The sequence below is a fragment of the Nicotiana tomentosiformis genome, chromosome 3 (assembly GCF_000390325.3).
Source record: "Nicotiana tomentosiformis chromosome 3, ASM39032v3, whole genome shotgun sequence".
NCBI lineage: Eukaryota > Viridiplantae > Streptophyta > Magnoliopsida > Solanales > Solanaceae > Nicotiana > Nicotiana tomentosiformis.
In genome coordinates this window covers 121,522,180-121,594,268 of record NC_090814.1, presented here as the reverse complement: position 1 = coordinate 121,594,268, position 72,089 = coordinate 121,522,180, and the positions used below count along the sequence as shown (strand labels likewise).

Below are 72,089 nucleotides of genomic sequence, written 5' to 3'. Positions count from 1 at the left end.
ATACACCTCCACCCGCATATATTAGGGTGAGGAGGCAGGGCCGCTTTGTGTAGGGATTGTGGTATTGTGATACACCTCCACCCGCATATATTGGGGTGAGACGGCATGGCTGCTTTCTATAGGGATTGTGGTATTGTGATACACCTCCACCCGCATATATTGGGGTGAGGAGGCAGGGCCGCTTTGTGTAGGGATTGTGGTATTGTAATACACCTCCACCCGCATATATTAGGGTGAGGCGGCAGGGCCGATTTGTGTAGGGATTGTGGTATTGTAATACACCTCCACCCGCATATATTGGGGTGAGTCGTCAGGGACGCTTTGTGTAGGGATTGTGGTATCTTGATACACCTCCACCCGCATATGTTGGGGTGAGGCGGTAGGGCCGTTTTGTATGAAGGTGGTTATAGAGGATCCGCAACTTAATATCTATAAATGTTAATGGAAGCTCTTAATAAATTTTCTTGACGTTAACGACTATCTAAGCCCTTTTATTGTTATCATGATTCATCATATTCATGTTGTATTTCCAAGCCCTTGAATAGGTGTAATTGTATTGTGTAAGTAAACACTGTGAATGGTCTATGAGACGCATAGGTGTATAATATGATATGTGAACACTAAGGATAGTCCATGAAATGTATATGTATAAAATAAGAGAGGAAGGTGCCACTTTCATTGGCCTTGTTTGTACATGTTGTTACAATTACATTATATTATGTATTCCACGTATAGTTCATATGGCTCAGTTGATCCTAATATAAGTTTAGAATGATGCAAGTATAATAAGACTTGAAATGTGATTCTATGGAATGTTTCGTAGTTTCTTGACGTATTTTATTTGCCTTTTATTTGAGTTACCATATTTTCATATGCTATTTTTGACTGCCTTACATACGAGTACTATTCCACATGTACTCATGTCCCTTTTGCCGGGGCACTGCATCTTTTAATGGATGCAGGTACACTCCTACATGATGATATGGATCTTTGATAGGGATCTTCTTTACTACTCAGCTCATGGTGAGCCCGCTACAGTTCTAGTGCGCGTTTGGGTCTAGCTCATTTTATGTATATAAGTATCTATTGTCATAGAAGCTCCATGTACACTGTGGGTCATGTAATTAAAGATTTGAGTTTTGTCATGTATTTATGTTCATAGTATTTACATCTATTTATAAAGTTATGTAACCATCATGAGAAAACAATTTATGGGCCAACCAAATATATTCAATATGAAAGTCAAGATCTAATTATGTTTTGGTAAATCATGCATGAGTAATGATGAGAGGTTAATGTAAATTAGGCTTGCTCGACTAGGTTTAATCAGTTGAGAGCCGGTCATGCTCCTCGAGTTCGGGGCGTGACACCCGGCCTCTCGCGGCCCTAACTGGTGGCACTGGTGGCTGACCGTCTTATCCGATAGTATATGTCCTCACCATTTGTGAGAGAATAGAATAACAGATATTTGGTTTCCGGAATCAACAAATTTGCATGACAGAATACAAGAAAGTGAAATTTTCCTAAGTGTTCGGCAACCTCTCGAAGATAAGTACAAACGTCACTGTACCGATCCGCAAGACTCTACTAAACCTGCTCATGACTCGTGAGACATATGTAACCTAGGCTCTGATACCAACTTATCACAACCCAAAATCCTAACCTATCGTAATGGCACCTATCTCAATACTAGGCAAGCCGACAACATCAATAACCCACAATTTCTTTTAAATACGAAAAACATAATAATTATGTTTAAGAGAAAATCCCACAAATACTTGATATAAATACACTTCCAAAACTCGGTGTCACTGAGTACATGAGAATCTATACATTACAAGTCTAGACAACACGGTCTATAATAGTCTGAGACCAAATACAGTAAACAAGGAGATAGGAAAGGAGAGACAAGGTCTGCGAAATACGGCAGCTACCTCTAAATCTCCAAAAAATTAACTGTACAAAAGAAGCAACACCCACTGTGTCCGGGATCACTTGGATCTGCACACGGAGTACAAGGTCTAGTATGAGTACAACCAACTCACTAAGTAACAATAATAAATAAGAACTGAGAGTAGTGAAGAGCTTCATAACTAAGTCCAAATACAACAATTTTCAACATAAAAGGGTAGGCATGCTCTCAAGTTCAACATTTAAAATTCCACAGTAGTTTTATATGAACTTCGACTGAAACAGAAGATAATGTCTTTCAAAAATTTCCAAAACAATGTTATATGACAGCTGAAATACAGCAATAATGAAATCAATGTATCCTCTCAGAGTAACAGCCACTCAGTCCTCCCATTCACTCCAACCTCACAGTCACTCTTTCCTCACAGTCACTCGTTCCTCTCAATCACTCAGCACTCGGCACTCAGTAGGTACCTGCGCTCACTGGGGGTGTGTACAGACTCCGGAAGGGCTCCTTCAGCCCAATCACAATTATAAGCCAATCATGGCATAAATCAACAAAACATGTTGCGGCGTGCAGCCCGATCCCATAAATATCCTCACAATTAGGCCCTCGGCCTCACTCAGTCATCAACCTCTCTAGTCTGTCGGGCTCTCAGAGAACATGATAAGCAGTCCAACAACAATTATATGATGCATCAATAGTGAATAAGAGAGACTGAGATGTAATATGTGAGTAAAAATTGTGACTGAGTATGAAACAATAATTTAGCAGATAATTCAACATGTATACGACCTCTATGGATCCCAACAATGCCAACACATAGTTTAAACATGATTTATAGATTAATTTCTCTAAATACATGGAAAAATATATGAATGTCAACAGATTATTCAACTACACAATTCCATGGAATAGACCAAGTCACAATTCCTACGGTGCATGCCCACACGCCCGTCACCTAGTATGTGCGTCACCTCATAACTAGTCACAGAACACATAATCTGATGCTTCATACCCTCAGGACCAAATTTAGAACGGTTACTTACCTCAAACCATGGAATTCTTTATTCTGCAATGCCTTTGCCTCGCGAATTGGCCTCCAAACGCCTCGAATCTAGCCACAATTAATCCGATTCAGTCAAATAAAAATTATACGAATTAATTCCATATGAAAATATAAATTTTCCATCAAAAATCCAAAATTTCACTCAAAAGTCGCTCGTGGGGCCCACGTCTCGGAACCCGACAAAATTTAAAAAATCCGAAAGCCCATTCAACTACGAGTCTAACCATACCAATTTTACCTAATTCTGACATCAACTCGACCCTCAAATCTTCAAATTAAACAAGAGGGTTTTCTAAACTTTCCAACTTAATTCACCCATTAAATGTTAAAAAAAATCATGAATTCGGGTAATTTGACCAATAATGAGTTAAGAACACTTACCCCGTTGTTTTTCTTAAAAATCTCCCAAACGTGGTCTCTTCCCCAGCTCCAATCCGTCAAAAACGGAAAAACATTCTGTCCAGGCATTCCTTCTTCGCGAACGCGACAGGTCCCTCGCGTTCGCGAAACACAAAATTGTGTTGTCCAAACATAGCCCTTCGCGAACGCGAGACACAGCTCGCGAACGCAATACATTACCGAGAGAACCTTTGCGAACGCGAAGGCAAAAATCCACACCAGCTATTTTCCTTTTGCGAACACGATACCCAATTGCGAACGCGATGAACAACATCGCCTGCCCCCAGCTCCTCTTCGCGAACGCGAAGAGCAAAACTTGCCTGCCTCAAGTTCTTCTTTGCAAATGCAAGAGCCCACTCGCAAACGCTAAAAAGGAAACCAGACACATGCATCAAAACATTTCCAGCCAAGTTTCAAGTTCAAAATTCATTCCGTTAACCATCCGAAACTCACCCGAGGCCCTGGGACGCCAACCATACATACCATCAAGTTCCAAAATATCATACAAACTTAGTCGAACCCTCAAATCACCTCAAACATCGCTAAAACCACGAATCATACCCCAATTCAAGCTTAATGAAACTAAAAATTTCTAACTTCTACATTCAACGCCGAAACCTATCAAATCATGTCCGATTGACCTCAAATTTTGCAAACAAGTCATAAATGACATAATGGAGGTATTTCAATTTTCAGAATCAGATTCCGGCCCCGATATCAAAAAGTCAATCCCTCGGTCAAAATTCTCAAAAATGCAACTTTCGCTATTCCAATCCCAATTCCACTACAATCCTCCAAATCGCAATCCGGACACACTCCTAAGTCCAAAATCACCCAACGGAGCTAACGGAACCATCAAAATTCAAACCCGGGGGTTGTTTACACATAAGTCAATATCCGGTCAACTTTTCCAACTTAAGTTTTCAATTATGAGACTAAGTGTCCCAATTCACTCCGAAATCCTTCCGCACCCGAACCAATTAACCCAGTAAGTTGTAAAATAGTTGTAAAGCATAAATTTTAGAAGTAAATGGGGGAACGGGGTTATAATACTCAAAACGACCAGCCGGATCGTTACAATAAATTAGGACTTCTATCAATAAAAAAAAGGTCTTGGCTTTTAAATTTAATATTTCAGTTCCATTTTAAAACATTTGAGTAATTATAAGCTGATTTTTGAGAATTTGGGTATTATATGAAGGAATTAATCATCAAATTTTGTTTTAATTTGAAAAATTCTCTGGGGCTTACGCCTCACTACAAAAGTGCACCTCAAACGCCCAGGCGTACGCCTCTTAAGACTTTCGCCCTATACCATCGCCTCGAGGCATTTTTGGTGCGCCTCGCCCTAGGGCTCTCCCTGAAAACACCTTTTAAAACACTAGTCTTGACTTATTGCGCGTTGCATAATACTACGTTATATCGCAAAATATTTTTATTGCAAAATGTAGGAATCTATTTTTTTTATATTCTATGATCTTTTTTAAATTATTTGTTCGTGTTTTTTATGGAGAAGGTATGTGTAATGATTTGTTTCAAATTAATTCCAAAGAAAAGGTTGTTTCAAGAAGTGTATATATGCAATATGCTAAGTTCTGAAATTTAGAGCTAGCCCATGATCCGATTTAAGCTGAAAAGATGATATATTTTCCTGTTATTTGGTTTATGGGGTAAATTAACTATCTTTTTCATTCTTGTGAAAAATATGTCAATTTAGAAATTTTATATTTAACGCATTAATTTTCTTTAACTAATCCATCTACTCGGGCTTTCACCACCCGTGGTGATGGGGTTTTTGCCGAGACCCCTGCTTTATCATCCGAAATTAATTACAACGACGGGGACATGACCAAAACTTCAATGAACGAAATGCTTAAGGCATCAAAAAGCGATCTTTTTTTTCTATACAATTTACGCCCACTATAAAAAAAATAAGAATTAGCTACGAACGTCGTTGCTAATCTGTCGCTAAAATGCTCATAGCTAGCAGAATTTCTTGATAATATGTCGCTAATCCATCGCTAAATGAGATTAGCGACGGATTTTTCTATTTAGCTACAAAATTTGTCCGTTGCTAAAACCTAATTTTTTAGTAGTGGCCATTAGAAGGCATAGTCCTTATATTGCTCACAAAAAAAAAATTACAGCATAACAGAGGAGGGCATCAACGTAGCTTATGTTCCACAAAAAACCCCTGTAATAATAACCATGGTCGTATACAAGTACAAAGATCCCTAATCTAAGTAATAAACACTCCTATGATCTTAGCTATACAAGATTAGTACCCTTGTATATCCAATTTATCCAAGACAAACCTGTGCCAAAAATAAAAAATCTTATGACAACATGTTCCTCCTTTGCTTATGCCTTATGGAAGCCATTTGAGCTTTGTCCGTCAAATAGGGTCCAGTGGCACGCCTGGGCATGCAGATCTTTAGGATTGAGGAAAATGGATTTATTCGCCTCAATGCCCCATTTAGTAAGAGCATCTACTACTTGATTAGCCTCACAAAAATAATGTTCAGTACAAAAAACTTAGATTTTTCAGTGGTTAAATTGCGGCGATTTTACTGAACCGCCACAAAATGTAACATATTATGGAGGTCTTAAAGACGCCATCTTTCGATAAAATATTTTCTTATATAATAACATTTTGCTTTTTGAAAATTTCAGAAAGAAAATGGGAAATAAAGTGTAAAAATCCAGCCGATTATTTGAGTAATTTAGCCCTGGTCACCTATTTATTGCCTCCTCTATGTTTTATTATGGTTATGTGACTTTTCGGGATGTTTGGTTTTGGTTTTGGGTGAGTTTCGGAGTGAAATGGGACACATAGTCCCTAAGTTGGAGGTTTAAGTTGAAAGGGTTGACTGTAGTTTGACTTTTGTGTAGACGGCTACGGAATAGAGTTTTGACGGTTCCAACAGCTCCATATGATGATTTTGGACTTAAGAGCGTGTCCGGATGTTGATTTGGAGGTCTGTAGGTCGTTTTGGCTTGAATTGGCGAAAGTTAGAAAGTTGAAGGTTTGAAAGGTGGAGAGATTTGACCGGAAGTTGACTTTATTGATATCGGAGTCGAATTCTGATTTTGGAAGTTAGAATAGGTCTGTCACGTCATTTATGACTTGTGTGTAAAATTTGAGGTCAATCAGAGTTGTTTTGGTGTGATTCGGCGTTTGTTTTTGAAGTCGGATGTTCATAGTTTCAATAGACTTGAATCGGGTTGTGATTCATAGAATCGATGTTGTTTGATGTGATTTTTGGACTCGAGTAGGTACGTTATGTATTTTGGAACTTGTTGGTATACTCGGACGGGTCCTGGGCGGCCCCGGGTGTGATTCATATTGAATCCGAAACAATTTTGGACTTGATGGATTGCTAAACTTGCTGCTGTTTTAGTGTCATCGCACCTGCGGAGGGTTTGGCCGTAGGTGCGGACACGTAGGTGCGTGAGGTTGATTGCAGAAGCAGCCTTGAGTGATCTTGGGTGGGATCGCAGGTGCAAGGTGATTTTTCGCATTTGCGAGTCCGCATGTGGAGAGGAGCTGGTCGCAGAAGAGGACTAGACCATCTTGGTCTATTATCGCAGAAGCGGACATCGTCTGTAGGAGCACGTGCGCAAAAGCGCCCCTATGTCCGTAGGCACGGAAGCGCAAATGCATGTTTTGTCCACAGAAGCAGAAAGTGCTGGACCTTAGTAAGGACCGCACCTCGGATGGAAATTCCGCAGGTGCGGAGCCGAAGATGTGGTTGTGGGTCGCAAATGCGAAATTGATGGGCAGAAAAGGGCTTAGGTTGATGGTTTCATCTCATTTTCATTTTTGGACCTAGAGAGCTCGGTACGTGGCGATTTTTCGAGGGATGTTAAAGCAAATCATCGGTGTAAGAGATTCTAACTCTTTTTTGGCTATATTACAGGAATCCATTGTTATTTTCATCATTTAATTAGTGATTTGAGTTGGAAATTTGGGAAAAAATTGTGAAAACCTTTTAGACTAAATTATGGGGATTTAAAAGGCGATTTGAAGTCAGATTTGAGTAATTCTTGTATGATTGGACTCGTTATCGAATGAGTGTTCAGATTTTATAATTTTGATCGGGTTTCTTGGCGCGAACCCAGGGTTGACCTTTTGAGTTGACTTTTTATTTGTCTTTAAAAATTGCAACTTTATTGTTCGGAATAGCTGCCTATAGTTTATATTTATTGTATGAAGTTGTTTTGACTAGATGCGAGTAGTTCGGAGTTGGATAATCGAGGAAAAGACATACTATGGATTGACTTAGCGTGTTTTGAGATAAGTATCTTGTCTAACTTTGTGCGGGGGAATTATCCCTTATGATTGATGTTGTTTTGTGTTAATTGTGATATGTGGAAGCCGTGTACGCAAGGCCACGAGTGCGTACACGGGCTAAAAATTGTAATTGACCGATTCTAGCTATGTAGATTCCTTTCATGCCTTTAATTTAGTTACCGTAATATGTTGTACTCTTCATCATTAGTCTATCTTCACATGCTTTACTTGTCTTACCTCCTACTTGTTAATTGACTTTACATGCTTAGTTGAAGTTATTGTTCCTCTATTCCTTATTCATTATTTAACCGTTGAGTTCCTTACTTGAAATTTGTTATTTCTTGGAATATCTTACTGTTAAGGTTGGTATTGAGTTATAAAGGTCGTGATTCACGTTGAGTCAAAGTTGTAAAGTTGTGAAATACCATTCTCGTTGAGTCATTCACTTTAGGTTGTTATTGTTGAAATTCTTGTGCATATTATTGTTGAGCCATGGAAATACCAGTAATGTTGACTTCTTTGGCAAGTTGTGATATTGGGCACTTGAGGTGCGATTTGTGATATATTGTGACATTGATATGCATGTGGTGGTATAAGGATCGGGGTGAAGTGCATGCAGTAAGATAAGGCGGGCTTGATACGCGTGTTGCTAGTATGATAACTAAATGCAAGGCTCCCACGGTGATATAGGAAATATTGTGATTTGTTTGTGATATGAGACTACGAGGCAGTACCTCTGTAGTGATTCTTGTTGATACTTTTCTATTATATCACTTTTTGTATTGGTTGCTTTGTTTTCTTGGCAAAGTATTCTTTGCTTTCTTCCGTGATGCCTTATTTGCCTTAGTTCAGCGTAGCTATTCCTGGCATATTTCTCTTTATTTCATTTCTATTGTTTATCATTATTACACTGTCATATACTTGTTCAGTTTTCTTATTTATTCCAGTAGGGCCTTGAACTGACCTCATTACTACTCTACCGAGGTTAGGCTTGGCACTTACTGGGTACCATTTTGGTGTAATCATGCTATACTTCTACACATCTTTTTATGCAGATCCAGGTACCTCTTACCAGTCTAGGCACTAGTGAGTTGAGTTCAGATTCAGAGATTACAAGGTACACTTGCCGGCGTCCGCAGGCCTCGTAGTCACCCTCTATCTAGTCCATTTCATTTTCTTTCCCTTTTATAGACACTGTTGCACATGGATGTTTAGTACTTTCTTGTAGAGCTTGTGACTTGTATTCGGAAAATTTTGGTGGAGTTGTGTTCTGTTGAGTTACGGAGTTTCTTTATATGATAGTTGTTGAGTAATTTGAAGATTTTTATAAATTCTCAGTGAAATTATGCTAGTAGGTTAGGCTTACCTAGTATTAGAGACTAGGTGCCATCACGACATCCTACAGAGAGAAATTGGGATCGTCACATGAAATTGATCGAGGCAAATTGTGAACTGAGACTCATAAGAGGAAAGATGGTAGTTATGTGAATGATGAGGCTAGGGAGATTGGGGTAAGTATTAGTTGACTATATTTCTTTCCAAAGATTTGAATTGGTTCGGGTGTTTGCTAGTTAAAATGTTTGTTTTAAGCTCGAGCTTTATGTCTGTTTAGAAGTATATTTTAAAGTTAATGTTCTTTACCAGTTGTAGTAGAAAATTTGTAGTTGTCAGGGGCCAAATATGCAGCCTTTAGTATATCGTGGTATTCTATAATTAGTTATGATGTACATAATATTCATTTACGCACCATAAATACTGTTGTATTGGTTCTTTTTGGGTTTTGTATGCTCTGTTCTAGGGGAAAAAAAGTTAAGGAAATTTGTTTGCTAATTTTGCTTCTTCATTGTGATAAACTTTAATTTTCTTGTTCTTTATCTCTGATAAAGCAAAGGAAGAGTCATTTTCTTACTCTTTTTTATCAATAAGCAGTTCCTATTAGTAGCTCATTTTCCTGGCTCAGAGAAAAAAAATACAGTGGCACGAATAGGATTGCTCTTGCACAAAATTCTGTTTGGTTTTTGTCCATTTAAGAACAAATATGTCCTGGGAAAAGAGATGATCATATATTGTGCAGGTAGAGATTAATATACATTCTCCTTTTATAGTGATTTTTTGTCTTTCATGTAGGAGAAAATTGAAGAAATGCGAAGTCAGAGACCAGAAACTATTGCAGAAGCTTCACCTAATGATGCGCTTGGTGTAGTCTTTGGTCTCGAGCACCCTGGCCATGTTCGAGGGTTAGGCTTGGGTGTAGTTCCAACTATGGCATTCAAGAAAACATCAAGGCAAGTTGGTAGTTTCTATATGAGTTCATCTAGTGCTAGCGCTCTACCTCCACAGTGACAGCAAAAGGTGTCGGATATGAGTTCACAATTAAATGCGCTAATAATCTCAAATCGAATGAGCATCGGGAATATCTTCGAGGAGTTTGTACATTTATTTTCAACTCCTCCAAAGGTACAAGTACTTATTTTTTCTTTATATAATAGATTTAAGTATGATGTTGCTTTGAAAAATCATGATTCCCCCCCTTTCGTCGAATAGTTTAGAGATATATGAGACAATAGAAAACTAAGTTTGGCATTTGTTACTATAATGGTTTGGGGTTGGTAGGATTCTAAAATCTGTGGTCCTTGCTCAAGCAGACGTGCTGTTTTTTTGTGTGTGCTATTGGTTGTGTAAATTGGCAGAATACTGGTTTTGTGCATCTTTATCAATGATGATGTCTAGTTCTTATGAGAAAGCTCCTGCAACTAAACCAATGGTATTAAATTTCAGCCGTCCTAAAATCTGGACACAATACAATTTGGTTTGCTTATGGATTTATCATGACACATGTAGTGAAGATCATAACTATTGGAGTAGCTAATTTGATAAATATTTTGTTGCAGGCACACAATTTAGGAAGCGGCACTCCGTCACCAACTAGGCCGAGAAGATCTTTTGATAGAAGTAACTGATGGGGTCCATCTCATTCAAAAGCCAAAGTAATAGGCATGTGCCTAAGGAAAATATTTTGCTGAGAATTTCTTTGATTTGGTAGCCAACTTTATTGAATTTCTTTGGTTTGGTAGATAACTTCATTGAATTGTCAACATTGAAGAAAAAGAAGGAAAAGCTCATTTCTACACACCAACAAAGAGAGAAAGAAAGAGTGAGGTTTTACAGACAAGGTATAAGAAAATAGTCTGTGAGAAAAAAAAATAGAGAGTAAGCGATATTGTAGTGAGGTGGGAATATCAAAAGAGAATTATTTCTTTTGAGCATTGTAGTGGTCTTTGGAGTATTTTACTCGGACCTACAAAGTATAAAATTCCTTGCTATAGTGATATCAGTTGCTCGTCTCGAGGTCGTGGTTTTTTCTCTTATTCAAAAAGGTTTTCCACATAAAAATCTTGGTGTCGTTGTCACTATTTTATTCTTGTTAATTATCGTATCTCGGTGCTACGTTATTATTCCGCTTTTATTACTATGAATATCATTTCTATAGGGGGTTTATTGCCAACAACTTGTATCAGAGCATATGTTCTGCTCGTTCAGAGAAATATTATTCACTGTCAATAGTACTATACTCGGTGAAAAACAAAAATGTCCGGAGTAAAGTACGAGGTAGCAAAATTTAACAGAGATAGCGGTTTCTCAACATGGCAAAGAAGGATGAGGGATCTGCTCATCCAACAAGGATTACACAAGGTACTAGATGCTGATGCCAAAAAGCCTGATACCATGAAAGCTGAGGATTGGGATGACTTGGATGAAAGGGATACTAGTACAATCAGGTTGCACTTATCAGATGATGTGGTAAATAACATCATTGATGAAGACACTGCATATGGCATTTGGACAAGGTTGGAAAGCCTATACATGTCCAAAACACTAACACATAAATTGTACATGAAGAAGCAGCTATACACCCTACACATGGGTGAAGGTACAAATTTTGTGTCACATTTAAATGTGTTTAACGGACTAATCACACAGCTCGCCAATCTAGGAGTAAAAATCGAAGAAGAAGATAAAGCCATCTTGCTGTTGAACTCGTTGCCATCTTCCTACGATAATCTGGCAACAACCATCCTGCACGGTAAGACTACCATTGAGTTGAAAGATGTCACATCGGCACTTTAACTCAATGAGAAGATGAGAAAGAAGTCTGAAAATCAAGGACAAGATCTCATCACATTTGGTAGAGGCAGGAGTTATCAAAGGAGTTCGAGCAACTATGGTAGATCCGGAGCTTGTGGGAAGTCTAAGAACCGATCTAAATCAAGAGCCAAAAATTGTTACAATTGTGATCAAATGGGTCACTTCAAAAGAGATTGACCAAATCCAATGAAGGGCAAAGGTGAAACTAGTGGCCAGAAGAATATCGACAACACAACCGCCATGGTGCAAAAAAATGATAATGTTGTCCTGTTTATAAACGAGGAAGAGGAATGCATACACTTATCAGGTCCAGAGTCAGAATGGGTGGTTCATACAGCAACATCTTACCATGCCACACCGGTAAGATATCTTTTTTTCAGATATGTAGCAGGTGATTTCGGCACTATGAGAATGGGTAACACGAGTTACTCAAAGATTCAGGGTATTGGTGACATTTGTATCAAGATAAATGTTGGATGCACATTGGTTCTAAAGGATGTGAGACATGTACATGATTTGCAGATGAACTTGATCTTGGGAATTCCTTTAGACCGAGATGGATACGAGAACTATTTTGCAAATCAAAAGTGGAGACTCACCAAGGGATCATTGGTGATTGCAAAGGGAGTTGCTCGTGGCACGTTTTACAGAACAAATGCAGAAATATGCTAAGGCGAATTGAACACAGCACAAGATGAGATTTATGTAGATTTATGGCACAAAAGGATAGGTCATATGAGTGAGGAGGGATTGCAGATTCTTGCTAGGAAATAACTCATTTCTTATGCCAAAGGTACAACGCTAAAACCTTATCACTACTGTTTATTTGTTAAGCAGCATAGAGTCTCATTTCAGACATCGTCTGACAGAAAATTGAATATACTTTATTTGGTATATTCTGATGTTTGTGGTCCAATGGAAATTGAATTAATGGGCGGTAACAAATATTTTGTTACTTTTAGTGATGATGCTTCACGAAAATTATGGGTTTATATTTTGAAAACTAAAAATCAGGTGTTTCAATTTTTCCAGAAGTTTCATGCTCTGGTGGAAAGGGAGACTAGCCAAAATCTAAAGCATCTCCGAAGTGACAATGAAGCTGAGTACACTTCAAGGGAATTTGAAGAGTACTGTTTGATCCATGGGATAAGACATGAAAAGACAGTTCTTGGAACCCCACAATATAATGTCGTAGCCGAAAGGATGAACCGCACCATTATGGAGAAGGTGAGAAGCATGCTCAGAATGGCTAAACTGCCTAAGTCATTCTAGGGTGAAGCAGTTCATACAGCCTATTACCTGATCAATAGGAGTCCATAAGTTCTGTTGGCCTTTGACATCCAAGAGAGAGTTTGGACCAACAAGGAGGTGTCCTACTCGCATCTGAAGGTGTTCGATTGTAGAGCTTTTGCACATGTACCAAAGGAGGAGAGAACAAAGATGGATGATAAATCTGTTCCCTGATATTCATTAGATATGGAGCTGAAGAGTTCGGATACAAATTGTGGGATCTTGTAAAGAAGAAGTTCATCAGAAGTAGAGATGTAGTCTTCCGAGAAAGTGAAGTTGGAACTGCTGATGATATGCTAGAGAAGGACAAGAATGGTATAATTCCTAACCTTGTTACTATTCTTTCTACTTCTAACAATCCCACAAGTGCAGAAAGCACGACCAACGAGGTTACCGAGTAGGGGGAGCAACCTGGTGAGGTTATTGAGCAGGGGGAGCAACTTGATGATGATGTCGAGCAAGTGGAGTATCCCACTCAGGAAGAAGAACAACCTCAACCTTTAAGGAGATCAGAGAGGCCAAAGGTAGAGTCATGCAGGTACCCTTCCACAGAGTATGTCCTTATCAGTGATGAATGGGAGCCAGAAAGTGTTGAGGAGGTGTTGTCTCATCCAGAAAAGAACTAGTGGATGAAAGTCATACAAGAGGAGATGGAATCTCTATAGAAAATGGCACGTACAAGCTGGTTGAACTTCCAAAGGGAAAAATACCACTCAATTGCAAATGGGTCTTTAAACTCAAGAAAGATGGAAATGACAAGCTGGTCAGATACAAAGCTCGATTGGTGGTAAAAGGCTTCGAACAGAAGAAAGTTATTGATTTTGACGAAATTTTCTCTCATGTTTTCAAAATAACTTCTATTCGAATAATTTTGAGCTTAATAGCTAGCCTAGATCTTGAAGGGGAGCAATTAGATGTAAAAATTGCATTTCTTCATGAACAATCTAAACACATCTCGCAGTCATATCATATTCACCATGTAGTCATCCAATCACAAATTCCACTAATAGGGACACCAACGGACATATAAGTCCCAAAAGCACGTGCGCACACAACCGAAATCTCCGTGCTCCAGCTACCATCAAAACCCGACCTCAAGTCCTCCAGACTGGCCTATCATCAGCATGCCAAAATCATATCTCGCACCTCAACCATGGAATCACAAGCCGTCATTGCACAGTTGATATCGAGTGCTCATGTGCGCCCACGAATGCATGGAAGGAATTCAAAGGGTTACGCTTCAATCTGAATCACTGTCGCACAATAAGGAAAGAAAGATGGAAAGTATATCTTAAATGTCCCGTAGCCTCTCGAATATAGGTATGGACGTCATCATACCGATCCGCAAGACTCTACTAGACACTTGCTCATAACTTGTAGAACCTATGAACCTAGAGCTCTGATACCACCTTGTCACGACCCCAAATCCACTAGTCGTGATGGGACCTAACCCAACCCACTGGGTAAGCCAACTAGTAACTATACAATTCCAATTATATTAACAAGACAAATAAATGATAGTAATTTACTAAATTTTATACATTTCCCAAGGACTGGTAGTACAAATCATGAGCTTCTAAGAATAGAGTTTACAAAGCTGAAATGAAATAAATACATAGTCTGCTTGAAAAGTACATAAACAGGGATTTATAGATCTAAGGCTACCACGAACAAGAGGCAGCTGCAACCGAGACGCAGGTACATCTTCAATCCAGCTCCCATCAAACACAGCAATATCAGCATCCAACATCTGCACACAAGGTGCAGAAGTGTAGTGTGAGTACAACAGATCCCAAGCGCTATAATCCGCACGGATAACTCACGTGTTGTATGGACAACTCACGTGCCATAATATCAATATTTGGATCCGCACGGACGACTCGCGTGCTGCACGGATAACTCACGTGCTATAGTATCAATATCTAGATTCACACGGACAACTCACGTGTTGCACGAACAACTCACGTGCTATAGTATCAATATCCTGACAAACAGGCCCCCGGCCTCACTCAGTCATTAATATCTCTAGTCTCACTCACGGGCTCACAATGTCATGAAACTAGCCCGACAATAATGATATGATGTTTCAATAAATAACAACTAAGACTGGGATATGATATAAATGCATGAATATGACTGAGTACGAAAAATCAATGAAATCACTAAAATGACAGCAAGAAACGACCACTATGGGGTCCTAGCAGTATCATCATAAAGCCTATCATGATATCTAGCATGATTAACAGCTCAATTATTTTATCACATGGTGAAACACATACATCAACAAAGTAGGACCACTATACAGTGCCATAGAAGCAACAGAGTACTAATTCACATGGTGCACGCCCACACGCCTGTCACCTAGCATGTGTGTCACCTCAATACCAATCACATAACACGTATTTCGGGATTTCATACCCTCAACACTAAGTTTAAAAAATTTACTTACCTCGAACAAGCCAATTCCGACATCGAGCAAGCCAAGCGACGCTCCAAAATGCCATCCCGCGCGTTCTGACCTTTGAATGTCTTGAAACTAACCAAAAACAACTCAAATACAGCAAACAATGCTAAAGGAAAGCAATCCCGATCGAAAAAGATCAAATCTTGAATTAAAAGCCCAAAATCGGCCAAAAGCCCAACCCGGGTCCGTACCTCAAAACCCGACAAAATTTACAAAATTCATCAACCCATTCAGTTACAAGTCCAAACACACTAGTTTCACTCAAATCTGACTCCAATTCGATGTTCAAAACTCAAAATTTCAAATCATGAAACTTTATGCCAAAACCCCCAATTTCCTCTTTAAAATTCACAATCCAATTACCAAACACGAAGATAGATTAATGAAATATAACCAAAACCGAGTAGAGAATACTTACCCCAATTCATATGGTGAAAATTGCTTCAAGAATCGCCTCAATCCGAGCTCCATAGCTCCCAAAATGAAGAAAGAACCAAAACCCTCGATAATATAGTTTCTGCCCAGTGATTCCGCATTTGCGGACAATTTGTCGCATCTGTGACCACCTCTTTTGCTGTAAAACTTCGCGTCTATAAAAACAATAGACCCAGCAAATCCCTTGCACCTGCGGTCTTTAAGCCGCTTCTGCGATCGAGCTTCTGCGCACTTGAACCGCATCTACGGTTGCGCAGGTGCGTCCAAGCGCCCGCACCTGCGATCCTCACGCCCAGCTCCCCTTCACGCTTCTACCAATCCTCTATCGCTTCTGCGACTATCGCACCTGCGCAAACCAGCCGCAGGTGCGATCACACAAGAAACAACGGCTTAGCAAAAATCCAAAAATACAATGAAATGATCCGAACCTCATCCGAAACTCACCCGAGCCCCTCGGGACCCCGTCTGAACATGCCAACAAGTTCCATAACACAATACGGACCTACTCGAGGCCTAAAAACACACATAAAAACATCAAAATGACGAATCACATCTCAAATCGAAATCTATAAATATTGAACTTCAAACTTCCACACCTGATGCCGAAACCTATCAAATCACGTCTGATTGACGTCAAACATTGCACACAAGTCCCAAATGACATAACGAAGCTATTCCAATTCCTGGAATCACAATCCGAGTCCGATATCAAAAAGTCCACTCCCGATCAAACTTTTCCAAAATTCAACTTTTGTCATTTCTAGCAAAATTCCACTACTGACCTCCAAATCACAATTCGGACGCGCTCCTAAGTCCAAAATCACCCAACGGACCTATCGGAACCATCAAAACTCCGTTCCAGGTTCAAATTTACAAAAAGTCAAACTTAGTCAACTCTCTCACTTTAAAGCTTCAACGATGAAATCCTTTCTTCCAATTTGATTTTGAATAACCTGAAAAATCAAAACCGACAATTCACATAAGTCATAATACATCATACGGAGCTACTCATGCCCGTAAACTACCGAGCGAAGTGCAAATACTCAAAATGACCGATTGGGTCGTTACACAGAGACATGAGAATCTTATTTCATTCATCATATACCTGTATACTTGCTTTATTTCTTCTATATGATATGTTTGGGTTAGGGCATGTGGCTATGTTGAGCGGATTATGTTATTGGCATGTGAGTTGTTCGTGCGGATCCATGTATTGATATTATTGGCACGTGATTTGACTGTGTAGCACGTGAGATGTGTTTGCGGATCCATATATTGATAAAATTGACACGTGAGTTATCTGTGTCGCACGTGAGTTGTCGGTGCAGTGTGTGGAACTTTTATTTTCTTGATCATTTATCTGGTTTACTTGTTTCCTTCATCTACATGCCATAATACTGTTTGAGCAGGGTATTTGAGAAATAGTGCACATGCACACATGAATATTCTTCTCACGAAGCCTTATGAGTTAGTTTTAAATATTGTGTTTTGCTAGTCTAAAGAGGTAGAATTACACTGAAATAACTAGTATCCTCAATAATTTAAGCTTCTCTTACATTGCATTATTTATTTGTGATACTTATTGAGTTAGTTGTACTCACACCACGCCATACACTTGATGTCCAGATCCAGGCATTTTCGGGAACAGAGGTTGTTGATCATGGAGTTTTACCTGTTCGGAGATTATCGAGGTAGCTGCTTTGGCGTCCGCAGACCTTGACTCTCCTGCCATATCTCTTAGTTTTTTATTATTCTGTTATACTTTCTTAGATAGTGTATTAGACTGTTTTACTGCATAGATGCTCATGTACCCAGTGACACCCAGGTTTTGGAAAAAACTTTTGTATGAGTTGAGGCGTTTTCATTCAGTTTTATGCGATTTTCACTTAGTTAAACTTGTTCTAGTATATTTTGAAATTGAAAGTGTTGGTATGTGTGAGTTATCAGCTTGCCTAATATCATGATAGGTGCCATCACGACAGGTTGAGATTTTGGTCGTGACAATATAGGTATCCAAAAATTATATCATGATGTTTCAAAGAGTTATTTAACAAATGTACCAAAGACAAAATATAGTTGATGCTAACAATGATTACTAATGTTCATTCACTCTATCTCCATTGTTACTGTTGGGAATAAACCCCCTATAGAAATAATATTGACAGTAATAAAAGCAAAATAATAATATAGCACTAAGATACGGTAATTAATAAGAATAAAAGAATGACAACGACACCAAGAGTTTTACGTGGAAAACCATTTTGAATATGGGAAAAAACCACGGCCCCGAGACGAGCAACTGATATCACTATAGCAAGGAATTTTACACTTTGTAGGTTCGAGTAAAATACTCCAAAGACCACTACAACACACACCCTCTTTTGATATTCCCACCTCACTATAATATCGCTCACTCTTTATTTTTCTCATAGAATATATTCTTATACCTTGTATGTGAAACCTCAATCTTTCTTTCTCTCTTAGTTGGTGTGTAGAAATGAGAGCTAAAGCTCTCCTTTTATAGCCGAAACCTCACTCTCTAAAGCCTACTATATTTGACAATTTGCACACACTTTTCCTTCTTTTTCTTCAATGTTGACAATTCAACAAAGTTGGCTACAAAACCAAAGAAATTCAACAAAGTTGGCTATCAAACCAAAATAATTCAACAAAGTTGGCTACCAAACCAAAGAAATTCTCAGCCAAATATTTTCCTTAGGCACATGCCTATTACTTTGGCTTTTGAATGAGATGAACCCCATCAATCTCCCCCTCCAGTCTCGTTTATCTAGAGGAGGTAGCACTGTGTTCTAGTTTGAGTGCATGCCGACAAGTTCTTTGCATAGCTCTAACTTGTGTGAATTTTTGTCAACATATCAGCAGGATTTTAACTCTTGTGAATCTTTTTGACCTGTAAAGATTCGTTCTCCTCCTGCTCATGAATCCAATGATATCTCACATCTATACGCTTTGTTCTTGCATGGTACATGGAGTTCTTGCTCAAGTGTATTGCACTTTGATTGTCATAATAGAATACATACTCTTTTTGATGCAATTCCAACTCTTGAAGAAACCGCTTGAGCCATACCATCCCTTTGCTAGCTTCTGTAGCGGCAATGTACTCTGCTTTAGCTGTTGAAAGTGCAACACACTTCTGCAATTTAGACCGACATGATATAGCTCCCCCTGAAAAAGTAAATAGATATCCAGTAGTGGATTTTCTATTATCAGTATCACCGGCCATATCAGCATCCGTGCATCTCTTTAAGATTGGATCAAATCCTCCAAAACACAAGTAATCTCCTACAGTACATCTTAGGTACATGAGTATCCACTTGACTGCTTTCCAATGTTCCTTTCTTGGATTTTCACGGAATCTGCTAACAAAGCCAACTGCATGAGCAATATCAGGTCTAGTGCATACCATTGCATACATCAAACTTCCAACTGTTGAAGAATAAAGAACTCTATCCATGTTCCCTTTCTCCTCCACTGTTGTAGGACACATCTTCTTAATCAACTTTAGATGACTAGTAAGAGGTGTGCTGACTGGCTTAGCATTTTTCATGTTGAAGCATTCCAGTACACGTTCAATGTACTTCTCCTGAAACAGTAACAACTTTCTGCTTGTTCGCTCTCGAACTATCTTCATACCAAGAATTTGTTGTGCTGGGCCCAAGTCCCTCATATCAAATGACTTGGACAAATCTCCCTTCAACTCTGCAATCAGCCCCTTGTCTTTTCCTATAATTAACATGTCATCCACATAGAACAACAATATAATAAAGTTATTCTCAGAAAAGATTTTCAAGTATACACATGGATCGGAATAGGTCTTTATGTATATTTGACTTTTCATGAATGAGTCAAACTTCATGTACCACTATCTTGGTGCCTGCTTCAATCCATAAAGACTCGTATTCAATTTGCACACCATGTGTTTCTTTCCAGCTATTTCAAATCCTTCTGGCTGCTCCATATAAATCTCCTCTTCCAAATCTATGTGACGAGAAGAGTTTACTTGAGATGTAGCAAAAACTATTGGTTGTTTGATTTCTGTCTTGATTTGGCATATGGCCTCGAGTTATGGGTGTGTTGAAGGACCTCTCATGTGGTTTAGTTGTGGAGTGCAATAGATTTCATGTCGTGTTATTAGTTTAGACATAGGAAGATTAAGTGATTGCGTAATAGTTATGACTGTGGAAAAGTATAGAGAGATGTCAGCTTGAGGCAAAGCAGGCGGGTTAACTCCGCTGGGTGTCCTGGGGTTGTGCGGTCCCTATCTTGTTTTTGTAGAAAGTTCTCCTTTACAAGCGAATTATATGTGTTGTAATTTGAGTTTGGACCGCTTGTGGAAGTTATCTTAACCATCACGAGGATGAATGTAAGATTTGCAGATGATTTGAGGTTCTACATGGTTTGTGCTGCATGAGCTGATAAAGGATTTAGTCAAATCTCACCACCGTATTATGGTAGTAATAGAGTATGGGCATTATGAGTTATTGCGTGTTTCGATCTATGGCTTTGAGCCAAGTGGGGGAGTCTGGTATCGACGAGTGGACTGCACGATTATGTGTTGTATTGGTTTTGGTTTGAGGTATACCGGTGAATTAGCTATGACTACAGGGGTTGAGATTTAGGATGACTTGAGTAACGGGATTTTTGGATTCGGGTTGTATTACACTCTATGGGTATGTGGGAATCATGGAATGATTGAGTGGTTATTCGTGAAAGATGTAGTGTGCATGGAGTAGGAATTTGCTTGGTCATGTTAAGGTGGGGTTACTTCGTTGGGTGTCGTCGTGCCAATGGGGAACTAGTCGTTTGGCCTGTTTGGGGTGATGCAAATGAGATTTGAGCAGAGTGGATGACTCTCGAGAATGGTTCTAATGGATTTAAGAATTATATGTAGCAATTGGGAATTTCAGATTGGTATATGGCTAGAATCTGATATTTACATTGGATGGTGTCGAGACTTGTGCCATTTTTATCATTGTGGATTATGCATTTCAGTATCAAGAAGGTGAAGGAAACAATTTTAGGTTCACATAAGGTCTCTTTAGAGTGGGTATCACATTTGTTGTGCTTTGGGGTGCTTAAGCGATAAAATAGCGGCTTATGGACCTTAGGGCGTTGTGGTTTTATACTAGGGTCTCTTGTGTGGTGAATTTTGGTTAAGGATTGTGGTGTTCCATCAAGGAGAAGTATCAATTTGAATGCAATTTGGAAAGAACTCGGAGAGTTAGAACAACTTGGTAGTAGGTTGGATCGGCACAGTAATAGATATAATCGGTTCTTTGGGTACTTATGATGTGGCTAGTCTCCACATGTGTTTCGTGGCAATGCTCTTGGGTTTTGGCGACCTGCGTGGCTGGGTTGAGTTAGATAGATTCGGTTCTGATAGCTTGGTTATGTGCAAATGGGCTTCGAAGAGTTCTCAATGGTTTCTACCACGGTTCGAGGAGTATATTTCCTACTAGCGTGAGGAGTATGTGGTGTATAGTGAATTTCTCCTGGATGAAATCAAATGGAAGGTCCTTGGCTAATTGAGTATGTAGTTGTTTGTGACTCGGAGTGGACTATGAAGTTCTCATATTTTTCATATGATGGCATGGTATATGCGGTGTATTGTGCGGGATTGAGATTTACGTGAGCGGGATCACAGTTCTGTTTTGGAAGGGAAGGTCATAAAATTCGTAGGCAGCATGGATGGTTTTAGATGACTATGTAAATGATATTACTATTTGGTATGGCTTGATGAGAGTATACATTTGAGAAGGGGCAATGTGTTTTGATGTATGGATACTTAACTGGTACTGCGACACTCTTCTGGTTGATCGACTGCTGATATTCAAATTTTGCTATGTGGAACGGAAGAATTTTAGAAGTATTCCTTATGGGATGATCGTGTATGAGAGATGTGTTAGACATTCTGGCGGTGGAGTTGGGATCATATATGGTGATTCGTATGTTCTATGGATTTGGAGACTGGGAGTTCTCAGGAACAGACTGTTTCATGGTTGTGGACTGTGAAGTCGTGGCCGAAGCTAGCCAGATGATAGTATGTGTTATGATCCAGTCAATTGTAGGCTTTCAGAGGTTTATTTATCTATTTGTGGGTGCTCGGAGTTGATTTTGGGGTCCATTGGGAGTCCTAATTAGGATGTGTATTCTACACCGAGCTGGATTGGTTGGCTCCATAATGCTATTGTTGAGGGATGTGTCATTCGATTATTGCTGAGCTTATTCATGTTCTGGAATTTTCTTTGAGTTACTCTTCTATGCTACAAGGAGTTGTGATTCGTTGGTTTTAGGCACACATGGTGCGGTTCTATTGTACTCTTATTGCAGAATTTGAGCGAGATGAGTAATTGGGTATTACATGATTGAGGGCATATTGGTTATGTTCTTTCGGGTTTTGTGTGGCATTGTGTCATCTGCTTCTCCGTGGTTATGGTAATGCACTATGGTTACTTGATGTCGAATTTTGCGTGGCTATTGATTTTGAGCATGGTGGCTCGAGGTATATGATATGGATCAGCGTTTGGATGGAGTCGCGCATTGCAGCAGAGTTATGTTGAGGTATGATCCCTTGTGTTAGATTCGTGTGTTTTGGTCCTACAATATGTGATAGGTTCTTAGCATTGCGTTGTGGTAGTACCCGTTGAGCTTGCGGGACAGTCTCTTGATTGAGTCATTTCCGTGATTGAGTACATTTGGATTGTTGCTTATTGTGGCATGGATTGAACGGCTTGTGGCTCTGGGTAGTATTGGTGTTGCATGTCAGTAGAGTAGTTGGTATTCTATAAGATGAAGTTGTCGGATCTAGGATAGGTTCTATCAGATTTAATTGCGGTATATTTGGAAGGATAATATCGGAAGTCGGCTTAGGAATTGGCTATAGTTCTTGTTGAAAGAGAGGGAGCTCTGTGGCTTGTTGATCTGATGAATGGTTATGAGTTCTGCATGTTTCTTTCATCATTGGCAGTGTACGAAGGTTTAGAACGAGGATTTGTTTGATATGAGGTTGTTACCGGTATTGGGTTGATTTGAGCAGCTAATGTGATTCGAAATCATTGCTTCGAGCATTTGAGCTATGTGGTATTTTAGTTTTGAGTATTTGAGTTATGGTTACGGCTTTTGGTACAGCTTGTTCAGACTTATACAGTATGTAGATGCGAGATTCTGATCTTATAACAAATTCCGGATGTTGGAAATGGGATTCTAAGGCTTGTGGGCTAGGTTGAATTGTGAAATTTCATTTATGTTGTGTTATCGGACCTTTATGGGATAGGGTGACGTGAGATCATCCCCGGGTACGTGCATGACAAGGTTATACGGTGGTTTGATGACTTTGAGAATAACTTTGGACACGTTCGAGGACGAACGTATGTTTAAGTGGGGGAGAATGTAACGATCTGTTACACCCTATATTTTCGTACGTAAAAATGCGTCGTAAGCAAACTAATGTAGGAACAAAAATGAGATAATATTTAAAAGTATATAAAGTAAGTTAATCATGTTACCTATGAGGTTACAAATATTGAAGATCATGAACAACAAGTACAAAGAGGGTTGGACATTTCAGAAGCTAAAGCAATTAAATAAAACAATGTTTCGTCGAAAGTCGACAAGTTGTGAATGTTATAACATGTACCTTTGGGGTGAGACTAGGGTGATTAACATGATAAGGAGATTATGTTATGATTAATATTAGTCGTATGACATCCGTGTGTTATGTTTTGAAGTCAAGCGAGTTGTGGAACAAAAGTCGATGAAAGTCATCAGAAGTTACATTCATAAGTTTTACTGAAACTTTGGGTCAAATGTAACTGCAATTTTCTCCCAATATACTTAGAGTTATGGGGTGTTCCACCAATCACATTAAAGATCTATGAGTCTATTTTCCAACGCATTAAACTGTTTGTCAATATGACATCGGAGTAGAGAGATATGGACATTTTTGCGATACTGCACAAGCTGCTAGGTGACAAGTAGGTGTGTCACCTACTTGCTTAAATGAAAGCCCAAAAATGGGCCATTTCGGGTCGTCCAAAGAGGCCTTTTAAAGGCCTATTTTATTCATATATTAGACATAAAATAGAGCATAATAACCAGACATAAGCTCTGCAAAGAATCCTCCCAAATATTTCCCACAAACCCTAATTGAATTTCTCTCCCTTTCAAGTTCTAATTGGAGGTAAAACCTAGAGTTTGAAGAACCAAGATGGGAGCTGAGTTATCCAACAAATAAGGTGAGTTTACTGATCTCTTTCATCCATTTTTTCTGCTGTAAATTCATGGTAAGTCATTCTATACTTGTAAGAACTCACGGGACGGTGATCGGAAGCCGTGAGTTCGAGTTATTCACTTGTAGCGGACTGTTTTGTGGACTGTTTTGTGTTGCTGTTGGGCTGCGTGTTTTACTACTGTTTTGTGGATTTTTGGAGTAGGAAGGGGGTGTAGAAACACCATATACATGTAGGGTGGTTGGCTGGTCATTCGTCATAACATTTTCGGGTCGTTTGACACTACTACAGTGGTCGTTTAGTGTATGAAGAGATTGGGGTGTGTTGGGCTGTTTTGTAGTATTTGATGGTGTATATAGGGCTGCAAAATGATGTATATATGTTGTTATTGTTCTGTTCTTGTATTGTTGGTGTTATCTTGAATTTGGAGGAAGTAAGGATTATAGGGGAGATGCTGCCCGTTTTAATACAAAATAAGTTTGTCGTTCGTTGTGCGATAGTTGTACCTTTCGTAACTTAACGATAGTATTATTATCATTCTTGTAGATTAAGGTGCAAAGAGGTGAGTTTAACTTGGTGATTGGAAAGATTGTGATAAGGTATGTTAAGGCTAAGCCCTTCCTTCATTTTGGCATGATCTCGTAGCTACATGTGTTAATAATGAGACATAAAGAGAAGTTCGTATTCATGAATTTATTCACATTATTCTAGTATAATAAGTTACAATATTATTCCTTAGCGAGACTTCATATTCAGTTTAGTTTTGTCTTTATTCAGTCAAGAGAGTAGAGGGTCTATATATATATATATATATATATACAGTATTGCACTATTTTCACCACCATCGAGCTATAATCGGTGGGCACCTATTGGGCAACCTCTGATCAGATGGTAAGTTATATATACCGATCCTACTGTGGCCGAGCGCCTATGAACGAGCCCAGGATGGCCAAGGTACAGAGCCCAGTATGGCCGAGCGCCTATGAGCGAGCCTACTACGGCCGAGCAGTTACACGTACCGAGCCTTATAGGGCCGGACATTTATTTTACTTACTATATTAAAGGAGTTTAGTCACTATCAGCAGGTAAGTATATCTCCAGACCATCTTTGACTCCCAGTTAATTTCAGTTATCATATTATCAGTTCAGTTTTAGATTTCAGTTATTTTATTGCCTTACATACTCGGTACATTATTTTGTACTGACGTCCCTTTTCTGGGGGCGCTGCATTTCATGCGTGCAGGTTCAGACAGACAGACGGGTAGACCTCCTCAGTAGGTGTTTCCCGAGTTCAGCCTGATCGGTAAGCTCCACATCTTTCGGAGTTTCCAGGTCTAGAGTTTTATGTACATCTTATGTATATCTGTATATATGTTATGGGTAGGTCGGGGCCCTGTTCCGATCACAATATATCTATCAGTAGAGGCTTGTAGACATATCCTGTTGGTTAGTGCAGTATGTTGGGTTTGTAGGCCTGGTATGTATATTTGATGGTTTGTCAGTTGTAGTAGCTATGACGGCCTTGTCGGCCTAGCTTTATATTGATGTTTAGTTAGCGCTAGTTTTCATTCAGTTTTATATTTTGCTTCACAAATTGTCTTGCAAGGTGGCCCCATGGCCAAAGTATGACATTATATGTTCAGAGTCCCTTAGTCGCAATTTGGTACGCCAGGTTAGGTGAGGCACCGGGTGCTGGTCTCGCTCCTATGTTCGGGGCGTGACAAACTTGGTATCAGGGAACTACAGGGCATTTAGGAGTTGGTTACCCTTCTTTGAAATCTAAATCGTGCTATAGAACTGAGTTATAGGAAATTTGAATTAAACTTATGTGTTAGTGTTTGCATGCACAGATGACGGTGACTAGGAAGACTACGGCTAGCCAGAGGAGAGATACAGCAGTAGGTGAGGGGACCAGCAGGGTACCCCCAGTAGATGGGGCCCAGTCTGAGGCTCAAGGTGAGACCCCTACTCAGCCATTACCGGCTCCTCCACCAACTACGGAGATTCCTAGGGAAACCGCACATCCAGTTCCCCCTCCACTTCCATCAGATCAGGACTTGAGGAGTGCGGTGCATTTGTTGACACAGTTGGTAGCTACCCAGCAACAGGCTAGGGCATCAGCTAGTGCAGGAACTTCTGAGGGGTCTGGGAGTTCAAGGGTCCGAGAGTTTATTGCTTTGAGTCCCCCAGAGTTCACGGGGACAGATCAGAGGGAGGACCCGCAGGATTTCATAGATCAGCTTCACAGGATCTTTCGTGTTATGCATGCCACGGAGAAAGAGGCAGTTGAGCTAGCAGCTTTTCGACTCCGAGATATAGCCATCCTTTGGTACGAGGGATGGGAGAGGTCCAGGGGACGTGATGCACCTCCAGCTATTTGGGAGAATTTTTCAGATGCCTTCCTTGACCAGTACTTACCACGGGAGATCCGACAGGCTCGAGTCGATCAGTTTCTAGCCCTCAAGCAGGGTAATATGAGTGTTCGAGAGTATAGTCTCCGTTTTGACTCATTGGCCAGATATGCACCATCCATAGTTGCTACTATGCGGGACAGGATTCACAGGTTTATAGCAGGGTTAGCCCCAGAGTTAACCGAGGCATGTGCCACCGCTGCATTGCAGGATAGTATGGATATCTCCCGGATTCAGGCATTCGCCCAGAATATAGAAAGGGGTAGGCGTCGGCAGCAGGGTACAGAGAGGGCTGAGCAAGGGCAACGTAAGAGGATGAGATTTCCCAGGTCTCAGGAGCAATCTCAGGGTAGTTATAGGACCCAGTACTTCGGACGGCCACCTAGGCCTCCGCCACCTCAGTTATAGGGTTACAAGTATGACCGCTATACTCAGTCAGGACCAGGTGAGAGCTCACGGGCGTCGGGTTTGCAGCGACAGCGACGTTCTGTGCAGACATGGTCATTTCCTCCACGGTGTGACATCTGTGGTAGAGGACACTTGGGCCAATGCCGAGCAGGTTCTGATGCTTGTTATACATGTGGGCGTCCGGGGCATATGATGCGAGATTGCCCAAATAGAGATTCTGGGGGAATGGCACAACCAGCGAGTTCAGCAATAGGATCATCTATGTCCGTGCATCCTTCAAGGCGCGAGTATCAGTCTTCGGCTGGTAGAGGTCGAGGCAGAGGTAGAGGTTCCAGTTCAGGTGGTAATCAGAACCGTATCTGTGCTTTAGCAGGTCGACAGGACCAGGAGTCTTCACCAGACGTTGTGACAGGTATATTAACCATTTGCTCTCACGATGCTTATGCTTTGATAGACCCAGGATCTACTTTATCGTATATTACCCCATTTGTCGCGAGGAAGTTTGGTATAGTGCCTGAAATACTAAGTGATCCTTTTGCGGTATCTACACCGGTCGGAGAATCGATTATTGCTAGACGGGTTTACCGAGGTTGTACGGTGACAATTTGTAGTCGTCAGACCTCAGCTGACCTAGTTGAGCTAGAGATGATGGATTTTGATGCTATCATGGGCATGGACTGGTTGGCAGCTTGCTATGCCACAGTTGATTGCCGAGCAAAGGCAGCAAAATTTCATTTTCCGGGTGAGCCAGTCCTTGAATTGGTAGGTAATACAGCAACACCCAGAGGTAGGTTTATTTTCTATCTGAAGGCAAGGAAAATGATCGCAAAAAGGGTGCATTTTTCATATTGTGCGAGTTAGAGATGCAGATGCTGAGATACCTACACTTCAGTCTATTCCCGTAGTCAAAGAGTATGCAGATGTGTTTCCAGATGAGCTTCCAGGTATTCCTCCAGAGTGAGAGATTGATTTTAGCATCGATTTACTTCCAGGAACTGAATCAATATCCGTCCCTCCGTATAGAATGGCACCTGCCGAATTGAAGGAGTTGAAGGAGCAGTTAAAAGATTTGCTGGAGAAAGGATACCACAGGCCCAGTACCTTACCTTGGGGTGCACCGGTACTATTTGTGCGGAAGAAAGACGGCTCGCTGAGGATGTGTATCGATTATAGGCAGCTGAACAAGGTAACTATTAAGAATAAGTATCCACTTCCAAGGATCGATGACTTGTTTGATCAGTTGCAGGGGCTAGATGCTTTTCAAAGATAGATTTGAGGTCGGGGTACCACCAGGTCAGAGTTCGGGAAAAGATATTCCGAAGACAGCCTTCAGGACCCGATATGGCCACTTCGAGTTCCTTGTCATGTCCTTCGGGTTGACTAATGCACCCGATGTATTTATGGACATGATGAATAGCCTATTCCGGCCATTTTTAGATCTGTTCGTAATAGTATTTATTGATGATATTCTGGTTTATTCCCGTTCAGAGGATGAGCATACGGACCACCTACGAGCAGTACTCCAAACCCTCCGTGATCGTAAGTTGTATGCTAAGTTTTCTAAATGTGAGTTCTGGTTGAAGTCTGTAGCATTCTTGGGGCTTATTGTATCAGATGAAGGTATAAAGGTAGACACTCAGAAGATTGAGGCCGTGAAATCTTGGCCTAGACCTACCACTCCGACAGAGGTTCGTAGCTTTCTAGGCTTAGCAGGATACTATCGGAGGTTCGTAGAGGGTTTTTCTTCCCTTTCGGCACCATTGACGAAGTTGACACAGAAAGAAACTAAGTTTCAATGGACAGAGGCTTGCGAGCGGAGTTTCCAAGAGCTTAAGAACAGGTTGACCTCAGCTCCAGTTCTAACACTTCCAGAGGGTCTAGAGGGTTATGCCGTGTATTGTGATGCATCAGGTGTCGGGTTAGGATGTGTCCTGATGCAACATGGGAAGGTAATTGCGTATGCTTCAAGGCAGTTGAGGAAGCACGAGAGGAATTATCCGACCCACGACCTCGAGTTAGCTGCGGTTGTCCATGCACTTAAGATATGGCGGCATTATTTATATGGTGTTCATGTTGATGTATTTACTGATCATAAAAGCCTACAATATATCTTCAAGCAGAAAGAGTTGAATTTGCGACAGAGGCGATGGCTTGAGTTATTGAAAGATTACGATGTTAACATTCTCTACCATCCAGGGAAAGCTAATGTTGTAGCAGATGCCTTAAGTCGCCGATCTATGGGTAGCTTAGCACATGTAGAGCCCGAGAAAAGACAATTAGCTAGAGAGATTCATCAATTGGCTTCGTTGGGGGTTCGGTTAGTAGATTCTGAGGATGGTGGAGTTGTACTCCAAAACACTACAAAATCATCCCTCATAGCTGAAGTCAAGGAAAGGTAGTACGAGGACCCATAGTTGGTCGAGTTGAGAGAGCGAGTTCCGCAGTAGAAGAAGCCATTGTTAGAGCTCAAGGGAGATGGGGTTCTCAGATACAGGGGTCGTTTGTGTGTTCCAGATGTAGCAGGGCTACGAGACAAGATTATGTCAGAGGCACATTATTCATGGTATTCCATCCATCCTAGATCGACGAAGATGTATCATGACATTAAGGATATGTACTGGTGGAATGATATGAAGAAGTATATTGCTGAGTTTGTCGCCCAATGTACTAGTTTCCAGCAAGTGAAGGTAGAGCACTAGAAGCCCGGAGGGCTAATGCAGACTATAGAGATCCCGACATGGAAATGGGAGGCGATAAACATGGACTTTATCACGGGTTTACCTCGTTCTAATCGTAAGTTCGATTCCATATGGGTGATAGTCGATAGGCTCACGAAATCAGCTCACTTCCTACCGGTCAGATCTACATATACAGCAGAAGATTATGCAAAGTTATATATTAAGGAGATAGTGCGGCTACATGGAGTACCGGTTTCTATTATATCTGACCGTGGGGCTCAGTTTACGGCACATTTTTGGAGGTCATTTCAGAGAGGTCTAGGGACTCAAGTGAATCTTAGCACAGCTTTTCATCCACAGACTGATGGACAAGCCGAGCGCACAATTCAGACGCTCTAGGATATGTTACGAGTATGTGTGTTTGATTTTAAAAGAAGTTGGGATGAACATCTACCTCTTATCGAGTTTGCATATAATAACAGTTACCACTCCAGTATCCGGATGGCTCCGTACGAGGCTTTGTATGGGCGTAAGTGCAGATCTCCTATAGGGTGGTTTGATGTTGGAGAATCTGGGTTACATGGGCCAGACCTGGTTCAGCAGGCCATAGAGAAAGTAAAGCTTATCCGGCAGCGACTGTTGACAGCTCAGAGTCCTTAGAAGTCATATTCTGACGTGCAGCGACGAGACTTAGAGTTCAGGATTAATGATTGGGTATTCTTAAAGGAATCATCTATGAAGGGCGTAATGAGGTTTGGCAAGAAAGGCAAGCTTAGTCCACGGTATATTGGGCCTTATAGGATCATTCGGAGAGTGGGCCAAGTAGCTTATGAGTTAGAGTTGCCCTCAGAATTGGAGTTTGTCCATCCGGTTTTTCACGTATCTATGCTACGGAAGTGCATTGGCGATCCTACCCGAGTGGTGCCCACGGATGATGTACAGATTACAGAGGACTTGTCATACGAGGAAATTCCAGTTGCCATCCTAGACCGACAAATCCGCAATCTACGAAATAAGGAGGTAGCTTCCGTAAAGGTTTTATGGAGGAGCAAGAATGTAGAAGAGATGACGTGGGAATCGGAGGAAGAAATGAAGTCTAAATACCCCCACCTATTTCAAACTGAAGATATGGTTCGAGATGGGACGCTACAACATAGCTCTATGTAGGCTAGCAGGTCATCAGGTAAGCTTTTATTTTTCACTTTCAATATTTATGATTTACGGTCGGTGAGGCAAATTGCTGCTATTTATAAAGATTGGCCATGTGTGGCATGCATAGTATGTTTTCTGGCTGCGTGCAGGTTGGTTTTAACCTAGTGTACGAAGGATACTCTGGAAAAACTTTCCAAAGTCTCTAAGAGTAAACATTCGAGGACGAATGTTCCCAAGGGGGGAGTGATGTTACACCCTATATTTTCGTACGTAAAAATGCGTCGTAAGCAAACTAATGTAGGACCAAAAATGAGATAATATTTAAAAGTATATAAAGTAAGTTAATCATGTTACCTCTGAGGTTACAAATATTGAAGATCATGAACAACAAGTACAAAGAGGGTTGGACAGTTCAGAAGCTAAAGCAATTAAATAAAACAATGTTTCGTCGAAAGTCGACAAGTTGGGAATGTTATAACATGTACATTTGGGGTGAGACTAGGGTGATTAACATGATAAGGAGATTATGTTATGATTTATATTAGTCGTATGACATCCGTGTGTTATGTTTTGAAGTCAAGCGAGTTGTGGAACAAAAGTCGATGAAAGTCATCACAAGTTACATTCATAAGTTTTACTGAAACTTTGGGTCAAATGTAACTGCAATTTTCTCCCAATATACTTAGAGTTATGGGGTGTTCCAACCATAAAATTAAAGATCTATGAGTCTATTTTCCAACGCATTAAACCGTTTGTCAATACGACATCGGAGTAGAGAGATATGGGCATTTTTGCGATACTGCACAAGCTGCTAGGTGACAAGTAGGTGTGTCACCTACTTGCTTAAATGAAAGCCCAAAAATGGGCCATTTCGGGTCGTCCAAAGAGGCCTTTTAAAGGCCTATTTTCTCCATATATTAGACTTAAAATAGAGCATAATAACCAGACAGAAGCTCTGCAAAGAATCCTCCCAAATATTTCCCACAAACCCTAATTGATTTTCTCTCCCTTTCAAGTTCTAATTGGAGGTAAAACCTAGAGTTTGAAGAACCAAGATGGCAGCTGAGTTATCCAACAAATAAGGTGAGTTTACTGATCTCTTTCATCCATTTTTTCTGCTGTAAATTCATGGTAAGTCGTTCTATACGTGTAAGAACTCACGGTGATCAGAAGCCGTGAGTTCGAGTTATTCACTTGTAGCAGACTGTTTTGTGGACTGTTTTGTGTTGCTGTTGGGCTGCATGTTTTACTACTATTTTGTGGAGTTTTGGAGGAGGAAGGGGGTGTAGAAAGACCATATAAATGTAGGGTTGTTGGCTGGTCGTTCGTCATAACATTTTTGGGTCGTTTGACACTACTACGGTGGTCGTTTTGTGTATGAAGAGATTGGGGTGTGTTGGGCTGTTTTGTAGTATTTGATGGTGTATATAGGGCTGGAAAATGATGTATATATGTTGTTATTGTTCTGTTCTTGTATTGTTGGTGTTATCTTGAATTTGGAGGAAGTAAGGATTATAGGGGAGATGCTGCCCGTTTTAATACAAAATAAGTTTGTCGTTCGTTGTGCGATAGTTGTACCTTTCGTAACTTAACGATAGTATTATTATCATTCTTGTAGATTAAGGTGCAAAGAGGTGAGTTCAACTTGGTGATTGGAAAGATTGTGATAAGGTATGTTAAGGCTAAGCCCTTCCTTCATTTTGGCATGATCTCGTAGCTACATGTGTTAATAATGAGACATAAAGAGAAGTTCGTATTCATGAATTTATTCACATTATTCTAGTCTCATAAGTTACAATATTATTCCTTATCGAGACTTCATATTCAGTTTAGTTTTGTCTTTATTCAGTCAAGAGAGCAGAGGGTCTATATATATATACAGTATTACACTATTTTCACCACCAACGAGCTATAATCGGTGGGCAGGCCCCTATTGGGCAATCTCTGATCAGATGGTAATGTATATATACCGAGCCTACTGTGGCCGAGCGCCTATGAGCAAGCCCAGGATGGCCGAGGTACAGAGCCCAGTATGGCCGAGCGCCTATGAGCGAGCCTACTACGGCCGAGCAGTTACACGTACCGAGCCTTATAGGGCCGGACATTTATTTTACTTACTATATTGAAGGAGTTTAGTCACTATCAGCAGGTAAGTATATCTCCAGACCATCTTTGACTCCCAGTTAATTTCAGTTATCATATTATCAGTTCAGTTTTAGATTTCAGTTATTTTATTGCCTTACATACTCGGTACATTATTTCGTACTGACGTCCCTTTTCTGGGGGCGCTGCATTTCATGCGTGCAGGTTCAGACAGACAGACGGGTAGACCTCCTCAGTAGGTGTTTCCCGAGTTTAGCCTGATCGGTAAGCTCCACAACCTTCGGAGTTATCGGGTCTAGGTTTTTGTGTGCATCTTATGTATGTATTTATATATATAATATGGGTAGGTCGGGGCCCTGTTTCGATCACAATATATCTATCAGTAGAGGCTTGTAGACATATCCTGTTGGTTAGTGCAGTATGTTGGGTTTGTAGGCCTGGTATGTATATTTGATGGTTTGTCAGTTGTAGTAGCTATGACGGCCTTGTCGGCCTAGCTTTATATTGATGTTTAGTTAGCGCTAGTTTCCATTCAGTTTTATATTTTGCTTCGCAAATTGTCTTGCAAGGTGGCCCCATGGCCAAAGTATGACATTATATGTTCAGAGTCCCTTAGTCGCAATTTGGTACGCCAGGTTAGGTGAGGCACCGGGTGCTGGTCTCGCTCCTAGGTTCGGGGCGTGACACGATCCAACCGGTCATTTTGAGAATTTGCACTTTGCTCGGTAGTTTACGGGCATGAGTAGCTCTGTATGATATATTATGACTTATGTGAATCATCGGTTTTGATTTTTCAGCTTATTCAGAATCGAATTGGAAGAATGGATTTCATTGTTGAAAGCTTTAAAGTGGGAGAGTTGACCAAGCTTGACTTTTTGTAAATTTGAACCCAGAACAGAGTTTTGATGGTTCCGGTAGGTCCGTTGGGTGATTTTGGACTTAAGAGCGCGTCTGGATTATGATTTGGAGGTCCGTAGTCGAATTTGGCTTGAAATGGCGAAAGTTGGATTTTTGGAAAGTTTTACCGGGAGTGGACTTTTTGATATCGGATTCGGATTATGATTCCGGGAATTGGAATAGCTTCGTGATGTCATTTGGGACTTGTGTGCAAAGTGTGATGTCAATCAGACTTGATTTGAGAGGTTTCGGCATCAGTTGTGGAAGTTTGAAGTTCAAAGTTCATAGATTTTGATTTGAGGTATGATTCGTCGTTTTGATGTTGTTATGTGTGTTTTGAGGCCTCGAGTAGGTCCGTATTGTGTAATGGAACTTGTTGGCATGTTCGGATAGGGTCCTGAGGGGCTCGGGTGAGTTTCGGACGAGGTTCGGATCATTTCATTGCATTTTTGAATTTTTAATAAGCTGCTATTTCTGATGTGATGGCACCTGCGGCTGGTTTGCACAGATGCGATGGTCGCAGAAGTGACAGAGGAGTCGCAGAAGCGTGAAGGGGAGGTGGGCGTGAGGATCCAGGTGCGGGTGCTTGGATGCACCTGCGCAACCGCAAATGCGGTTCAAGTGCGCAGAAGTGCGGTCGTAGAAGCGGCTTAAAGACCGTAGCTGTGAGGGATTTGTTGGTCAGTTGTTTTCGCCGAAGCGAAGTTTCACCGCAAAAGCGGTGGTCGCAGATGCGACAAATTGTCCGCAAATGTGGAATCGCTGGGCAGAAGCTATATTATCGAGGGTTTTGGTTCTTTCTTCATTTTAGGAGCTATGGAGCTCGGATTGAGCCGATTCTTGAAGCAATTTTCACCATATGAATTGGGGTAAGTGTTCTCTACTTGGTTTTGGTTATATTTCATTAATCTATCTTCGTTTTTGGTAATTGGATTGTGAATTTTAAAGAGGAAATCGAGGGTTTTGGCATAAAGTTTCATGATGTGAAATTTTGAATTTTGAACATCGAATTGGAGTCGGATTTGAGTGAAACTAGTATGGTTGGACTCGTAATTTAATGGGTTGTTGGATTTTGTAAATTTTGTTGGGTTCCAAGGTGCGGGGCCGGGTTGGGATTTTGGCCGATTTTGGGCTTTTGATTCAAGATTTGATCTTTTTGATCGGGATTGGTTCCTTTAGAATTGTTTAATGTATTTGAATTGTTTTTGGTTAGGTTTGAGCCCTTCGGAGGTCAAAATGCACGTGGTGGAATTTTGGAGCATCGCTCGTTGTTGGAATTTGCTTGTTCGAGGTAAGTAACGCTTCTAAACTTAGTGCAGAGGGTATGAAATCCCGAAATACGTGTTATGTGATTGGTATTAAAGTGACGCACATGCTAGGTGACAGGCGTGTGGGCGTGCACCATATGAATTGGGACTTTGTTGCTTCTATGGCACTGTATAGTGGTCCTACTTTGTTGATGTTTGTGTTTACACCATATGATAAAGTAATTGAGCTATCAATCATGCTAGATATCATGATAGGCTTTATGATGATACTGCTAGGACCCCATAGTGGTATTCTTACTGTCATTTAACTGATTTCATTGATATTACGTACTCAGTCATATTCATGCATTCATATCATATCCTAGTCTCAGTTGTTATTTATTGAAACATCATATCATTGTTGTCGGGCTAGTTTTATGACATTGTGAGCCCGTGAGTGAGACTGGAGAGATTGATGACTGAGTAAGGCCGGGGACCTATTTGTGAGGATATTGATACTATAGCATATGAGTTGTCCGTGCAGCACGTGAGTTGTATGTGCGGATCTAGATATTGATACTATAGCACGTGAGTTGTCCGTGCGGATCCAAATATTGATATTATGGCACGTGATTTGTTCGTTCAGCACGTGAGTTGTCCATGCAGATTATAGCGCTTGGGCTGTAGGAGCCCCTCCAGAGTCTGCACACCCCCAGTGAGCGCCGTCGACTATAAATATGTGGATCGGGCTGCATGCCGCAGCGGGTATTGTACAACACTGAGTGATTGAGTGTGCTAAGCATTGAGCATAGTGAGAGAGGATGCGAGACAGTGATATTGAGTACTATGAGAGTGTGAGTATACGAGCTCATCATCGAGATGCATTGCATTTGATATGCGTACTTGAGATACATGCATAGAGATGCATTTCCTTCTGCTACCCAGTTTTGATACATTTATGATTTTACATGTATCTTTACATGTAGGCATAGAGACGTACTTTCCTCATGCTATCTGAAAATGAAATATCTTACTTATTGTTGAAAGGATTTTGGGAAAAATCACAGTTTTCAAACTTACTTGAATTTTGGAATATTCGATAAAAGATTTGAGTTTTCACTGAGATACCTCTTTTATTACCTGTATTATGTTGTTATGAACTGTTGTGGAATATTGGTATTGTACCCGACCTAGTGTTAGCCCATCACTACTTTCAACCTAAGGTTAGGTTTCTTACTTACTGAGTACATTGGGTCGGTTGTACTCATACTACACTTCTGCACTTTGTGTGCAGATGTTGGCTACTGTTATTGCTATGTTCGATAGGAGCTGGATTTAAGATGTACCTGCGTCCCGGTTGTATCTGCCTCTTATTCGTGGTAGTCTTAGATCTATGAAACTCTGTTTATGTACTTTTCAAACAAACTATGTATTTATTTCATTTCAGCTTTGTAAACTCTATTCTTAGAAGCTCATGATTTGTACTACCAGTCCTTGGGAAATGTATAAAATTCAGTAAATTACTATTGTTTATTTGTCTTGTTAATATCATTGAAATTGGATAGTTACTAGTTGACTTACCTAGCGGGTTGAGTTAGGTGCCATCACGACTAGTGGATTTGGGGTCGTGACACCCTGGACTGGTGTAAATGACATGCTAAAGTGTAGGCGTGTTAAAAGTGTGCTATCGTAGTTCAAACCGGCAATTTAATCAATGAAAAGCATTTATCAAGTTCGTTCAGGGGTTAAACCTCTAAGTAGCCTCATCATGGCTCAATTAGATCACATAAATTATTACAACATGTGAGATATCAAAGCTTAAAGCTTAACAATCATTTCTAGGCTTATAAGAGCCCGAGCACAACCCAAACATGAATATATAGTCCCGGTGATCGCACATGGGCTCATCCCCATACATGTGCTCATCCAAAAGCACGTGGCTATCACAACAATTTAGGAAACCGGTGCCTTAACCGAGTTTAAATATGTTACTTACCTCAAACTAATCGAATCACTCCGCTAGCAATCCCTTGCCTCGCTAATCGACCTCCGAACGCCTCAAATCTAGCCACAAACAATTCGATACAATTAACTCAAGCTATTGGAATCAATTCCACATGAAAATGCTAGATTCTTATTCAAAGTCAAAAATCAAACTCAAAAGTCATCTCCTGGGCCCACATCTCAGAATCTAATAAAAGCTACAAAATTCGAAAGCCCATTCATCCACGAATCCAACCATACCAAATTTACCAAATCCCGACACCAAATCATCTCTCAAATCCCCAAATTTAACTCTCCAATCCCTAGCCTAGAAACCCCAAAATTCCACCTCAAAAACACACAATCTAGGGGGAAAATTCAATGGGGAAATAATATTATTGAATAAAAATGATCATGTGTGACTTACCTAAAAAACCCCGAGAAAATCCTCTCAAATATTGCCTTAGTCTGAGCTTGAAATGTCCAAAATGATTAAAATCACGAAACCTTCGAGTTTTAAATACGGCCCAGCCCTTTTCGCTTATGCGTATCATTTAACCGCACCTTCTATTTCTCTTTTGCGGTCAAAGCTCCGCATCAGCGGAGTTACACTGGACACCGGCCTTGCGCATCTGCGGCCACTAGTCTTCACCTGCGGCCTCGCTTCTGTGAGAAGATTTCCGCTTCTGCGGACCTGCCTCACCAGGCCTCCTTTCGCTTTTGCGATGATCCTTCAGCATCTACAAACTCGCATATGCGAAAATTTCGTTCACACCTGCGCAACTCCCCAGCTCACCCAGATCTACTCCTGCGATGACTCCTTCGCTTCTACGATCGCGCATCTGCGACCAAATTCATCGGTCAAACTTCTCAATTTCCAAAACTTCTAATTTTCCAACTTTTGCCATTTCAAGACTAAATCAACTACAGACCTCCAAATCACTATTCGGACACACTCCTAAGTCCAAAAATCACCCAACGGAGCTATCAGAACCATCAAAACTCTATTCCTAAGCCATTTACACATAAGTCATCATTCAGTCAACATTTTCAACTTAAGCTTCCAACCTTGAGACTAAGTGTCTCAACTTATTCTGAAACATCCTCGGAACCGAACCTACTACACCGGCAAGTCACATAACGACAATTGAGCATAAAATATGCAGTTAATGGGGGGCGGGGCTATAACACTCAAAAAGACTGGCCGGGTCGTTATATCATCCCCCTCTTAAACAAACGTTCGTTCTCGAACAGGTCTAGAATCATACCTGGAGTCTCAAATAGGCGTGGATATATGCTCCGCATCTCCCGATTGGACTCCCAAGTAGCCTAATCAATTGGCTGACCTCTCCACTGCACCTTCACTTATGCTATGTTCTTTAACCTCAACTTTCGAGCCTGCCAATCCAAAATGCCCACTGGCTCCACATCATAAGTCAAATCACCATCCAACTGAACAGTGCTAAATTCCAAAACATGATATGGATCGCCGACATACTTCTGGAGCATAGAAACATGAAATAGTGGATGAACACTCAACAGACTAGGCGGCAAGGCAAGCTTGTAAGCTACCTCTCCAATCCTCTAAAGCACCTCAAATGACCCGATATACCGAAGGCTAAACTTGACCTTATTCCCGAACCTCATAACACCCTTCATGGGTGAAACCTTGAGTAGTACCTTCTCCCTCACCGTGCGAAGCCAATCCTGAATCAATTTAACCTTGTCCAAAGCATCTTGAACTAAGTCAGTACCCAATAGCCTAGCCTCACCCGGATAAGACTAACCTATTGGAGACCGACATTGTCTCCCATACAAAGCCTCATACGGAGCCATCTGAATGTTCGATTGGTAGCTGTTGTTGTAGGCAAACTCCGCAAGCGACGGAAATTATTCCTATGAACCCCCGAAATCTATGACATAAGCGCATAGCATATCCTCTAATATTTGAATAGTGCGCTCGGAATGACCATCTATCTGAGGGTGAAATGTTGTACTCAACTCAACCTGTGTGCCTAACTCTCACTACACTGCTCTCCAAACTTGCAATGTAAACTATGTGCCCCGATCTGAAATGATGGACACCGAAACACTGTGAAGGCGAACAATATCACAGATGTAGATCTTAGCCAACTGCTCCAAAGAAAAAAGTAGTTCTAACTGGAATGAAATGCGTGGACTTGGTCAACCGATCCACAATCACCTAAATAGCATCAAATGTTTTCGATGTCCATGGGAGCCCAACTAAAAAATCCATGGTGATACGCTTCCATTTCCACTCAGGAATCTCAAGCTTGTGAAGCAATCCGGCCGTTCTCTTATGCTCGTACTTCACCTGATGACAGATTAGGAACCAAGCTACAAACCCCACTATATCCTTCTTCATACTCCTCCACCAATAGTGTTGCCTCAAGTCCTGATACATCTTTGCAGCACCCGAATAAATGGAATACTGTGAACAGTTGGCCTCCTCACGGATCAACTCACGTAGCCCATCTACATTAGGCACACAAATCCAACCTTGAATCCTCAACACTCCATCATCCTTAATAGCATCCTTAGCATCATCGTGCTGAACCGTATCCTTTAGGACAAGCAAATGGGGATCATCATACTGGCGCTCTCTCATGCGATCATATAAGGAAGACCAAAAAACCACACAAGCTAGAACCCGACCGTGATCCGAAACATCTAATCTCACGAACTAGTTGGTCAAAGCCTGAACATCAGCTACAAGAGGTCTCTCACCAACAGGAATAAATGCAAGGCTACCCATACTCACCGCTTTTCTACTCAAGGCATCTGCTACCACATTCGCCTTCCTGGGATGATACAAAATAGTAATATCATAGTCCTTTAGCAGCTCCAACCATCTCCGTTGTATCAAATTTAGATCCTTTTGTTTGAACAAGTGCTGGAGACTCAAATGATCCGTAAATACCTCACAAGACACACCATAGAGATAATGCCTCTAAATCTTCAATGCATGAATGGTGGCTGCCAACTCCAAATCATGAACAGGGTAGTTCTTCTCATGGGGATTCAATTGGCGTGAATCATAAACAATCACTCTACCCTCCTACATCAAGACATACCCAAGGCCAATCCAAGAAGCATCACAATACACGGTATAAGAGCCTGACACTAAAGGCAAAACTAGAACTGGAGTTGTGGTCAAGGCAGTCTTGAGCTTCTGAAAGCTCTCCTCACACTCATCCGACCACCTGAATGGAGCACTTCTGGGTCAATCTGGTCAAAGGAGTTGCAATGGATGAGAAATCCTTTACAAAGCGATGATAATATCCAGCCAAGCCAAGAAATCTCTGAATCTTCGTAGTTGAAGATGGTATGGGCCAACTCTGAACCGCCTTTATCTTCTTTAGATCCACCTTAATCCCCTCACTGGACGCCACGTGCCCCAAGAACGCCATCGAACGAAGCCAAAACTCACACTTGGAGAACTTGGCATAAAGTTTCTCCTCCTTTAACCGTTGTAGTACAATCCTAAAATGTTGGGCATGCTCCTCCTGGCTAAGTGAGTACACTAGGATATCATCGATGAATAATATAACAAACAAATCAAGATATGACTGAAATACTGTGTTCATCATATGCATGAATGTTGTTGGGGTGTTGGTCAGCCCAAAAGACATCACAAGGAACTCATAGTAACCATAGTGGGTCCTGAATGTCATCTTTAGATATCCAAGTCCCGAATCTTCAATGGGTGATACCTAGAGCTCAAATCGATCTTGAAGAAGACCCCCGCTCCCTAAAGCTGGTCAAATATATCATCAATGCACAGAAAACGATACTTGTTACTGATTGTAACTTTATTCAACTGCCTATAATCGATGCACATCTGCATAGTACCATCCTTCTTATTAACAAACAGAACTGGTGCACCCCAAGGCGACACACTAGGCCTAATAAACCCCTATCAAGAAGTTCCTGAAGCTGCTCTTTCAATCCCTTCAACTCTGCTGGTGCCATACGATTCGGAGGAATAGAAATGGACTGAGTGTCCGGCACCAAGTCAATACCAAAATCAATATCCCTTTCGGGTGGCATGCCTGGCAGGTCTGTAGGAAACACATCCAGAAAGTCTCGAACTACTGGTATAGAATCAATAGTAGGGGTATCAGTACCAACATCCCTTACAAAGGCCAAATATGACAGACACCCCTTCCCAACCATTCGTTGGGCCTTCAGATAACAAATCACCCTGCTGGGAACATAATCTAGAGAACCTCTCCACTGCATTCTAGTCAACCGTAACATCGCCAATGTCACAATCTTAGCGTGACAATCCAGAATAACATGATATGGAGATAGCCAGTCCATACCCAAAATCACGTTGAAGTAAATCATAATTAGCAATAAGAGATAAACTCTAGTCTCCAATCCCCCAATGGTCACTACACACGACCGATATATATGGTCCACAACAATAGTATCGCCCACTAGCATAGACACATGAACAGGTGAAACTAAGGACTCACGGGGCATATCCAAATAACGAGTAAAATAGGATGATACATATGAATAAGTAGAACGAGGGTCAAAAAATGTGGAAGCTTCCCTGTGGCACACTGAGACAATACATGTGATTATTGTATCTGAAGCAACGACATCTGGCTTGGCAGGAATAGCATAGAATCGAGTCTGACCACCACATGATCGGTCTCCCCCTCTAGGGTGACCTCTAACTTCCTGGCTCCCACACCGAGCTGGCTGAGCGGGTGGTGTAACTGCTGGTGATGTTATTATCAGTTGAGAACTCTATTGTAGAACCCCACTCAACAATCTAGGGCAATCCCTCTTGAGATGACTCAATTATCCGCACTCAAAATAACCCTTCCTCTGACGTAGCTGTTTCTCCTAATAACCCGAGGAACTGCCTATAGATACCTGAGCAGACGAGGCATGGTGAGAACTCTGCGCTAGTAATGCACTGAATGATGACTGACCTGAACGAGCACTGCAAGAAGCATGGCTAACTGAAGCACTACGATGAGCTGGACGAGTCCTTTGAGCGGGCCTCTAAGGACGACCCCTACTATGGTAGGGCTGACCCCAGAATAAAAACCACTGAAACCACCCGAACCATGAGGCCTCTTGGCCTCCCTCTCCTTACGCTTCTGGCTATGAATAAACTCTAGCCGTCGAGCAATATGAACAACCTCATCGAACCTAGCACCTGATACACTCTCACGAGTCATAACAAAATGCAACTGATAGGTAAGGACATCAATGAACCTCCTAATCCTCTCCCTCTCAGTGGAAACCAACAAAACTGTTTGACGAGCTAACTCTGAAAACCTCATCTCATACTGGGACACAGACATGCCCTCCTGACATAGCTGCTCAAACTGCCTGCGCAACTCCTCCCTACGGGTCTGTGGCACAAACTTCTCTAATAAGAGAACGAAGAACTCATGCCATGAAAATGGCGCTGCACCGACTAGCCTGCTCCTCTCATAGGTCTCCCACCATATGAAAGATGCCCCAGTGAACTGAAAAGTAGTAAATGAGACCCCACTGGTCTCCATAATACCCGCCGTGCGAAGAATCCACCGGCACCTATCCAAGAAATCCGGAGCATCCTCTGACTCAGCCCCACTTAATGATGGAGGCTCAAGCCTCCCAAACCTCTCTAGTCTCTGCTGCTCCTCATCATAGATAACGGGACCCACCTGGGCCTGAGCAACAATAACTGACTGGACTGGTAGTACCCCCGGTGTCTGAAGTCCCTACACCATCTGCTCTAGAGTGCGGGCGACGTGAGTCTGAGTATCTGGGAGGGGGGGTCTTGGGCCGAAATAACCTTGTCCCGGGCAAACTAGGAGAATATTTCCATCATCAGCGCCTAGGGTAGCGCGGAGCGCTAGCCCTGACGCTAGACTTTTTAACATTCGGACTTCTGCGCCATAGGTAGCGCCCCATGCTTCATGTGGTGCTACTTTGTGACTTTTTCCATTTTCTTCCCTTTTTTGCTTTAATTCAAGCACCTTCATCCCAAATTGCCTCCAGATGATTCCTACATATAAAAATACCACAAATTAGCACAAATCATTACATTACACATCCGAAATCTACGAGATATGAGTAAAATATGAGGCAATATGCATATAAATATATATATACTTTAAGCAGATTATCCACACCCCACACTTAGACTCTTGCTCGTCCTTAAGTAATGGGACTATCAACTACACCCCAACAACGTACATATCTCAACTAGAGAGGGGCACTTCAATTTTTAATCATACACTCTACTCTTGACTGTGATCGATACCGGCAATCAAGCATGAACATACAAATTTCATATTCTTCCCGTTTTAAACAAGCCCAAGTATAAACAATTCAATTCAACCAACTCAAACAACCTATCCATAACCAACCTACCTCAAGAGCTGACTCGTTACCACTAAGCACTCTCAACTCACGCACTCACCAATCAAGAGAAATTTATGACATCATCAATCCGTCATGAGATCATGAGCCCTCACCAACAAACACAAGAGTGAATATACAATAGTCCACACATTCTAGTATGACTTTCAACATAATTTAAGGACATCACACAATTGGAACAAAAATTGCACTCTCACAAAGAATTCATGTGCATCCCATCCTCGTACCATAAGCTTGCCCGTAGTGTACACCTCTACTAATCTAAGTCAGCAAAGTCTAGGATCAATTAGGACTTTATGGGTTGTAATGTAGGCTAAGGGACGGGTAGGATACATTAAGGAATAGTGACTAACCCTCCTAATCATTTTAATACACTAACACTCAAAAATCGAGCACATTTTCTTCTCAACCAATTCACTTGCCACAACCATATACAACATAGCCCTTTTTTTCTCAATTAAGCATTTCTATATTCCCACTAGCACGAATTATTAAGATTAGGAGATGTGTGTTTTTCTATATTATTTGAATTATTTTTTCCTTTTCTTGCAATTTTTTTTTCTTTTTGTTTTCTACACACACACTATACATTAAGGTTCATCAGCTAATGAACTTTTTTCACAACTTTAGTGCACCTTAAGGGACTTTCCATGGTTCAACGCGAAAGCTACTTTCCAATCTGTCACTTTACTTCTTTTAGCGACTAAGTTTCTTCGGAGGTAAAGGTTCAACAATTTCAAATTCAAAACACAATAGGGGTACGGCTTGTAATGTGGGTACCAAGGAAAAGGTCAATAGGCTCAAAGGGGCTAGCAACGAAAATATTTTATTTTAAGTGACAAGCACATCTATTATCAAGCAAAGAACTGCCCACGTCATCTCCTAGACTAGCAAAACTTAATGATTTCGCTTCGATTAACACACGGGGAAAGTTCTATCCTACACACGATAACACAAAATAACACAAATCCTTACACACACATTGCACATGACTCAATCAAGACGGTTCTGTTCAACTCTCAAGTCAAGCAAGCACATATAATTGAGAAATTTTAAGCAATATTGCACTAGGTGACATACAAGTCAAACAACTGAGAAAAGGTGTCACAGAGTAGGCTATTTATTTTACTCAGGCATCACAATTCAAATCAAATGTATGGGAAAACAGAGCGCATGCCATCGCCTAATGTGCCAGCACCGAACATGTCAATAGTTACCTCAGAGCAACTCAGTTTTCTTCCTATCCTACTCCTAAAAAACCAAAGTACCCGGTTCGAGCTATACCCTTGGAAAGAAATCGGGACCAAAATAAAAGGCAAGGGATACTACCTAACTATCCTAAAAAAGATCTTTTTGTTGTTTTTAATCGGACTTTAATCACTCAAGAAAATTATCCAAAAAATACATCATCGGGAAAAGTCTGAGCTTTTTCAGAATGTTTTTTTCTATTTTCGTATTTAATTTATTTTAAAACTAGACTATGTCTACTAAGGGTTCCTAAAAGAAAAACTAATAAAATAAAAAAATAGATTTATACAATTTACATCACATAAAGTAGTTCCCTCACCCCACACTTAACATATGCATAGTCCCCAATGCATGTAAGAATTTAAAGCAAAGTAAGGTGGAAAGAAGAGCTCCCTGCTAGTCGGATTACACCTCCTCAGAATACCCACCAGCAGCAGCTCCGGACTCATCATCATCATCCGCTCCCAGGGGCACCAAAGCCATGGGCCCCATGATGTCAGCATCAAGATCATCCTTAGTGTCAGAGCCTTCATGGGTGTTCTCATCCTCTCATGGAAGAATTGGACAGATCATTACATAGATGCATACGCTCCTCGTCCGACACGCCCAACCTGCTCATGATCACATTTAGGGGGCTATAGAGATACCTGTTGAAGTTCCTGTCCCTCTCATTCTGTGTCGCATGGCTTAGCTTAGACGTAGACTCAAACAATGATGTGATGTCCATCAACCTCTTAGGAGCCTCCACAACCTCGTCATAACCGCGGTATGTAGGTACCTCCCGGGATAACATGTACTGCGTTAACAAGTTGCCAAAGAAGAATCTCTTGATTTTCCTCCCAGATCGTGTGCAGTCCATCTCCCCTAGCATGATCTCTCCCACATTGATGGGTCGCCCAGTAATCAGAAAAATATCAAACACTCGAGCTTTAGTGCACTTGTTGTTGTGTGCTCAACCGGCATTAGTCTGCCCTGCATCAAATTCTGCCACACCTTGGCAATCTTGTTGAAGTCGAAATGGATCATCTCAAGATGGGCATCACCCTTAGTTCTTATCCACTTTGCATTCAAATCGACACCACATAGAGTGTGACGTATAACCTGATAGCTTGGGCATTTGACAAACATTTGCAGCCTTCGCGGGATAGGACTATCAACTCCCAAATATTCGCATAAGGAACACCTATCCATTGGCACCTCCGTTCTGCGGACCCGTGACTTGAACAAGTCCCCATTCTAATTTGCGTAAAGATCTCCCACCATACTCAAATTTGCATGGCCCGTTCACTCTAGGAACTTATCCATCTTCATTTCTTTTAACCGGGCAAGCACGTCCGGGAAGTTCTGTTCCAGAGTTTTCACATTAATTCCCATTTCAGAGACATATCGCCCATATGGAACAAAGTTATTATGCCATTGTATGGCATCCTTACGAACTAGATCCAAATGAGGCCTTGGTCCCGATGGTGTCTTCTTTGATCCGTCAGCAACCTGTTTCCCTTTAGCTTGTCGAGATGACATTTCCCCTTGCTTGCGCTTTTTAGGAGCAAGAACAGTGGTTAAGGACTTCCCCACTCCTTTACCCATGTTCGCACTATCACGAGCCATATCAACCTACAACATAAATAATCATGAATGTGAGAATGAATCAAGAAATCCGTCGAAGATTATCGTGAGAGTCAAAGATGACCCCACACTTAAAATCGAAGGCTCTATGTAATATACCCACAATATTGGTTGAAAATGCACAAGTGTTGCACGACAAGGCGATGGGTACTCAAGACTTCACCATGCCGCACAATTATAATGCACTAACTATGCAACATAAATCAAACAGTCGATCATGGCGATGTGACTTAGCCTTAGTGCAAGCAAGTAACACATGGTCCCAATCTCTACAACTAATATACTACACTAGCTAAGTCTAAAGAAGTGCTACAACATACATAGTACAAGATACATGGTGTGTGTGGCATGGTTATAACATGTGAACATTAAAGATAAGATTTGGGTTAGGTAAACCCACCCCCAACACCCCATATTAGCCCGATATCACATACAACTACACTCGGCTACTCAGACTTCACCGGTGCCCAATTGACTCTTTCAAGCATTTTATCAAATACATGGCGGGCATTAAGTGTGTTCAAATCAATTCAACAATGGTGGAAGATGGTGGCCCTCCCAAATTTTATGAAGTATAGAGAATTGAAGTTTACTACTCCGTATACAACACAATAACCAAGTTGTAACAACCAATTTTGTTCCACAATCGGGCCACCCACCATAGAACAAGTTCTAAGAATCAACTTATGGGGGAATTTGGAGATGGGAGTTTGGGAGGGGGGATGGGCATTATAATCTACAAAATAAAAGAAAAAGGGAGAAGGGAAACATACCTGGGAGATTTGTAGATGAATGCAAGAGGAGAAGAAAATAAACTATAAGAATTGAGAGAGGGACGGAGATAGAGACGGGGGTAGAGAGGAGGGAAGAGTAGCGGGGAGAAAGAGAGAAGGGCTCAAGATGGGTTAGAGTTATTTTAATTAGGAGGGATTTGGGTATGGGTCATGGGTTGTAATGTGAGGATAGATGGGTATGTGGGTCGGGTTTTAGGGGTAGTTGTTTTAAATACAACAACAACAACAACAATATCATACCCGGTATTATCTCACACTGTAGGGGAATTGTTTTAAATAATAAACTAAAGAGAGAGAAAAAAATTTACCTGACCCTCCAGCCCAGCGCGTTGTGCTAGGCCTGGTGCTGGGGGAAGAAATATGTCTGTTTTCTGCGCCACAGGTAGCGCTGGGCACTGGGCGCTGGCCTAGGCGCTGGTCTGGGCACTGTTTTTCCTTTTTCTTTGAATGAAATCCCCGATCCCTCCGAGCACTTTATATATCCAATTTACATACCCTACACCATTCTACCTATGATTTATATGCCTACAAAGAAAACAAAAAATTATAGTCTACTCTAACAAAAAAAAATTGAAAAGCTAAGCTATGAAAGCAATAAAAATTGGGCTGCCTCCCAACAAGCGACTGATTTAACATCGCGGCACGACGCAGGGCCTTGCTTACTCATCAGCGAGTATTACTTTGGACTCAATAGTGCTTGACTCTTTGCCCATTCACTAAAAATATTTCTTTCACCATTTAAAGCGCGCAACTCAATTCACCATAAGGAGTTACTCTCACCACCTCAAATGGACCTGACCACCTTGATTTTAACTTCCCAGGAAACAACTTAATCCTAGAATTGAACAATAGTACCTTTTGGCCCGGTTCAAAGTAATGTGGCTTGATTCGTTTATCATGCTACCTTTTTGTTTTCTCCTTGCAAAGCTTAGCATTTTCGTATGAGTGCAGCTTGAACTCATCTAACGCATTCAACTGAAAGAGCCTCTTCTCGCCCGCGGCTTCAAAGTCCATATTCAACTATTTAATTGCCCAATACACCTTGTGTTCAAGTTCAACTGGCAAGTGACATGCATTCCCATAAACAAGATTATACGGGGATGCCCCACTTGGTGTTTTGTATGCAGTTATATATGCCCACAAGGCATCATCTAACTATGCAGCACAATCCCTCCTATTCAAACTCACTCTCTTCTCTAATATCTTCTTTATTTCTCTGTTAGGCACCTCAGCTTGTCCACTTGTTTGCGGGTGATATGCCGTGGCAAATCTGTGGCGGACCCCTTATTTGTTAGAAGGTTACTCAAAAACCGATTGCAAAAATGTGTCCCTTCATCACTAATCAAGGCACGTGGAGTCCCAAACCTCGAGAATATGTTTTTCTTCACAAAAGCAGCTACCACCTTGGCATCATTGATTGGAAATGCGATAGCCTCTACCCATTTTGACACGTAGTCAACCGCTAGCAAGATATATTTGTTTCCACCAGACAATGGGAACGGTCCCATGAAGTTTATCCCCCACACATAAAAAATCTCCACCTCCAGGATATTATTCAAAGGCATCTCATGCCTCCTTGTAATTATTCATATTCTCTGACACTGGTCACACTTCTTAACAAACGTATGGGCATCCTTGAACAATGTTGGCCAAAAGAACCCAGACTGTAAAACCTTTGCAGCTATCCTATAGTGTCCATGATGACCTCCATAAGGCGAGGCATGTTAATCATACAACACTAGTTCCACCTCATTTTCAGGAATGCATCTCCTCATCAACTGATCAGCACACTGTTTGTACAAGAATGGCTCATCCCAGTAGTAGAAGTTCATATCATGTAGAAATCTCTTTCTAGCTTCGGATTCAATTTCGGGAGGAAGTACCCCAATCATAATATAATTCACATAATACACGTACCATGGGGGAGGGTATTCGGCGATAGCAAAAAGTTGCTTATCAGGACATACCTCCTTAATTTTTCTACCTTCCTCCACGTGCTCATGATTTCTAGCCTTGATAGATAGTCGGCTACTTATTTTTTTGTACCCTTCCGATCTCGTATTTCTACATCAAATTCCTGCAATAACAAAACCCAGCGTGTCAATCTAGCCTTGGATTCCTTTTATTGTTAATAGATACCTGATTGCTGCATGGTTGGTATGGACTACAACTTTTGTTCCCACCAAGTATGCCGGAAATTTCTCAAAGGCCCACACAATGGCCAACAACTCCTTTTTAGTGGTGGTGTAATTAAGCTATGTATCATCAAGAGTCTTACTCGCATAGTATGTAGATTAAAATATTTTGTCCTTCCTCTGGCCAAGCACTGCCCAATAACATGGTCACTTGCATCGCACATAAGTTCAAATAGTAAGGACCAATCAGGTGCCACAATAATGGGGGCAGTCACGAACTTCTTTTTGAGCTCCTTAAATGCCTTCAGGCAGGCTTCATCAAAATTGAAGATTACATCCTTTTCAAGCAACCTGCATAAAAGAGTCGCAATGTTTGAAAAATCTATAATAAAGAATGTATAGAACCCCGCGTGTCCCAAGAAACTCCGGATAACCTTCACATAAATGGGTGGAGGTAATGTTTCAACCGCCTCCACCTTCGCCTTATCAACTTCAATGCCACTCCTTGACACTCTATGGTTCAACACGATTCCTTGTTGTACCATAAAATGGCACTTTTTCCAATTTAGCACTTAAATTGTTTCTTCACAACGGGTCAACACCTTGCCCAAATTCTTCAAACAGTCATCATAAGAAGACCCAAAGACTGAAAAATCATCCATGAAGACTTCTACGAATTGCTCCACCATATCAGTAAAAATGGACATCATACACCTTTGAAAAATGGCCGGTGCATTCCAAGGACCAAATGACATTCGCTTGAAAGAAAAAGTACCATAAGGACATGTAAAAGTGGTCTTCTCCTAATCCTCTGGGAAAATGACAATCTAGTTGTACCCCAAATAACCATCAAGGAAGTATAATATTCATGCCCCGCCAATATGCCCAACATCTGGTCAATGAATGTAAGTGGGAAGTGGTCCTTGCGGGTTGCTTTGTTGAGCCTTCTGTAGTCAATGCAAACTCTCCACCCCATCACAGTGCGAGTAGGAATTAGCTCATTTTTCTCATTCTCTACAACAGCCATCCCCCCTTTTTAGGCACATAATGCACTGGGCTCACCCAGTTGCTGTCAGAAATAGGGAAGATGATAGCTTCCTCAAGCCACTTAATTATTTCCCTCTTCAAGACCTCTTTCATAATCGGATTTAATCTTTTTTGTTGCTCAACACTAGGGATGTGTCCATCTTTTATAAAGATTTTATGCATACAAAATGATGGATTGATTCCTTTTATATCAGCAATTGTCCACCCAATAGCTTTTTATGCTCACGAAGCACTCTGAGCAGCTTTTCTTCTTGCACATTAGTTAAGCTGGATGAGATAATCACTGGCAATGTTTTAGAATTCCCCAGGTAAGCATAGCACAGGTGCACTGGAAGAGGTTTTAGCTCTAGCTTTGGGGCTTCGTCAATAAATGGTTTAGGAGGGGTCAGAGTAACAAGTTTGTCCAACTCCTCAAATCTCCCAAGCCTATGGACATATTTGCAAGACAAGTTAAGTACTTGCTCAATTTCTTCTATCATCTCATCTTCACTTTCTTCTTCATCCCCCATTAAGGCTCATTCAAGAGGATCTATAGGGCTTATATAAGTCACCAATGAAGCCACATCACTTTCCACCACAGAAATCATGGATAGCTCTTCATAGTGGGCTGGCAGTCTGAGTGCTTTATACAGATTGAATACCTCCACTCGATCACCCACTCTCATTGTCATGTTTCCTTCACATACATCGATAATAGCTCAGTCCATGGCTAAGAATGCATGCCCCAAAATAAATAGGAATTCCTGATCAGGCTCATAGTCCAAGATAATGAAATCAATATGGAATATGAAAGAACCCACTTGAACTAACACATCTTCAATCTAATACTCCTTTAGGATGAGCAAGGGAGCGATTGACCAACTATAAAATCACTGTGGTTGGGCGCGGCTCACCAAATCCCAACTGTCTGAACACAGATAGCGACATCAAATTGATTCTCTCCCCAAGATCACACAAAGCTCGCTCGACTGCATGCTTACCAATAGAGATTTGGATAGTGAAACTACCTGGATCCTTCAATTTCTGAGGTAGATTGCTTTGAATTCTTGAGGTACATTCTTCAGTAAGTGCCACAGACTCAAACTCTGCCAACCTCCTCTTATTTGCCACTATGTCCTTGATGTATTTGGCATGTTTGGGCACTTCTTGCAAGATGTCTATCAACAGAATATTGTTTTACACATGCTTCAAAATATCAAGAAACATTTTATAAGCAGCATTATCCTTTACTTTCTACAATCTCTGAGGGAATGGGGGTGGTGGCCTTGCAACTAATGGTAGGGGTTGCTTTTCCACCACCTCTTCAACTGGCTTCTCTGACTCTTTTTCCTTTTCTGATTCTGCTTCTATGGTGCCCGATTTCTCATTAAAGGTCACTTTTTTTCTCTTTTTTGATTGGACTTCTTCTAACTGTCTCATATTCCTCAATAAAACATCATTGATAGATATCTTAGGATTAGCCTCGGTGTCGCTTGGAAGAGCTCCAACTGGTCGAGTATTTTGGGCACCGGCAAGTTGCCCCATTTGTCACTCCACATTTCTCATCTCTAATGCTTGAGCATGCTGGTCAGCCATCAATTTCTTTAGCATCTACTTAATGTGACTCGCCGGGTTTGTAGGTTGTTCAGCCTGTGGTGGTCTATATTGCTGTTGAGGAGCTTGTGGCCTGTACTGATTCCGAGCATCTTGGTTTCCACCCCAAGAGAAGTTTGGGTGGTTCCTCCAGTGTTCCCATACTGGTTTGTCCTGCCCCTATTTGTATTACCCACGAAACAAACAGACTCTGGATTAGTTGGGCATAAGTCGCTCGTGTGACCCTCTCCACATACTTCGCAAAATATCTGCACTTGTTGCACTGGTTGAGCTTGTTGCTTGTTAATAACCAAGGTCATTTTATTGACTTAGTTTCCCAATGTGGCAACCTGTGCTGATAATGCAGAAATAACGTCTAACTCGAGGACCCCTACGGATTTTTGAACTGTGTGTCTACCCATCTCTCCTTGCAAATTAGGATTTCTTTTGAAGAATTTGTTCAATAATGCATATATCTTATCGAAGTTTTTCTCCAACACTTGACCTCTCGCTGCAGCGTCCACCACAATTTTTGTCACTGGATGGAGCCCTTCTATGAAGGTGTGAACTAATACTTCATTAGTCTTGTTGTGATTAGGACAGTCTTTCAGCATCCCCTTGAACCTTTCCCAAGATGAATATAAAGAATCCCCCGATTTCTGTTTAAAGGCGACTATCTCACTTCTGATCTTTGCAGTTTTTCCTGAAGGAAAGAACCGTGTCAAAACTTTCCTCGCCAGATCATTCCATGATATAATAGAATTAGTTGGTCCCGCATTCAACCACTTCTTTGCTTAGCCCAACATAGAAAACAGGAAGAATTTGAGCCTCACATAGTCTGGAGTGACTCCGTTAGTGATATAATTATCACTAATCTCCAAGAAGTTCAAGATGTGTTGTTGTGGATCCTCGTGTGGAAGACTCATAAACTACCCATTCGCATGTAGTAGCTGGATCATGCTCTACTTCAGCTCAAAGTACCTAGTGATTCTGGGCTTCACAATGCTGGAGGTGACATTTTCAATGTTGGGTATCACATGTTGCTCCTTTGCCATGTTCACAGGTAGTTAAACAAGTGCCTGAATATGTTCTACGTCCCTTGCTTCCCTCAACCTCCTGTGAAATATTCTCTCAGGTTTGGGGTCAAAGCCTTGAAGTCTATCCTGGCTTCTGACCCTTTGCATTCAATCAAAGTTCCTGAGACCAGAGAAACCAATAAGAAACGTTAGAATTGATGAAATAAACAACTAAAGTAAAAACTAGAAAGTAGTCAATATTCAAGTCCCCGACAACGGCGCCAAAAACTTAATGCTCCCAAACACACACGCAAGTATATGTGGTCGTACAAGTAATAAAGTGATAAATTGAGTATCGAACCCATAGAGACTTGTGTTAACTACCCACTAGTTTCACCAAGATTATAATTCAGTTGAGTCAATCTGAGTTCAAAAGTATAATTATACTAAGCAATAATTCTAACAAGTAACTAATTAATCAAGCAGCAAAATAGTTGTTGTGTATTCAGTAGACACAAATATTCTAGGGTTGTGATCGATTTACCAATCTTATTGTGTTTTAATTAACTCTCCCTTTCATACAATTCACTCATGCTTGCTAATTAATCGAATGATTGCTCTCATAGTATTCTCCCGAATTACTACTCGCCTATTCAAAATAGATTAACGCATATATTCCTATGGAATCAATCTATTAAGAACGCATTAAGATTACGATATTTAATTAAGTATGGTGACTAGTTATATTCTTATCCTAACCATTAAGCTTAGTCTTGCATTTATACTCATTGGGGGGGAGGGGGGTGTTGGGCCGAAATAACCTTGTCCCGGGCGAACTAGGAAACCTTTCCCGTCACTAGCGCCTAGGGTAGCGTGGGGCACTGGACTTTTTAACATTCATATCAATATATATATATATATATATATATATATATATATATATATATATATATATATATATATATATATATATATATATAGAGAGAGAGAGAGAGAGAGAGAGAGACGAACCACAGTATCAACGAAGGCAACGTTGGCGGATGTTCAAGCATTAAACCACCTGCAACTTTAAGTATTATTCCCTCCTCAAAGTATTTTCAGTTGCTAATATATATATATATATATATATATATATATATATTCTCATAATCCTTTTACTTGCTATAAATAAGAAACAATATACATGTGCTTATGGGAATAAATTTTATGAAAAATAAATTTTCATAAAAAGAACCTCAAAATGTGTGATTGATTTTTATATAGAGCGTTCTGAGTGCCCAGGGAGGTTTAAAATTAGTTCGAGTAATAAATTCAGCCCATAAATTGTAAGGGCAAAAAAAATTTAGAAATCCAGACAAATTACTTGAGTCCCAAGCGCAACCCTCCCAAGAACTGTTAATTAGAAATTTTCTATTAGACCAAATTGCAGTTAATTAGCTAAAGTAAAAAATTAAAAAACCTTGAAAACGGAAAAGAGGAAAGTAAGTACATTATTCTTTAATTTCTTAATCTTTCTTTATTTTGTTAAGGAAACTATTTTGTAACGATCCGATCGATTATTTTGAGAGTAATAGCCCCGATCTCTTATTTTCTGCTTTCCCCGTATCTTTTTCTGCTTGTGTGACTTGCCAGGAGGTTTTGTTGTGGTTTCGGAGTGATTTGGGACACTTAGTCCCTAAAAACTGAAGCTTAAGTCTTAGGATTTTGACCGTAATCCGAACTGTGTGAAGACGACTCCAAAGTTCGGTTGGTTCCGTTAGCTCTGTTGGGTGATTTTGGACTTAGGAGCGTGTCTGGACTATAAATTTGAGGTCTGAAGCTGATTTAGGCTTGCAATTCCAATAGTTGGAGTAGGTCTGTAATGTTGAATATGACTTGTGTGAAAAATTTGAGGTCAATCGGACGTGATTTGATAGGTTTCGGCATCGGTTGTAGAAATTTAAAGTTTCAAGTTCATTAAATTTGGATTGGACGGTGATTCATGTTTTCGTTGTTGATTGACGTGTTTTAAGGGCTCGACTAAGTTCGTATAGTGTTTTAGGACTTGTTGGTATATTTGGTTGAGGTCCCGGGGGCCTCGGGTATAGTTCCGATGCTTAACAGATCGAAAATGTGACTTGTGTATGTGCAGAAGTTTCTGGTTTCTGGTGTTCTCGCACTTTCAGTGGGGAGATCGCAGGTGCAAACTCGCTTGTGTGGATGAAGAAGCGCAGATGCAGGATTTGGCAGCCCAATCTGGATTCGCAGGTGCGGAGGTAATTGCACAGAAGCGGCCTCGCTTCTGCGGTTGGTCTGTGCGCATGAGCGGTGAGGGTCGTAGGAGCGCATCCGCAGGTGCGGCGCTACTCTCGCAGATGCAGACCCAAGGGACATAAGTTAAGTCTGTACCTGCAATAGAATTTCCGTAGGTGCGATATCGCAGGTGCGATTATAGGCCCGCAGATGCGAAATCGCTGGGCAGAAAAGGCCAAGTTTGAGGGTTTTATCCCATTTTCAATTTTTGGACTTTTAGAGCTCAAATTTGGACGATAATTTGGGAGATTTTCATATGAAGGTTTTGGGTAACGAATCTTAACCCAATTATGGTTATATTCCACTAATCTATCACTAATTTCATCTTTTAAATTTGGATTTGGGTGGAAATTTTGGGGAAAATGGAAAGAAGTTCTTCAACTAAGGTTTTGAGTTATGATTGGGATTTTGATATCGGATTTGGATTATTTTGGTACGAATGAGCTCGTGAGTGAATGGGTATTCATATTTTATAACTTTTGTCGGATTTCGAGACATGGACTCGGGGGGGGGGGAGGGGGTTGAGCCTATTTCGGATTTTGGCTTATCATTTCTTATCTTTCTTGTGGAATTGATTCCTTTAGCCTATATTATTTATATGGTACTGCGTGTGGCTAGATTCGGGGTATTTAGAGATTGATTCAAGGGGCAAAGGCATTTCGGAGTAGGATTTTGCGCGGTTTGAGGTAAGTAACAGTTTTAAATCTGGTCCTGAGGGTATGAAACCCCGAATTTTGGTATGATATGATTTTTTTGGAGGTGATGCACATGCTAGTTGACGGGCATGTGGGCGTGCACCGTGGGGGATTGTGACTTGGTCTGTCCCGTGAAACTGTAAAGTCGAATAGCTTATTGTTAATTACATGTTCCCTTTGTCTTCTAGAAATTTGACTGTCATTCATGTTAGAAACCATGCTTAGGCCATATGATATCACTGTTGGAACCCACAACGGTCGGGTACTTATTGAATTAGCAGCTATTTGCTTCATAATTTTACTTGCGGGTCATATCTCTGTTTCCTCTTATTTTCTTGTTGATACTTGTTATTATTTCTTTTGGGTTGATTTGTATGATTTCTGAGAGCCCAAGAGGCTGGGGAGGTTAGTGACTGAGATAGGGCCTGAGTGCCGAGCTGTGAGCTATGTGAGTGTGTATGGATCGGGTTGCATGCCGCAACGAGCCTGAGGCATGTATGTATATGGATCAGGTTGCACGCCGCAACGAGCCTTAGGGTTGTGTGTGTGTGTGTATATATATATATATATATATATATATATATATATATATATATATATATATATATATATATGGATCGGGTTGCACGCTGCAACGAGCCTTATGGCTATTTATATGGGATCGGACTGCATGCCGCAGTGATTTAGCGATTGGGCTGAAGGAGCCCCTCCGGAGTCAGCAACCCCCAGTGAGCGCAGGTACCTATCGAGTGTGAGTTTTGAGGGTTGAGAGCCAAGTGATAAGCTATTGAGAAAGAATGAGTGATTTTTGCCCTGAGAGGCGGTATTTGTGTAACGACCCGACCAGTCGTTTTAAGCATTTACGCTCCTTTCAACTATTTGAAGTATTTAATAACTTCCTACGAGGTATTATGACTTGTGTAAATTATCGGTTTGGGTTTTAAGGTACTTCGGAGTTAGCTTGGAAGAATGAATTTCATGTTGGAAGCTTAAGTTGAAATAGTTGACCGGATGTTGACTTATGTGTAAACGACCTCGGAATCGAGTTTTGATAATTTCAATAGCTCCGTATGGTGATTTTGGACTTAGGAGCGTTTCCGGAAAATTATTTGTAGGTACGTAGTGGAATTTGGCTTGAAATGCCGAAAGTTGAATTTTTAGAAAGTTTGACCGGGGGGTTGACTTTTTGATATCGGGGTCGGAATTCAATTTCGTAAATTGGAATAGGTCCGTTATATCATTTATGACTCATGCGCAAAATTTGAGGTCAATCGGACTTGATTCGATAGGTTTCGGCATCGAATGTAGAAGTTGGAAATTTTATAAGACTAAAGTTTCAAGTGAGTTCGCACAAGACCCAACTTTGAACGAGAATATCTACATATATATATGGAGTTATGTGATGATCTACCTATCAAATTAAAGATCTTATAGTCTCGTTTCTAACGCTTCAAACTGTTCATCATTTGGACATTGCTAAAGACGTTATGACCAGATTACCAAAGGCTGGAAAAATGCAATTCTGCGACCCATTATGCGATCGCAAAACTGCTTCTGCGACAACAAAACAAGTCGCATAATGGACCAGAAGAGCCCAGTTTTGGGCGCCGATTTTGTGATCAATTTTGCGGCCCACATATCCATTATGCGGTCCATTATGCGACCGCATACCTGCTTTCGGAAGGTTAATTTTTCTATTTTCATAACCCAATCCCATTTTGATAAATGGGCTTTGGGACTCATTTTGGAGCAAAATTCTGACATTTTTAGAGATAAGGGAGAGTGTTCTAGAGAGAGGAAGAAGCTCAAGTGCTTTGTTCATCAAGATCTTGTCCAAGCTTTGAAATCCAACAAGGAAATATCACAAGATCTTCACCCAAGAGGTAAGGTTCTAACCCCTAGTCTTCAATTTCGAGTTTGGGTAAAGATGGGTGATTAAGAGTATGATTCTTGGGTGTAATAGTATCATTTATACATATCAATAAGGTTTATGGAAAGATTGTTGAGTTCAAATGGGTATAGATTGGGTTAAAAATGGTAGAAATCTTCAAAGACTTTAATTGAAGATTTGAGGGTCGAGTTGATGTCGGAATTTGGTGAAATTTGTATGGTTGGACTCGTGGTTGGATGGGCGTTCATATTTTGTAACTTTTGTTGGGTTCCGATATGTGGGACCCACGGGCAATTTTTGAGTTAATTTTGGATTTTATTGGAAAAATTAGTATTTCCTTATGGAATTAATTACAATAATTGGTATTGATTGAATCGAATTAATTGTGGCTAGATACGAGGCTTTTGGAGACCAATTCTCGTGGCAAGGGCATAGCGGAATAAATAAATACACGGCTTGAGGTAAGTAACAGTTTTAAATCTGGTACTGAGGGTATTAAATCCCAGATTTTGGGATCATGTGATTATTTTGGAGGTGACACACATCCTAGGTGACGAGCGTGTGGGCGTGCACCGAGGGGATTGTGATTTGGTCCGTCCCGAAAAACTGTAAAGTTGAATAATTTGTTGTTAGTTATATGCCCTCTATGGGTTGATAAAATTTGATTGTTAATCATGTTAGAAATCATGCTTAGGCTATGTGATAGTACTGTTGGGACCCACAGAGGTCGTGTACTTATTGAATTGCCTGCTAAATGCTATATTTACTCAGTCACAGTTTTTACTTGCCCATTTTATCTCAGTCTCTATTATTATTATTATTGATATATCATATCATTGTTGTTTGGGCTGATTTACGACAAGTAAAGCATGTGAAGATAGACTACTGATGATGAGTACAACATATTACGGTAACTCAATTAAAGGCATGAAAGGAATCTACATAGCTAGAACCGGTCAATTATCACTTTTAGCCGGTGTACACACTCATCACCTTGCGTACACGACTTTCACATATCATAATTAACACAAAACAATACCAGTCCTAAGGGGTAATTTTCCCGTACAAAGTTAGACAAGACACTTACCTCAAAATACGCTAACTCAATCCACTAGAAAGTCTTTCCCTCGATTATCCAACTCCAAACGGCTCGAATCTAGTCAAAACAACTTCATACCATAAATATAAACTATAGCAAGCTATTCCGAACAATTGAGTTGCAATCTTTAAAGAGAAATAAAAAGTCAACTCAAAGAGTCAACCCCGGGCTCGCGCCCATTCAATAACGAGTCCAACCATATAAGAATTACTCAAATCCGACTTCAAATCGCCTTTCAAATCCCAAAAATTTAGTCTAAGAAGTTTTCACAATTTTTCCCCAAATTTCCAACTCAAATCACTAATTAAATGATAAAAATAACAATGGATTCATCTAATATAGCCAAAACAGAGTTAGAATCTCTTACACCGATGATTTCCTTAAAAATCCCTCGAACAATCGCCACAAGCCGAGCTCTTTAGATCCAAAAATAAAAATGAGATGAAACTCTCGACCTAAGCCCTTTTTTGCCCAGCAATTTCGCATCTGCGAACCCACAACCACATCTGCGGCTCCGCACCTGCGGAATTTCCATCGTAGGTGCGGTCCTCACTAAGGTCCAGCACTCTCCGCTTCTGCGGACATAACATGCATCTGCGCTTCTGCTCCTGTGGACATATGGGCGCTTCTGCGCACGCGCTCCTATGGACGATTTCCGCTTCTGCGATAATAGACCAAGCTGGCCCAGTCCGCATCTGCGACCAGCTCCTCTGCACCTGCGGACTCGCAGATGCGGAAAATCACCTTGCACCTACGATCCCAGCCAAGCTCACTCAAGGCCACTTCTGCGATCAACCTCACGCACCTACGTGTCCGCACCTGCGGCCAAACCCTCCGCAGGTGCGATGACACCAGAACAACAACAGGTTCAGCAATCCATCAAGTCCAAAATTGTTCCGGATTCAATCTGAATCACACCCGGGGCCCACGGGACCTCGTCCGAATATATCAACAAGTTTCAAAATACATAACGGACCTACTCGAGGCCAAAAATCACATCAAACAATATCGATTCTACGAATCCTAGCCTAATTCAAGCCTATTGAAATTATGAACATCTAACTTCCAAAACTAACGCCGAATCACACCAAAACAACTCTGATTGACCTCAAATTTTGCACACTAGTCATGAATGACATGACAGACCTATTCTAACTCCGGGAATTAGAATTAGACCCCGATATCAATAAAGTCAACTCCCGGTCTAACTTCTCAACCTTTCAAACCTTCAACTTTCTAACTTTCGCCAATTCAAGCTGAAATAACCTACAGACCTTCAAATCAACATCCGGCATGCTCCTAAGTCCAAAATCATCATTCGGAGCTATTGGAACCTTTAAAACTCCATTTCGGAGTCGTCTACATAAAAGTCAACTTACGGTCAACCCTTTCAACTTAAGCCTCCAACTTAGGGACTATGTGTCTCATTTCACTCCGAAAATCACCCGAAACCAAAACCAAACACCACGGCAAGTCACATAATCATAATACAACATAGAGGAGGCAATTAACATGACATAATCTTAGCCTAATTGCCTATTGAAATTATGAACATATGACTTCCAAAACTAACGTCGAATCACACCAAAATAACCCCGATTGACCTCAAATTTTGCACACAAGTCATGAATGACATGACAGACCTATTTTCGAAAATCAGAATTCGACCCCGATATCAATAAAGTCAACTCCCAATCAAACTTCTCAACCTTTCAAACCTTTAACTTTCTAACTTTCGCCAATTCAAGTTGAAATGACCTACAGACCTCCAAATCAACATCAGGCATGCTCCTAAGTCCAAAATCATCATACAGAGCTATTGGAACCGTTAAAACTCCATTCTGGAGTCGTCTACACAAAAGTCAAACTATGATCAACCCTTTCAACTTAAGCCTCCAACTTAGGACTATGTGTCCCATTTCACTCCGAAACTCACCCGAAACCAAAACCAAACACCCCGAGCAAGTCACATAATCATAATACAACACAGAGGAGGCAATAAATAGGGGATCGGGGCTAAAATACTCAAATAATCGGCCGGGTCGTTACACTTCGTTTCCTATTTTCTTCTAAAATTTTCAAAAAGCAAAATGTTATTAAATAAGAAAATATTTTATCTAAAGATGGCGTCTTTGAGACCGCCATATTATGTTACATTTTGTGGCGGTTCAATAAAACTACCTCAATTTAACCACCGTAAAATCTAAGTTATTTTGTAGTGAACATTGTTTTCGTGAGGTTAATCAAGTAGCAGATAACAACAACGACAACAACCCAGTATAATCCCACTAGTGGGGTCTGAGGATGGTAGTGTGTACGCAGACCTTACCCCTTCCCTAGGGTAAAGAGGATGTTTTCGATAGACCCTCGGCTCCCTTCCTCCAAGAACTCCCCACCTTACTCTTGGGGTGACTCGAACTCACAATCTCTTGGCCTGAAGTGGAGGGTGCTAATCAAGTAGCAGATGCTCTTACTAAATGGGGCATTGAGGAGAATGAATTCATTTTCCTCAATCCTAGAGATCTGCATGCCCAGGTGTGCCACTGGACCCTATTTGATGGACAAAGCTCAAATGGCTTCCATAAGGCATAAGCAAAGGAGGAACATATTGTCATAAGTTTTTTTTGTTTTTGGCACAGGTTTGTCTTGGAATAAATTGGATATACAAGAGTACTAATCTTGTATAGGATCATAGGAATGTTTATATCTTAGATTATGAATCTTTGTACTTGTATACGACCCTGGTTATTATTACAGGGATTTTTTGTTGAACATAGGCTAGGTTGATGTCGTCCTCTGTTATACTGTAACTATTTTTTGTGAGCAATATAAATAAATAAATAAAAAGATCTCTTTTTGAGGCCTTAAGCATTTCTTTCATTGAGGTTTTGGTTATGTCCCCGTCGTTATAATTATTATTGGATGATAAAGCAGGGGTCTTGGACAAAAACCCCATCACCACGGGAGGTAAAATCCCGAGTAGATGGATTAATTAAAAAAAATAATGCGTTGCGTTAAAAATAAAATTTCTAAATTAACAGATTTTTCACAAAAAATGAAAAAGATAGTTAATTTACCCCATAAACCAAAGAAAATGAAAATATATCATTTTTCAGCTTAAATCGGATCATGGGCTAGCTCGAAATTTCAAAACTTAGCATATTGCATATATTCACTTCTTGAAACGGCCTTTTCTTTGGAATTAATTTGAAACAAATCATTAGGCATACTTTCTCAATAAAAACACGAACAAATAATTCAAAAAAGATCATAGAATATCAGAAAATAGATCCCTACATTTTGCAATAAAAACATTTCGCGATATATATATAGAACGTAGTATTGTACAACGCGCAATGAGTCAAAACTAGTTTATTATAGACAACTTTACTAAATACAGCTCTACGAAAATTTTGATTGGAAACTCGAAAATTTGAGTTTTCAATAATGGCATTATTCCTGAATGACACACATAATCACAAAATAAACACATTTACAATTTGTTATTCAAAAATTATGGGCTTTTAGATTATTTGTTTTCTCTTTGCTTCCAAAAAAAAAAACTCCATTCATTAGTATCTGGTTCCTCTCCATTTCCTCAAGTTCTTACTTAGTTAAGTGACACATGTCACATTTTAATTATTCGGATTGGGGTTCAAACTTGTTCACTTTCTCCGTTTTTTACGACAAGTTTAAAATCATAAACTTGACCATATATTAGGTTACAAGTTAAATAATAATCAAAACGTCAACAATCCCAGATATGGACCAGTTCTGCCGCACCTCTAAATATGCGGAAGAAAATAAAAAACTTTAAGGATTTACAAAATTAAAGTCTGCACCAACATTGATTACGCGTATATATATGCATTACTGTATACAGAATTAGAGAAACCAGTAAGAACGTGACAAGAAATCCAAATATATGGGATACTAGATTGTACATGTAAACAAAATCAGAGGGCATAACTTGATGGATGAAATCCTTTACAACATGTAAGTTAATTAAGAGAGATTCATTGCGATATCACGAGCAACGATGTAGAAAGAACTGTATAGTACTTATAAGGGGTCAAATTGTTAGGTGTTCAAAAAAAATTGAAAAAATTGTAGTAAGATGGTGTTGTGGGTATGAGTGAAAGTAAGATATATTTTTTCTCACTTAAAGTGCATATACGTTTTCTATCTTTCCTAATGGTCTCGCAATCGAAACAACAAAAGAGAATTGTTTTCAGCGAAACGAACAAAATACACTAGAGGAATAATATATGTAAAATCATGGCAAAATTATTAAGTGATACTCCATATACATGAATACAAGTAAAATCTTCTGGCAAGCTTCTCTTAAGAAGTTTGTTTGGATGAGACACTATTACCTAGCTGGAAGCTCTACTTTTCTATAAGTTCCATTGAGTAAACTTCATTCAATAAAGGTGTAAACTGATTGCTGCTCTCTCCTTTCCGGTTCCACCATTCATTATTCAACATTGTGAAGATCAACAGCAGATTATATCAACAAAATCGTCAATATCTAGGAGCACATCATCAGCCCAATTGATCTCTTCTTGGTAGTTGGAGCAGTCATTAATATAGCTGCTATTATTATGTTCGTTCATCTTCTGAGTCTCGTCCATGACTTGATGTTCGGCGTGACAAATTGGTGCTGGTTGTACTGTTATGCAGTAATCTTCATCAGGTTCATGCAACATAGCTTCGATTATTTTGGCAACATCTTGTTCCTCCATAGTTACCCCATGATTTTTCTCACCTCTTATATTCTTCTTGATTCGGCACACAGCAATATCCTCTTTAGGAATATTATTTTTTCTAAAAAAATCATCCCCGACTGAATATTCTTTCATCAGCCAAATTTTATTGTGCTCTCCTTCTTTACTACGACTAGTTTGAAACTTGAAACATCTTCTAAACCCAACCACAGTTCCCTTACCATTCTTGATAGGATCAATACCTGTTTGGCCTTTCCATGTCCCGTTGGCGCAAGTTCGACGTACCCTTGTATGTTCGCTCTTCTGCTTCTTCAACCGAGTAAAAAAATAGCAAACCTTCTCTTCGGGATGATCAGAAGCTCCAAATATCTCCCATGGTGGTTGGTCTCCATAGATATCGGCAAGTTGGAAATTAGGGCATTCACTCGGCAAAGGCTCGCCCTTTAGGAACCTTTTCAGAAAGTTGATCAACTCTGCTTCAGTTGGGTGAAACCGAACACCCATGATACACCCACGGCGTATAGGTAACCTCGACGTGGAATATATGGTCGTCTCTTTTTCTTGCTTATAGAGAAACACAAGAATGAGACAATAGCAATTGCCGCAATATGCAAAGACAAGAACCACTACTGTTCTCTCAAGTTAGAAGACGAACTATGAAACGAAACCCTAAACGAATGGAGGAAGTTTATTGACGTGAATGTTGTAATTGACTATATATAGATATTTGATCAGGTTAATTCCAATAGAGAAAATTTAGCAAACAAATTTTTAGGAGAGGAAAAGGTGTTGATTTTTGCGGAATACTTAAGTTTTTTTAACTAACTTTCTTTACTGATTTTCACAATTCGTAAGTTTTTTTAACTAACTTAAAACTCCACAATTTAATAGAAGAATCTGAAAATATAATTTGCTTGCCTTTTTCTCGATTTCATTTTATTTATTTTATCGTACTTTTTCATTCAGTATATAGGAAATTTCTAGTAAATATGTCACGAGCCAAAACCACCATCGTGATGGCGCCTATCATGGTACTAGGCAAGCCACTACTCACTATCTTAACAAAGTAAAAGTTTTAAAATTATAGACGGAAGCAATTAATATTTAAGAAAAACCTTTGTGGAACAGAAATAAACTCGCATCACAATACAATCTATCCCAAAAACCGGGGTGTCATCGAGTACATGAGCATCTATAATAGGATCAGTCTAATACAACGTCTAAGGAATAAGAACTGAAATGCGATAAAAGTAATGAAGGAGTGCCAAGGCCTACGAACGCCATGCAACTGCCTCGATAGTCTCCGGAATCAGCTGCTCAAATATCAACAACCGCTATGACCGGGAACACCTGGATCTGCATACGAAGTGCAGGGTGTAGCGTGAGTACAACCAACTCAATAAGTAACAATGATAAATAAGAAACTAAAAGATAGTGACGAGCAACACAGTAATAGTTCATTTTTAATAATCCCAACAAGAAAGTGGACCTGTTTTCAAATTCGGCAGTTTAAGTCAAATCAATTTATAAATGCTAAGTTCAAGTAAAACCTTGATATAATATCCCTCAAAAGTTTCAAAACAATGACATATAACAACTATGTGCAACAACAATGGAAACAAATACCGCCTCTCAGGGCAACAATCAATCATTCCTTGTCAATAGCCCATCACTCGGCTCTCAGCCCTCAACAGTCACACTCGATTGGTACCTGCGCTCACTGGGGGTGTGCAGACTCTGGAGGGGCTCCTTCAGCCCAAGCGATATACCGCTGTGGCGTGCAAATCGATCCGTATATATATATATATATATATATATATATATATATATATATATATATATATATATAGCCCTAAGGCTCGTTGCGGCGTGCAACCTGATCCATATACATATAGCCCTCGGGCTCGTTACGGAGTGCAACCCGATCCATATATACTCACATAGCTAACAGCTCGACACTCAGGCCCTATCTCAGTCCCTAACCTCCCCAGCCTCTCGGGCTCTCAAAAATCATACAAATCAGCCCAAAAGAAATAATAACAAGTACCAACAAGAAAATAAGAGGAAACGGAGATATGACACGCAAGTAAAACTGTGAAGCAAATAGCAGCTAATTCAACAAGTACCCAACCACTGCGGGTCCCAACAGTGATATCATATGGCCTAAGCATAGTTTCTAACATGAATGGCAGTCAAATTTCTAGATGACAAGGGGAACATGTAATTAACAAGAAGCTATTCGACTTTACAGTCTCTCGGGATGGACCAAGTCACAATCCCCCACGGTGCACGCCCGCACGCCCGTCATCTAGCATGTGCGTCACCTCCAAAATAATCACATCATACCAAAATCAGGAGTTACATACCCTCAGGACCAGATTTAAAACTGTTACTTACCTCAAACCGCGCAAAATCCTACTCTGAAATGCCTTTGTCCCTAGAATCAGTCACTAAATTCCCCGCATCTAGCCACAAGCAGTACAATATAATTAATATAGGCTAAAGGAATCAATTCCACAAGAAAAATATGAAATTATAAGCCAAAATCCGAAATAGGCTCAAATCGGCCCTCTCGGACCCACATTTCGAAATCCGACAAAAGTCACAAAATATGAACACCCATTCACTCACGAGCTCATTCGTACCAAAATTATCAAAATCCGATATCAAAATTCCAATCAAAACTCAAAAACTTAGTTGAAGAACTTCTTCCCATTTTTCCCAAATTTTTCACCCAAATATGAAATTAAAAGATGAAATTAGTGAAAGATTAGTGGAATATAACCATAAATGGGTTAAGAATCGTTACCCAAAAGCTTCCTCTGAAAATCTTCCAAATTATCGTCCAAATCCGAGCTCTCAAAGTCCCAAAATTGAAAATGGGATAAAACCCTCGAACTTGGCCTTTTCTGCCCAGCGATTTCGCATCTGCGGGCCTATAATCGCACCTGCGATGCCACACCTGCGAAAATCCTATCGTAGGTGCGGACTTAAGTTAAGTCCCCTGGGTCCGCATCTGCCAGAGAAGTGCCGCACCTGTGGATGCACTCCTGTGACCAAGGAACTGAACCTGCGACCCTCACCGCTCCTACGCACAGACCACCCGCAGAAGCGAAGCCGCTTCTGCGCAATTACCTCCGCACCTGCAAACCTAGCTAGGGCTGCCAAATCCCGCATCTGCGCTCCTTCATCCCCACGTGCGAGTCCGTACCTGCTGTCTCCCCACCGCAGGTGCGAAAACACAAGAAACCAGAAACTTCAACAGATACACAAGTCCAATTTTCGATCCGTTAAGCATCTGAACTACACCCGAGGCCCCCGAGACCTAAACTAAATATACCAACAAGTCCTAAAACACTATACGAACTTAGTCGAGCCCTGAAAACACGTCAAACAACAACGAAAACACGAATCACCCTCCAATTCAAACTTAATAAACTTGAAACTTCAAATTTCTACAACCGTTGCCGAAACCTATCAAATCACCTATCATATTCAACATTACAGACCTACTCCAACTTCCAGAATCGGAATCCGATCCCGATATCAAAAAGTCCACTTTCGGTTAAAATCTCCAAAAATTCGACTTTCGCCATTTCAAGCCTAAATCAGCTACAGACCTCAAATTTACAGTTCAAACACGATCCTAAGTCCAAAATCACCCAACGGAGCTAATGGAACCGAAGGAACTCCGGAGTCATCTTCACGCAGTTCCGACTACGGTCAAAATCCTAAGACTTAAGCTTCCATTTTTAGGGACTAAGTGTCCCAAATCACTCTGAAACCACAACAAAACCTCACGGAAAGTCACACAAGTAGAAAAAGATATAGGGAAATCAGAAAATAGGGGATCAGGGCTATTACTCTCAAAACGTCCGGCCGGGTCGTTACATCCTCCCCCTCTTAAAATAATCATTCGTCCTCGAACAAGCATAAAGACATACCTAAAGTGGTAAAAACGTGAGGATAGCGGCTGCACATATCCTGCTCGGTCTCCCAAGTTGCCTCCTCGGCCGGCTGACCCCTCCATTGAACCTTCACAGAAGCAATATTCTTCGACCTCAGCTTTCAAACCTGCCTATCCAAGATCGCCACCAGCTCCTCAACATAAGATAAATCTTTGTCCAACTGGACTGAGCTGAAATCCAACACGTGAGACGGATCGCTATGATACTTTTGGAGCATAGAAACATAGAATACTGGATGAACTCCTGCTAGATTGGGAGGCAAGGAAAGCTCATAAGCAACCTCCCCAGCACGTCGCAATACCTCAAATGGGCCGATAAACCTCGGGCTCAGCTTGCCCTTCTTTTCGAACCTCATAACACCATTCATGGGTGACACCTGGAGCAGGACCCGCTCTCCAATCATGAATGCAATATCGCGAACCTTTCGATCCGCGTAACTCTACTGTCTGGACTGGGCTGTGCGCAGTCTATCCTGAATTACCTTAACCTTCTCCAGAGCATCCTGAACCAAATCTATACCCAATAATCTAGCCTCGCCCGGCTCGAAGCAAACCACTGGAGACCTATATTGCCTACCATACAGAGCCTTATACGGTGCCATCTGGATGCTCGACTGTTAACTGTTATTGTAGGCAAACTCCGCCAGTGGCAAGAACTAATTCCACGAACCCCCAAACTCTATCACACACGCACGGAGCATATCCTCTAATATCTGAATAGTGCGCTCGGACTGTCCGTCCGTCTGCGGGTGAAATGCTGTTCTCAACTCCAATTGAGTACCCAACTAATGCTGTACTACCCTCTAGAACAGTGATGTAAACTGCGTACCCCGATCAGAGATGATAGATGCCAGTACTCCATGAAGCCTGACGATCTCGCAGATATACACTCGAGACAGCTGCTCGGAAGAATAGGTAGCCATCACAGTAATGAAATGAGCTGGTTTGGTCAGCCTATCCACAATTCCCCAAACTGCGTCAAACATCTGATTAGTCCGTGGGAGTCCAACAATGAAATCTATAGTGATCCGCTCCCACTTCCACTCCGGAATCTCTAACTTCTAAAGCAACCCACCTGGTCGCTGATGCTCATACTTCACCTATTGGAAATTTAGACACCGAGCCATATACTCAACTATGTCCTTCTTTATTCTCCTCCACCAGTAATGTTGCCTCAAGTCCTGATACATCTTCGTGGCACCTGGATGAATAGAATACCGCGAGCTATGAGCCTCTTGAAGAATCAACTCTCGCAAACCATCAACATTGGGTACACACAGCCTACCCTACATACTCAATGCTCTATCATCCCCAATAGTGACCTCCTTAGCATCACTGTGCTGGACCGTTTCCTTAAGGACAGGAAGATGGGGGTCATCATACTGGCACTCCCTGATACGATCATAAAGAGAAGACCGAGAGACCACACAAGCCAATACTCGACTCGGCTCAGAAATATCCAATCTAACAAACTGGTTGGCTAAGGCCTGAACGTCTAATGCGAATAGCCACTATGCTGCTAGAAGATATGCTAAGCTCCCCAAAATCTCCGTCTGGCGACTCAAGGCATCAGCCACCACATTGGCCTTCCCGGCATGGTACAAAATTGTGATATCATAGTCCTTAAGAAGCTCCAACCACCTCCGCTGACGCAAGTTAAGATCCTTCTGTTTGAACAGATGCTGCAAACTCCGGTGATCAGTGTAAATCTCGCAATGGACACCGTACAAATAGTGCCACCAAATCTTCAAAGCGTGAACAGTAGCTGCTAACTCAAGGTAGTGGACAGGATATTTCTTCTCATGAGGCTTCAACTGGCGCGAAACATAAGCAATCACTCTACCCTCCTGCATCAGAACACACCCAATACCGATCCACGAGGCATAATAATACACTGCGTAAGAACCAGAAGCTGATGGTAGAACAAGAACTGGAGTCGTGGCCAAAGCAGTCTTGAGCTTCTGGAAGCTCTCCTCACACTCACTCGACCACCTGAAAGGAGCACCCTTTTGGGTTAATTTATTCAAGGGCCATGCAATAGATAAGAAACCCTCCACAAAACGACGGTAATAACCAGCCAAACCGAGAAAACTCCAAATCTCCATGGCTGAGGACGGTCTAGGCCTACTCTGAACCGCCCTATCTTCTTCGGATCTACCAGAATACCCTCACTGGACACCACATTCCCCAAGAACGCCACTGAACTGAGCCAAAACTCATACTTGGAGAACTTTGTATAAAGCTTCTCCTCCCTCAACCGTTGTAACACAATCCTCATATGCTGAGCATGCTCCTCCTGGCTACGAGAGTACACCAGGATGTCATCAATGAATACAATAACGAACGAGTCAAGGTAAGGCTGAAACACACTGTTCATCAGATGCATGAACGTTGCTGGGGCGTTGGTCAGCCCAAAAAACATCACAAGGAACTCATAATGGCCATATCGGGGCCTGAAAGCTGTCTTAAGAATATCTGAGTCCCGAATCTTTAACTGGTGATACCCTGACCTCAAATCAATCTTGGAGAAAACCCTCGCTCCCTGAAGCTAGTCAAATAGATCATCAATACGCGGCAAAGGATACTTGTTCTTGATTGTGACCTTGTTCAACTGTATGTAATCAATGCACGTTCTCATAGTACCATCCTCATTCTTCACAAATAGAACTGGTGTACCCCAAGGTGACACGCTAGGCCGAATAAACCCCTTATCAAGGAGTTCCTAAAGCTGATTCTTCAATTCCTCAACTCCGCCGGTGCCATACGATACGGTGGAATAGAAATGGGCTGAGTGCCCAGCGCCAAATCAATACTAAAATCAATATCCCAGTTAGGCGGCATGCCCGGCAGGTTTGTAGGAAACACATCCGGGAAATATCGCACCACTGGAACAAAATCAATAGCAGGGGTCTCTGCACTAACATCCCTCACAAAGGCCATATAAGATAGACAACCCTTCTCAACCATCCACTGAGCCTTCAAGTATGAAATCACTCAACTGGAAACATAGTCTATAGAGCCGCTCCACTCAACTCTCGGCAATCCCGGCATCGCCAACGTCACGGTCTTCGCGTGATAATCTAGAACCGCACAATTTGGAGACAACCAGTCCATACCCAAAATCACGTCAAAATCAACCATACTTAGAACTAAGAGATCTACTCTGGTCTCTAGGCTCCCAATAGTCACCACACATGACCGATATACTCGATCCACAATAATAGTATCGCCCACTGAAGTAGATACATGAACAGATGAAACTAGAGACTCACGGGGCATATCTAGATAATGAGCAAAATACGAGGACACATATGAATAAGTGGAACTAGGGTCAAATAGTACAGAGGAATCTCTGTGGAAAACTGAGACAATATATGTGATTACATCGTCCGAAGCATTGGCATCTGGTCTGGCGAGAAGAGCATAGAATCGGGTGACTGCCACTCGATCGTCCTCCCCATCTAGGGCGACCTCTAGCTGACTGGGCCCCACCCCGAGCTGGCTGAGCGGGTAGTGAAGTAACTGGTGCTGAAGCTGTAGTCTGACTCTTCTGCTGAGTCTAACCTCCCATAAGGCGGGGACAATACCTCTTGATATGGCCAAACTCTCCACACTCATAGCAACTACCCGGTGCTGGTGGTGGGGACTGGAGGGGGCCCCGAGCACCAGGATAACTGGTAGAAGGACCTGGCATAGACGAGCCTTGACCCAATGGAGCATGGGACGAACTCTGAGCTGGAAGGCACTAAGAGATGAGTGACCCTGCTAGTAATTGTGTGATCCAGGGCTAGATGATGCACCACGGTGAACAGGGCGAGCCGTTTGAGCATGCCTGTAAGGACGACCCCTGTCATGGTAGAAGTGACCCCCAGAAGGAACACCGCTCAATCCACCCTGTCCACGAGGCCTCTTGGCCTCCCTCTCAACCCGCTCCTAGCTGTGAACCATCTCAATCTGACGACCAATGTCGACAATCTCCTCAAAAGTAGCACCAACTGCTCTCTCTCTCTAGTCATAAGCAATCGCAGCTGAAAAGTGAGGCCATCTATGAACCTCCTGATCCTCTCCTTGTCTTTGGGAACCAAACAGATAGCATGACTGGACAACTCAAAAAATCTCATCTCATACTGTGTCATGGAGATATCACCCTGATGAAGTTGCTCGAACTACATGCGCAGCTCCTCTTTGCGGGACTGAGGCACGAACTTCTCATCGGAATATTCCGGAGAACTGCTACCAGGTAAAGGGTGCTGCGCCGACTGGCCTACGTCTCTCGTAAACCTCCCACCAACTGAAGGCAGCCCCAGAGAATTGAAAAGTAGTGAACGAGACCCCACTGGTCTCTAGAATACCTGCTGTATAGAGTATCCTCTAACACCTGTCCAAGAAGCCTTGTGCATCCTCTCCCTCGGTGCCACTGAAAGAT

At 41.1% G+C, this 72,089-nt stretch overlaps 2 protein-coding genes across 2 annotated transcripts; both read right to left on the bottom strand.

Annotated features, from left to right (window-relative positions):
• Window positions 1–39,340: 39,340 nt before the first annotated feature.
• On the bottom strand, window positions 39,341–39,766 carry LOC138908425 (uncharacterized). Its single transcript, XM_070199091.1, has one exon. It carries the CDS (start codon window positions 39,764–39,766, stop codon window positions 39,341–39,343), a length of 426 nt encoding a protein of 141 aa, XP_070055192.1.
• A 23,699-nt stretch (window positions 39,767–63,465) lies between these two features.
• On the bottom strand, window positions 63,466–69,768 carry LOC104118188 (NAC transcription factor 29-like). The gene is made up of 2 exons (XM_070199090.1): window positions 69,424–69,768; window positions 63,466–64,260 (listed from the first exon to the last, which is right to left on the bottom strand). The coding sequence occupies exons 1-2, from the start codon at window positions 69,766–69,768 to the stop codon at window positions 63,466–63,468; spliced, it is 1,140 nt and encodes a 379-aa protein (XP_070055191.1).
• Window positions 69,769–72,089: the final 2,321 nt, after the last annotated feature.

What these genes read in the sequence shown, in the direction of transcription:
- LOC138908425 (XM_070199091.1), bottom strand. Translation starts at nt 39,766, where the DNA reads ATGAGAGAGCGCCAGTATGATGATCCCCATTTGCTTGTCCTAAAGGAT.
- LOC104118188 (XM_070199090.1), bottom strand. Translation starts at nt 69,768, where the DNA reads ATGGAGATTTGGAGTTTTCTCGGTTTGGCTGGTTATTACCGTCGTTTT. An exon ending in ACCTTGAGTTAGCAGCTACT is followed by an intron (nt 64,261 to 69,423) that starts GTTCACGCTTTG and finishes TTTCTCTATAAG; the next exon opens with CAAGAAAAAGAGACGACCAT.